Consider the following 53048-nt stretch of genomic DNA (forward strand, 5'->3'; position numbering starts at 1 on the left):
CTAGCCGAATCGTCTAAGGCACAGAGGTGAATAACTGTCGGTCCTCCCTCCCACGCCCGCTTCAAATAGTTTAAATGTTCTTGGGGAAGAAAGATGCAGCAGGAGTAAGAAAAGTGGCGGTGCCGGGAGCCAGTCAAGATTCGGGCAGGCGGCCTGGGCTTCGCTCCCGGTCTGGGCCTGGGCGCACCGGGCAGGTGACCGGGCCAGCCGCGCCACGGCGATATCCCCGCTGTCACTCAGGGTCACCGGCCCGGAACAGCAGGACGCGCGGCCACTCGTTCGCCAGCTCCTCGTCCAGGACCTTCGAAGTCGGAGCAACAAGCGGAGACAAGCGAGGCGAGGTGACCGAGTGGAGCCGAAGCCAGGTGTGACGTCCACCGGCCGTGTTTACGGGAACTAGTCTGCTTCCCGAAAGCTTCTCCCGCTCGTCGCGGAGACACACGACGGAATGGACTGCTGGGGTCACCAGGGGCGAGAAGGGCAAAGCCGGGGAGGACCCCGGGCCTCCTCAGGGCACAGTCCGGGTCCCCGTCCCGCGCTGCCGGTGGCGCTGCGGGGACCGGGCGGCGGCGCGGGGGTCATAGGGTCTTTTTCCAGGGGAGGCGGGTGGGGATGCTGAGTCACGGGTCTGTCACCGCTTGTCACCTCTCCAGCCCTCGGGGGCTAAAGCAAAAGCGAAAGCGAATGCGGCCGGTCTCGGAGCTGCGCCCGCCGCCTGCTCCCGGGCAGTGGGCATCTGAGGGCGCGAGCGGCGGGGCGTCACGGCCGGGGCGAGCCCGGGAGGAGGACGGCGGGGGCGCGGCCAAGGTCGGGCCATGTCGGGGAGGCTCCGGGGCTGCGGGGTCGGCGCTCTACCCGCGCTGCTGCTGCTGCTGCTCGGACCGCCGGCGACGCCGGGTAGGGAGCGCGCGGGGAGCGGGGAGCCGGGCTGGGGGCGGCCCCGAGCACAAGGGTGTGCGCCCGCGCGCCGGGGACACATGGAGGGACGCGGGGACCGTCGGCTCAGGGCCCCGCGCCCCGGATCGCCTGGCCTCTCAAGGCAGGGAGCGAGTGGCCGGGCTTTTCATTCTACGTTTTCCCCAATTTCCGAGGCAAAGGGAAGAAGCCGGGGTTTGCAATGCGGGCTCGGAGTTGGGAGTTTTACAGCGATTTCGAGAAACGCATCAGCCCCGTGAGGAAAGCTGTGCGCGCGTTCATCCGCCGGCAGTCCCCCCGGGGGGCGGGGCCGTCCGGGGAAAACGACTGGTCTCTACCCTCCGACCAAAGCAGGTTATATGCGGGGGTGGGGGTAGGACGGGGTACGGAATGCGTGCGTCCTGGAGGAGTGAAAACATGTCGGGCAGGTTGCACACCTGGGGGACCTAGCAACAGCTCCAAATTCTTCAGCATTAGGAAACCGAGAGAGTGCGCGGGGTGGGGGGCGCGCCCCGGAGTACGCGGTCCCAAGGAAACGGGGAAGAACGAAGTTGAGGATGGCTGGGTGTGTTCGGGAAGAACTTTAGGTCGCACAGATGTCATTTCCCGGTTAGACTCGAACGAGTGTCCTATAGATTGTAGATGTTCGTCCCGAGAGCTAGACAAGAGGGGGGAGAAAGGAGAGATGGATGGGTCTGGCTTTATCCACGTTGGTGCGCCTTAATCTTGTTACAGTCACGGAGCTCTTTGAGGGCCTGATGAAAGCTACGAACCCTCTCCTCTGAAAAATACATGAATGCATATAATTTTGGGGTTTGGGGCCCCAAAGACCAACCATGGACTCTCCAGGAGATAGTAATCCCATGATCTGTATGTGTGTGTATGTGTGTGTGTTTAAGGCAACACTCCTAATAACTTACCTCCAGTCGGGCCAGTCTACCCATTACTCCATCAGAGGCTTCCATCCACAGTTGTGGCTGGCTGGCCTGCTGTGAACCCATAGCTCTGAAGGCTTTCCTAAAGTTTAATTTTCCTGAGACTACGTCTGCATTTCCCCCAACTTCTGAGAATCTGAGTTATGCTGGTGACGGAGTCAGTTGGCTAGCCAGTGTCCCACATGACCCCTGGGGAGATGTGGGTGACAGCCAGAGCACTGGGGCAACTCTACTGGACAATGTGAAAGTGAAATTCAGCTTAAGTCAGAACCCAGCAAAGATGAGCCATCTGCTTACAAATGCAGAGGACACTGCAGGCAAGTTCTCTAAAGCTCATCAACCAGCATATCTCTTTGACCCCACAAAGGCATTGCTGCCATCTTTTAGCTCCTGGTGTTTCTTAGTTTTTCTTAAACAGTTCTCTTGGGGGTACAACTGACAGATAATAAACAGTATACATTTAAAGGCACAATTTGACAAGTTTAGAGGTAAATGTATAGTCACGAAACCATCACCACGGTCAAGAGAGTAAACATGACCATCACTATCAAAAGCTTCCTTACATCTTGCATTTATCCTGACCTCCCAGCCCTGTCCCCCAGGCAGCAAAGATCTGCTTTCTGTCACTGTTGATTTGTTGCATTTTCTAGAATTTTATATAAACGGAATCATGCAGTTTGTACTCTTTCTTGTTTGGCTCCTTTCACTCATAGTAATTATTCTGAGAATTCTCCAGCCTTGTAACTTGTATCAACAGCCCATTCTTTTTTATTACTAGCACTGTTCTACTTCATGGATATTGCAGGGTTTTTTTAATCCATTCACTTGTTAGTGGACATTTTGGGGGTTGTCTCCGGTTTTTGACTATTACATATCAAGCTGTTATGAACATTCACATATAAGTTTTTTTTTTTTTTTTTTTTTGCCGTATGTGGGCCTCTCACTGTTGTGGCCTCTCCCGTTGTGGAGCACAGGCTCCGGACGCCCAGGCTCAGCGGCCAGGGCTCACGGGCCCAGCCGCTCTGCGGCATGTGGGATCCTCCCAGACCAGGGCACGAACCCGTGTCCCCTGCAGCGGCAGGCGGACTCTCAACCACTGTGCCACCAGGGAAGCCCACATATAAGTTTTTATGTGGACAGAGGTTTTTGTTTCTCTTGGGTAGAGAAAACGGCTAGGAAGGGAATGGCTGGATCACGTGACATGTGTATGTTTAATTTTTAAAGAAACGGCCAAATTATTTTCCAAAGTAATTGTACTCATTTACACTCCCACCAGCGGTGGGTGAGAGTTCCACTTCCTCCACATCCTTGTCAGCACTTGGTATGGCCAGTCTTTTTTTGTTGTTTAACTTAGAATTTTTAATTTTTTTACAGCTTTATTGAGATATATGTAATTGGTATATAATATTGTGTAAGTTTAAGGTGTACGACATGATGATTTGATATATGTGCATATTGTGAAATGACCACTACAATAAAATTAGTTAACACATTCATCATCATCTCACAGTTACCAAAAAAACCCTCTGTGCGTGTGTGTGTGTGTGTGTGTGTGTGTGTATGGCCAGTCTGTCTTTTTTTTTTTTTGTGGTACACGGGCCTCTCACTGCTGTGGCCTCTCCCGTTGCGGAGCACAGGCTCTGGACGTGCAGGCCTAGCGGCCATGGCTCAAGGGCCTATCCGCTCCGCGGCATGTGGGATCTTCCCGGACCGGGGCACGAACCCGTGTCCCCTGCATCGGCAGGCGGACTCTCAACCACTGTGCCACCAGGGAAGCCCCAGTCTGTCTTTTTAATTGTTCCATTCTAATAGATGTGTAGTGGTCTCTTATAGTTTTAATTTGCATTTTCCAAATAATGAATGATGTTGAGTGTCTCCCGTCTCTTCTTGTGCTTATTTTCCATCAATATATCTTCTTTTGGTAAAGTGTCTAGTTAAATATTCTGCCCTTTAAAAAAAAATGAGTTATTGAATTGAGTTGTGAGAGTTCTTTCTATATTCTGGATACAAGTCTTTTATCAGATATATGATTTGCAAATATTTTTTCAGGGTGTGTGGCTTGTCTTTTCATTCTCATAAGCATCTAACAAAGAGCAGAAATTTTTTTATATAAATTTATTTATTTAATTTATTTATTTTTGGCTGTGTTGGGTCTTCATTGCTGTGCATGGGTTTTCTCTAGTTGTGGCTCACGGGCTTTACCCTTCCTTGCAGTGCTCAGGCTTCTCACTGCGGTGGCTTCTCGTTGCAGAGCACAGGCTCTAGGCACGTGGGCTTCAGTAGTTGTGGCATGTGGGCTCAGTAGCTGTGGCTCTTGGGCTCTAGAGCACAGACTCAGTAGTTGTGGTACACAGGCTTCATTGCTTCGTGGCACGTGGGATCTTCCCAGTCCAGGGATTGAACCCATGTCCCCTGCATTGGCAGGCGGATTCTTAACCACTGCACCATCAGGGAAGCCCAGAAATTTTTAATTTGGATGAAGTTCAGCTTATTAATTGTTTCTTTTATATACTGTGCTTTCAGTGTCATATTTAAGAAATCTTTGCTTAAGTCAAGGTTACAAAGGTTTTCTTCTATGTTTACTTCTAGAAGTTTTATAGCTTAGGTTTTACATTGATGTCTGTGATTCATTTTGAATTAATTTTTCATATAATGTGAAGTATGGCTTGCAGGTTTTGTAGTGGTTTGGTTTTGGGTTTTATTGCATGTGGATATCCAATCATTCTGGCACCATTTGTTGGAAAGATATCTCTGCTGAATTGCTCTTACACCTATTTTGAGCATCAGCTGTTTATATATGTGTTGGCTGCTGTCGACAAAACATCAGTACATGAAAATCAATTATATTGCTATACATTAGCACTGACCAATTGGAAACTGAAATTATCTTAAAAAGCAATATCACTGGCAATAGCTTCAAAAAGTATGAAATACTTAGGGATAAATCTGACAAAAATGAGAAAGACCTGTACACTGAAAACCACAAACCACTGCTGAGAGAAATTAAAGAAGATCTAAATAAATGGAGGTATATCATGTTCATGCATTGGACAGATCAATATTGTTAAGCTGTCAATTCTCCCCAAATCAAAATTCCAGCAGGCTTTCTTATAGAAATTGACAAACTGGTTCCAAAATCCACACGGAGATGCAAAAGACCTAGTATAGCCAAAACAACTTAGAAACACAACTGAGTTGGAGGATCAGCACTTCTGATACTGAGAGTTAGAAAGTTACAGTAATCAGGACAGTGTGGTATTGGTGTAAAGATGGACAAAAAGCTAACAGAACAGAGGGTGCCTGATGTTTTTAAGTGAGCTTAGAAGGGAAGTGGATACAGATGATTAGATTTGCTACTTGGCAGTATGATCCTGGTCAGGAATTATACAGGGCAGCTCATTCCTTACAACTAGCTGGGTAAATAATAGTCTCAGATCTGTTCCTGCTAGTTTTCAGCGCTAACAGACACAGCAAGTTGTTGTCATGTTCTTATTCAAAAGGCCTGATTTGGAGAGGAAACCCATCATCTCGGCTAGGAGGTCATTTGCTTCTTAAAGATCCTCGTAACCTGAAAGGCTGCAGATGATTTGCCCAAAGCAGCTGGAAATGACAATGATTTGTTTGAAGATGAATATCCCTGCTCATCAGTTTGGATTTTGTTGTGCAGGGTGCTAGTGTACTTGGGGGTGGTTGTAAAACTTATGTCTTTAAACATTTTTTAAACCGTTTTTCAGAATCTGGGAAGTTTTGCTAAAACCATTTTTTTTCCAAATCGTTTTTAATCTCATGATTGCTTTGTGCTGCTACTGACAGCAAAAAAAGTGATAAAAACTTAAATGTACAAAATATGGGATTTGTTGAAATCAACCTAAATGTCCAACAGTGGAGGATTGCATAAGTAAAATAGGGTTGCTTTCAAATAGTATGCATCATATGATTCAGTTTTTACTAGAAGATCTAGTAGTTGTCACGGAGTAGAAAAATTATAGGTTATGTCTGTGTGTATGTGTCTGTGTGTGTGTAGTTGTCCGTCTTTTCTTATTTTTCTGTCATAATTTGAATTGCTTTCGTAATGAAAGGAAATAAATAAAACTACAAAAGAAATAATGCAAAAAAGATCTAGAATTTTGGAATTTTTTTCTAATTCATCTTTAATTAATTATAGCCGATCTTGTTTGCCAATGTTTTTGTGGCTTTATAAATTTTGCAAATTGCTCAAAATCAGGTTCTATAAAGTCACTGCATATAACATTTGTGCATTATATACATACATTTATAATCCTTTACAACTTGTTTAAACAATTCCTTATTGTTAGAGCTATTTGTAGGCTTCTGTTACCTCCCAATGGTTGGATATTTAGGTTGTTTCAAAATGTCTGATATTCTAAAAAGCATAGAGTAGGAATAATTGGATGAAAATTAGCTATAAAGAACAAAAAAGGCAAGGGGAAAGCCCTCAAAGTCTTTTTTAAATGGCAGAAATGTTTGAGGATATTCTTTTTCAATCAAATCATCACTTCAACTAACTTGTATTGGGCTAAATCACTTTTGCCAAATTGATTTTACCGAATAGTATGTAACTAAGTAAATTCATGTATAAAATCCCCTAGTATATACTCTTGGAGTCATATCCATGTTACTCATTACACATGATTGATGTTGTTTGAATGTTTCCACTTGGAAAGACTTACTTTTCTTCTGTGCACAAGGGACCTAATTAAAGGCCCTGGTGGGGGGATATTATTGGAGCTGCATGGTGGAAGGGGTTACTCTTATCAAGAGTGTGAATAACAAACTGTAGTTAAGAAGGTCTGGAGGCAGGAAGCTAAGTTGGAGGCTTTTGCAATAGTTCCAGTAAGTGGTGATGAAACCCTGAAGCAAGGCAGTGTCAGTAAGGGAGAGGGGAGGGGGCAGATTTCCTTTCGAGTTCTACAAGTATAGAATGTATTTCCTTCTTTCCCTTTTTTGTTTGCCCTTCAACCTATAGCCACTCAAGTCTTCCAAGCCTTCAAAAGTCATAATTTAAGGACCTGAACTGTGATGAACCCACTTACTACACAAAAGGTAGATTAAGAAGCTCGGTGAATGAGCCTGAGAGAGAAGAGAATTGATGAGTTAAGGGCATGACCTGGCTGTGGTTGGTACTTACACTGAGTGCCAATAGGAAAAAAATGTGTTGGCTTGGCTGGCGTTTCAGCCAGAAAAATAATGAGGAAAAATGGATTACTGCAAACACAGAGAGGCTTTTATGCTTTTGAGACATTAGCGTCACAAAGAGCTTGAGAGCAGAAACCATATCCTATACGTCTTTGTATCCTACAGCAGTCAGCATTCTATAGGCATTTAAATGGTAGAATAAGAGAAAGAAAATACTGGAATGGATTCTGACTTTCCTTGAAGAATGGGAGGGGCCTGCTACCCCTGAACTCTGGATGCAAGACTAGGCCAGGGCTACTTACTCATACTAGACTGTGTAAACTGACTTGATAAAAAAGTCTGATTCACAGGTTCTGAGAAGTGAAAGAGGTATGGCCCTACACAACTATTTTGGTGACTTCATTTAAATGATTGTTAGGACATGTTATGTATATTTTTTGCTACTTAAGAGCTTTGAAAATGCCAGAATCTTACATTTTCTCCCATTTCCATTACTTCATCCATTCCACTCTATAGATTCATAAGCTAGTAACTAACTTGAGAAAACAGCCATCACATACTGGGCTTAGTTAGAGCTGTAAGAGTACCAGAGGAATATATTCCCCACCTTCAGGAGCTTACAATATTGTAAACAAGGTGAGACTTGCTTACACTGAATATCTAGGGAAAATGTTATGAGAGAATATATAGAGAAATTATAATTGAAGTATCAAAAGATGTGTTTAAGGCCTCTGAAATGAAAGGTTATTGATGCAATCAAATGTGTTATCTCCAATGCACTTGTGAAAGAGTCTAGCTTTGTAAAGTTAGTTACTGGCCAGTATGTGGCTGATTGGGTTGGCTGCAGTATACTAATACCCTTGTGGATTCATGTATCAATTATTCATGGATTTATCTATCTTTGAGGACTGTTCACAACAGAAAGTAGACTCCCTTTTTTAGCAAAATGACAGAGTAGGTATTCTGAAAAACTCTCCTGCTGAAAAAAACACCCAGAAATGATAAATAATACAGAGCAAACATCTATTAAAATCCATAGCCAATAAAATAGGTAATCAACTGTTTAAAGCAAAAATAATAATAATGTATTGTGGTGCTTATAAAATATGTAGAAGCAAAATGTATGACAAAATAGCACAAAGGCTGGGCAGAGAGAAATGAAAGTATATTGTTTAAGGTTCTTATACTATATATGTGAAGTAGTATAATTTCACCTGAGGGTAAGCTATGATGAGGTAAAGACACATACTATAAACCCGAAAGCAACCACTAAAATAATACAACCAAGAATCATGAAATTTCTATGGGACCATCTCCATAGAAAATCCTATGGAATCTACAAAAATGCTACTAGAATGTGTTTAGCAAAGTTGCAGAGTACACAATTAATTTACAAATATCAGTATACAAAATGCTAGCAACAAACAATTAAAAATTGAAATAAAAGTAATGCCATTTGTGTTGGAATAAAAATATGAAATACTTAGGAATACATCTGACAAAAGTTATACAAGATTAGTACACTGAAAACTAAAAATAATTTCTGATAAACTACTGAAGATGTAAATAAATCAAGAAAGATACTGTGTTTATGGATATTGAGAAGACTCAATATTACTAAGATGTCAGTTCTTCACCAGCTTGATCTATAAATTTAATGCAATTCCAATCAAACTTTCAGCAGGCTGTTTTTTTCCAGTTAGAAATTGATATACTGAGAAATTGTTATATTGACTCTATAACCCAGTAAAGAACGAAACTCACCTTTGAAAATAATTAACAAAGTTAGAGGATTTACACTACCTGACTTTAAGACTTATTATAAAGCTATAGTAATCAAGACAGCATGGTATTGGTGTCAAGATTAACAAATAGACAAATATATCAATGGAACAGAATATCAAGTCCATAAATAACCCCACATATACTTGGTCCTGTGTCAAGATCCTACAATAAATACCACTGGAGGTCCACTACTGCTGCTGCCAGATGAGAGGAAGGAAGTTTTTTAATGCACAAAACCTGTCAAAGATACAAGGGAGAGGTTGGCTGCCATGAAAGGAAAAAGCAATATAACTGAAAACTCCAACCCTGAGAGCCAAGCACACAGGGCCAGCCTAAGAGTGAGGGTGGACGAAGACCACAGAGAACTTCCCCTGATGCCATCACATCCAGACAAGCAAGCACCAAGTAAAAAACACAGCAGTCAACTGCTCAAGGTGGGGTGGGCAAGAATGTGGAGAGATAACCCCTGTGGTTTAGATAAATAGAAAAGGACAAAAGATGAGGGTGGAGCAGGAGCACTGAGAAAAATCTTCTGCCACTCTAGCCCCCACCCTAAGCACAAGATAAGACTAGAGGAGTTTGAAGCCAATGGTGTTCTGAAGGTAACCATAGCAACAGCAAAATCCAAATCCAATTCAACAGCTGACTAGATGGACTCAATCCTCCCCACATCATCAGTTTAGCAGAAGTGTTCACATTTTCAGGCATAAACACTATTTATCTCAGTTCTACACACATAGTTCAGCGTTCAATCAAAAATTATGAGACACACAAGAAAGCGACAATAGCACAGTCCCACTATGAAGAGACAGAGCAATAAACAAGACTCAGAGTTGACCGAGAACTTGCAACTATCAGCCTGGAAGTTAAACTAACTATCATTAATAGGGTAAAGGCTCAAGTGAAAAAGATGGACAGGATTCACGAGTAAATGGGGAATTTCAGCCGAGAGATGGAAATCATAAGAAAGTATCAAATGGAAATGTTAGAAAATTTTTAAAAAACAAAATGAAGCAAGGCTTGGACAGGCTTATCAGAACACTTCACACAGCCAAGAAAAGAATCAGTAAACTTGCAGATAGGTCAGTACAAATTACTCTAACAGAAACATAAAGAGAAAAAATGAAAGAAAAAAAAAAACCCATAGAAGAGTATCCAAGAGCTGTGGTACAATAGAAAGTAGTCTAATATATGTGTAATCAGAATTCCAGAAACAGAAGAGGATGGAGCAGAAGAAATATTTGAAGAGATAATAGTTGAGAATTTCCCCAAATTTATAAAAGATATTCAGTCACATATCCAGGAAACTCAGAGAACACCAAGAAGGATAAATGGCCCCCTGCCAAAAAAAAACCCCAAAAACCTCATGCTAGACACATCATATTCAAACTGCTGAAAAGTAAAGAGAAAATCATGATAAAAAGAATAAAGATACATTATACACAAGGAACAAAGATAAGAATTACAGTAGACCTCATCAGAAACTATGCAAGCCATAAGAAAATGGAGTGACATCTTTACAGTGCCAAAACAAAACAAAACTGTCAAGCCAGAATTCTAATAATCAGGAAAAGTATCTTTCAAAAATGAAACCAAGGGCTTCCCTGGTGGCACAGCGGTTGAGAGTCCGCCTGCCGATGCAAGGGACACGGGTTCGTGCCCCGATCCGGGAAGATCCCACGTGCCACAGAGCGGCTGGGCCCGTGAGCCGTGGCCGCTGAGCCTGTGCGTCCGGAGCCTGTGCTCCGCAATGGGAGAGGCCCGCATACCACAAAAAAAAAAAAAAAAAAGATAATGTGCTATGTCCCAGCAATGCCATTGTTAAGAAAATACCCTAAAGAAACTTTCCCATGTGCATCCCTTGTACCTACACAAGAATATTCATAGCATTATTATTTGTAATAGCAAAAAGACTAGAAACAATCCAAATGTCTAACAACAGTAAAATGGATAAATTGTGGCATAGCCATACAACAGAATAATTTAATACCAGAAGTGGATAAACTACAGCTACATGCATCAACATAAATAAAAAACATAACATTGTGTGATGGAAGCATATGTAGAAGAATATATGTAGTATGATTCAACTTATAAAAAATTAAAAAAATATAAGAACTATATATTATATGGAAATATTTATATGGTATAAAACCATAAATAAGAACAAGGGAATAATTATTACAAACATCACTACTGTATGGTGTTCATCTCTTCGAGAGATAAAGGGGGCTACAGCTAGGGAGGGTACTCAGTGGCCCCTAAGTTACTGAGAATATTCTACTTCTTAAGCTGATTGATATGTACATGAGTCTTCTTTTTGTTTTTATTGGAGTAAAATTGCTTTACAATGTTGTGTTAGTTTCTGCTGTACAATGAAATGAGTCAGCTATATGTATACTTATATCCCCTCTCTCTTGGACCTCTCTCCCATCCCCCCCCATCCCACCCATCTAGGTCATCACAGAGCACCGAGCTAAGCTCCCTGTGCTACACAGCAGGTTCCCACTATCTATTTTACACATGGTAGTGTATTTATGTCAAACCTAATCTCCCAATTCGTCCCACTCTCTGCTTCCCCCACTGTGTCCACATGTCTGTTCTCTACATCTTTGTCTCTATTTCTGCCCTACAAATAGGTTCATCTGTACCATTTTTCTAGATTCCACATATATGTTTTAATTTATGATATTTGTTTTTCTCTTTCTGGCTTACTTCACTGTGTATGACAGAATCTAGGTCCATCCACATCTCTACAAATGACCCAATTTTGTTCCTTTTTATGTCTGAGTAATATTCCATTGTATATATGTACCACATCTTCTTAATCCATTCATCTCCTGTTGGACATTTAGGTTGTTTCCATGTCTTAGCTATTGTAAATAGTGCTGCAGTGAACATTGGTGTACATGTGTCCCTTTTTTTTTTTTTTTTGCGGTACGCGGGCCTCTCACTGTCGTGGTCTCTCTCCGTTGCGGAGCACAGGCACCGGACGCGCAGGCTCAGCGGCCATGGCTCACGGGCCCAGCCGCTCCGTGGCATGTGGGATCTTCCCGGACCGGGGCACGAACCTGTGTCCCCTGCATCGGCAGGCGGACTCTCAACCACTGCGCCACCACGGAAGCCCCATGTGTCCTTTTGAATGATGGTTTTCTCAGGGTATATGCCCAGTAGTGGGATTGCTGGGTCATATGGTAATTCTATTTTTAGTTTTTTAAGGAACCTCCATACTGTTCTCCATGAGTCTTCTTTTCACGGTTATTCCTTAAATTGCACATAAACATTTTATATACTTTTATATATAAACACACAGTAAAAAGTGTTTTAGGAATGTACAGAAGAGGAAGAGGGTGCTGAGGAGGAGAGTACTATCCTGCCTCAAATACAACTTCTGGGACTAAATGATTATTGATCTACTCTAATCAATACTTGTCAACAATAAACTGATATAATCAACTGCAAAAAATCAACATTCAAATCCTTACTCAAAAAAAAATCAAAACAGAAATTAAACATCAAATTACAGCCAGCTAAAGAGAAATCAGTGAACTAGAAGACAGATCTGAAGAAGTTACTCAGATGGTGAATAGGAGAGTTTAAAAGATATGAAGGCTAGAGCTAAGGACTGAGTGTTTGTGTCCCCCAAGATTCATGTGCTGAAAGTCTAATCCCAGATGTGATGATATTTGGAGGTGGGGCCTTTGGGAGGTAATTTGGTTTAGATGAGGTCATGAGGGTGGAACCCTGATGGAATTAGTGCCCTGATAATAGGAAAGAGACCAGAGCGTGCCCACTCTCGTGCTCTCTCTTGCTCTCTCTCTCTCTCTCTCTCTCTCTCCCCCCACCATGTGAGGACACAGCAAGAAGACAGCAGTCTGTAAGCCAGGAAGAGGGCTCTCACCAGAACCTGACCATGCTGGCACCCCATTCTTGGACTTCCAGTTTACAGAACTGTGAGAAATAAACATGTGTTGTCTCCCAGTCTATGGTACTTTGTTATAGCAGCCTTAACTAAGACAGACAGAATGAGAATCACATGATCAGAGTTCCAGAAGAAGAAAATATGAACAAAGTAGAAGAAATGACATTAAAGAAGATAACAGCTGAGTATTTTCCAGAACTGATCAAAGCCACCAAAGACACGAAAGATCAAATTTGGGAAACACAACCAAACAAGATAAACAAAAAAGAAACCCATACCAAGAACCATTGCAATGAATCTGCAGCACACCAAAGACAAAGAGAAGATCTTAAGTATCCAGAAAGAAAGGACAATTACTGTTAAAGAAACAATAAATAGGCACACAGGTGGGCTTTTCAGCAGCAACAGCAACAATAAAAGCCAGAAAGCTTCAAGTGCTGGGAAGAAAAGCCATCTGCCTAGAATTGTATATCCAGGGTAACATTCAAAACAACAGGGTAAAATGGAGAGGATTCTGGGAAGATGGCAGAGTAGGGAGTATCTGGAATCTATTTCCCCACTTAGACAATAATTGCCCTGGCAGAATTTGTCTGATATAACTATTTGGAACTCTGGAGTCTACTGAAGGCTTGCAAGGTTCAGAGGAAGAACTGGATGGTAAATTGCACTCACCTGTGGTCAACTTCAGCTCTTAGCACAGTAGCAGCTACCCACCCCCAACCATGTGGCAGGAAGCTGTGCAGGTGTTCCTAGAGCAGCTTGCATACAGCTTGCTGGAGCCAGGATGGGCAACAAGGACCCTGTCCTAAAAATATCAGGGATCTGTGCTGTGATTGATGATTGCTGCTTCTGATCACAGAGGTGCCACCAAAGGGCTGGGCAACCATTGCTATAGTACCTCCCCCCATTGTTGCAGCCCCTCCCAGACCAGCTGAAGTGACTCCCAGGGGTTTTAAAGGGGTAGCACTCTTCTTTATCCACCCCCACTCCATTTTTCTTTGTTTTCCCTTTTGTGGCCCAGACATGAAAGACTAGGACATTCAAAAACAACTGTATATACAGGGAAAATTAGAAAGTGACTGTGTAATCCAGGGAGAAGTTCAGAAAACACCCAAGAAGACCTTAGGTTTACACCTCAGGCTGACCCTTGGCACAAAGACAGCCCACAATTTTTTTTTAATTACGAAAAAAGTAAACCCTGGAGTAGGAGGGACCACATTATTAGATTCAAATGTCCAGTTTCAACCAAAGGTCGCAAGTCATAGAAAGAAACAGGAAAGTAAAACCCATTCAAAAGAAAAAATAAATAACAGAAATTGTCCCTGAAAAAGACCTGATAGGAGATATACTAGACAAACACCTTAAAACAACTGTCTTAAAGATGCTCAAAAAACTAAAGGAAAGGGGCTTCCCTGGTGGCGCAGTGGTTGAGAATCTGCCTGCCAATGACACGGGTTCAATCCCATGCCTAGAGCCCATGCTCCACAACAAGAGAAGCCACCACAATGAGAAGCCTGCGCACTGCAATGAAGAGTAGCTCCCGTTCACTGCAACTAGAGAAAGCCCGTGATCAGCAACAAAGACCCAATGCAGCCAAAAGTAAATAAAATAAATAAATTTATATAAATAAATAAATTAATAACTTTTAAAACTTAAAAAAAACTAAAGGAAGAAGTGGAGAAAGTCAAAGAAAATGATGTATGAACAAAATGGAAATATCAATATACAGAAAATCTAAAAAAGAACCAAAAAGAAATTCTGAAGCTGAAAAATACAATAACTCAAATGAAAAATTCATTAGATTCAAAGGCAGAGTTGAACAGGCAGAAGAAAGAATTAGCAAACTTGAATACAGGACCACAGAAATTATCAAGTCTGAGAAACAGAAAGAAGAAAGATTGAAGAAAAGTGATCAGAGCCTAAAGGACCTGTGGAAACCATCAGCATATGCATTGTGGGAGTCTCAGAAGAGGAAGTAAGAAAGAAGCAGAGAGAAACACACCAAGACTTATGGGACACAGTGAAAGTGGTGCTATGGGGGAAATTTATAGCTATAAACACTTACATTAAAAAATAAGAAAAAAATAAGAAGGATCTCAACTCAACAACCTAACTTTATACCTCAAGGAGCTAGAAAAGAACAAAGTAATCCCAAAGCTGGCAGAAAGAAATAGTAAAGATCAGAGCAGAGATAAACAAAATAGAGAATAGAAAAATACAGAAAATCAATGAAATCAAAAGCTGGTTCCTTGAAAAGATCAACAAAATTGACTAACCTTTAGCTAGATGGGCTAAGAAAAAAACAGCAAAGACTCAAATTCTAAAATCAGAAATGAAAGTGGGGACATTACTACCAATTTTACAGAAATACAAAGGATTGTGAGAGTATAATGAACAATTATACACCAACAAATTAGATAACCTATATGAAACTGACAAATTCCTAGAAACACAAAACCTACCAAGACTAAATCATAAAGAAATAGAACATTTGAATAAATCTATAACTAGTAAGGATCAGTAATCAAAAATCTCCTGACAAAGAAAAACCCTGGACCCAATAGCTTCACTAGTGAATTCTATTAAACATTTTTAAAAGACCTAATATTAATCCTTCTTAAACTTTTCCAAAAAGTTAAAAAGGAAGGAACACTTCCTAACTCATTCTGTGAGTCCAGCATTTCCCTTATACCAAAGCCAGACAAAGACAGAATAAGAAAAGAAAACTACAGGGAATTCCCTGGCAGTCCAGTGGTTAGGACTCTGCAATTCCACTGCAGGGCGCCCGGGTTCAATTTCTGGTTGGGAAACGAGGATCCCACAAGTCACGTAGTGCAGCCAAAAAAAAGAGAAAACTACATACAAATATCCCTTATGAACACTGATGTGAAATCCTTAACAAAGTACTAGCAAACTGAATTCAGCAGCATGTTAAAAGGATTATAAACCATGACCAAGTGGGATTTATTCGTGGAATGCAAGGATGATTCAACATACGAAACTTGATAAATATAATATACCACACTAACAGAATGAAAGGAAAACACCACATAATCATCTCAATTAATGCAGAAAAAGCATTTGACAAAATTCAATACCCTTTCATAATAAAAACACTCAAAATACTAGGAATAGAAGAAAACTACTTCAATATAATAAAAGCCATATATGAAAACCCACAGTGAACATTGTACTCAATGGTGAAAGACTGAAAGCTTTTCCTCTAAGATCAGAAGCAAGGAAAGGATGCTTACTTTCACCACATCTATTCAACATAGTACTGGAAGTTCTAGCCAGAGCAATTAGGCGAGGAAAAGAAATAAAAGGCATCTACACTGTAAAGGAAGAAGTAAAATTATCTCAGTTTGCAAATGGTATGATCTTATATGTAGAAAACTCTAAAGATTACACACACACACACACACACACACAAATATTTGAATAGATCAATTCAGCAAAGGAGCAGAATACAAAGTAAACACACAAAAATCAGTTTCATTTCTATATATTAACAATTTGAAAAGGAAATTACAAAAACAATTCCATTTTCAATAGCATCAAAAAGAATAAAAATACTTAGGAATAAGCTTAGTCAAGGAAGTGAGAGAATTATACAATGAAAACTACAAAATATGCTGAAAGAAATTAAAGAAGACATAAACAGATGGATTGGAAGACTCATACTTCCTGACTTCAAAACTTACTACAAAGCTACAGTAATCAAAACAGTGTGGTATTGGCATAAAGACATACGGGCCAATGGAATAGAATAGACAGCCCAGAAATAAACTATTGCATTTATGGCCAAGTGATTTTTGACAAGGGTGCCAAGACCATTCAACTGGAAAAGGACAGTCTTTTCACCAAATAGTGCTGGGAAAACTGGCTATCTATATGCAAAAGAATGAAAGTAGGATCTTACCTAATATAACATACAAAAATTAACTCAAAATGGATCCGTAAGACCTAAAACAATTAAACTCTTAGAAGAAAACATAAGACAAAAGCTTCCTGATGTTAGATTTGGCAATGATTTCTTGCATGTGATACCAAAGGCAAAGGTAACCAAAGAAAAAATAGACAAATTGGACTTTATGAAAATATCAAAAATTTTTGCATTAAAGACCCTATCAAGAAAGTAAAAATCAACCCACAGAATGGGAGAAAATATTTGCAATTCATATATATGATAAGGGATTAATATCCAGAATATGTAGATTCCTAAAACTCAACAACAACAACAAAACAAATAACCTGATTCAAAAATGGGTAAAGGACTTGAATATACATTTCTCCAAAGAAGATATAAAAATGGCCAATGGGCACATGAAAAGATTCTCAACATCACTAATCTTTAGGGAAATGCAAACCAAAGCTTCAGTGAGATATACCTCATACCCATTAGGATGACTGTTAATAAAAAAAAAAAATGTGTTGACAAGGATTTAGAAAATTGGAACCCTTGTGCACTGTTGGTGGGAATGTAAATTAGTACAGTCACTGTTGGAAAATGGTATGGCAGCTCCTAAAAAAATTAAAAAATAGACTTACCATATGATCTAGCAATTCCACTTCTGGTGTATACCCAAATTAATTGAAAGTAGGGTCTTAAAGAGATATTTGTATACCCATGTTCATAGCAGCATTATTCACAATAAGTAAATTGTGGAGGCAACCCAAGTGTCCATCAACAGACGAATGGATAATCAAAATGTGGTATACACATACAGTGCAATATTATTTAGCCTTAAAAAGGAAGGAGATTTTGCAATATGCTACAATATGGATTATGCTAAGAACATTAGGCTAACTGAGATAAGCCAATCACAAAAAGACAAACACAGCTTTGAGCAAGTTGTCTTTGCAATCCCAAGGAAGTGGCCTGGTCTTGTGAATCACTGTGTGTATGGTGTTTGGGGTGAGGTAGGGGTTCTCAGGCTCTCTCTCCCTTCCGAGGCTTCAGAATAACCCACGGCAGAGGTCATCAGTCCCCCAGAGGCCCAGCACTTGACTCTGTGATATCACAGGCTCTTCCAGGCCCAGTACAACAATGATGTCAGCTCCAAAGAGCAGAACTGGCATAAGGAAGGAAAGGGGCAGGTGAGGAAAAACCAGTTACATACACTCCTGCCGACTAAATCCAGTCTTTGCCTAGCCTCCTCCGCTGGGGACCTCACATCTCTTGTATTCTCTAGTTACTAGTCTGTGGCTGGATGGAGGCCATCCAGTCCCCAGTGATATAACCTGAGGCGTCCAAAGATCCAAGGTCGATTCGGGCTCCCTCAGAAGGAAGGAACATTTTATCATAGAGCGAAGTCTAGTATCTTTATGACACTATCCATTCTGGTCCATTGTCAAATGTTTTCAGAGTTGAGTTTTATGGTTATTCCTCTCCACTCACCCCACCCCTCCATCTCTAAGTATTTCCCCAGCTCTGTTAACATACGGCAAAGCCCCCCAGATGCAGATTTAAGATTTTGGTAGCAAAAATTAGAGATTTAATTTAAGATTTTATTTTTTTTTATTTTTTATTTTATTTTATTTTTTTTTCTTTTTGGCGGTATGCGGGCCTCTCACTGCTGTGGCCTCTCCCGTTGCGGAGCACAGGCTCCGGACGCGCAGGCCCAGCGGCCATGGCTCACGGGCCCAGCCGCCCCGCGGCATATGGGATCCTCCCAGACCAGGGCACGAACCCGTATCCCCTGCATCGGCAGGCGGACTCTCAACCACTGCGCCACCAGGGAGGCCCAATTTAAGATTTTATAGTGTGGTACTGCCAAGGTAAACACACACACACAATTTTTCTTTTTTTTTTTTTTTGCGGTACGCGGGCCTCTCACTGTTGTGGCCTCTCCCGTTGCGGAGCACAGGCTCGGGATGCGCAGGCTCAGTGGCCATGGCTCACGGGCCCAGCCGCTGCACGGCATGTGGGATCTTCCCGGACTGGGGCTCGAACCCGTGTCCCCGGCATCGGCAGGCAGACTCACAACCACTGCACCACCAGGGAAGCCCCACACAACATTTTTGAGATGGAGGTGGGGGAATTAGATCCAATTAAAAAGTATTAGAACACGGTCCAGAGGTTAAGACTCTGTGCTTCCAATGCAGGGGGTGTGGGTTCAATCCCTGCTTGGGGAACTAAGATCCCACGTGCCGTGTGGTGCCGTCAAAAAATTAAAATAAAAATTTTTTAATTAAAATAAAGTATTAGGGTTTCCCTGGTGGCGCAGTGGTTGAGAGTCCGCCTGCCGATGCAGGGGACATGGGTTCGTGTCCCGGTCTGCGAAGATCCCACATGCCGCGGAGCAGCTGGGCCCGTGAGCCATGGCTGCTGAGCCTGTGCGTCCAGAGCCTGTGTTCCACAACGGAAGAGGCCACAACAGTGAGAGGCCCACGTTCTGCAAAAAAAAAAAAAGAATAAAATAAAGTATTAGAACAGAAATTCAGAAAAGCACATCAGGAAGAACCTGTAAAAGAAATCCTCATTGATAGAATCAATACCATGACCTGGAAAAGTATGAACAAAAAGTGTTAATGTGTGTGCTGAAAAGTATTGTAACTTGCTGTGATGCCAAGAGACTCATGCACCTGTAAATACCAGAGAGCATGGTCCCTGGACCAGGAGCATCACCATCACCTGGAGCTTGTTAGAAAGTGAGATGCTCGGGGCTTCCCTGGTGGCACAGTGGTTGAGAATCCACCTGCCAATGCAGGGGACATGGGTTCGAGCCCTGGCCCAGGAAGATCCTACATGTCGCGGAGCAACTAAGCCCATGCGCCATGACTACTGAGGCTGCGCTCTAGAGCCCGTGAGCCACAACTACTGAGCCCACATGCCACAACTACTGAAGCCCGCACGCCTAGAGCCCATGCTCTGGAACAAGAGAAGCCACCGCAATGAGAAGCCTGTGCACCTCAACGAGGAGTAGCCCCCGCTCGCGGCAACTAGAGAAAAGCCCCCACACAGCCACGCAGACTCAATGCAGCCAAAAATAAATAAAATAAATTTAAAAACATACAAACAAAAAAAAAAAAAAGAAAGAAAGTCAGGTGCTTGGCCCCTGCCCTGGACCTACTGACTCAGGAGCTCCGGGAAGAGGGCCCAGCACCCTGTGTTTTAACAGGCCCTCCAGGGGGTTCTGGTGATGAAGGCAGTAAGGAAGATGAAGGCAGTAAGGAGCAGAGTTGATGTAGCAGAGCAAGGCCTCCAATGTGGCCATGATGGAGACTAACGCTACAATCATGACCAACGTAGAAAGAGCGGAAGCACCACTACTGGCCCCAGGAAATGAGGAAGAAACTCTAAAAGGTGTGGAGAGAGGACAGGAAAAGAGGGGAGGTCGGCACCATGAAAACCACAATTAGGGAAATAATTAAAATTTTCCTGACCAAAAGGTAATCTTGGTCTGAGTTGTCAAGGGCTCATAGAGTTTCCTTCAAGAGGAAATCTCAAAGAAAGGGCCCCAAGTGCCACTCATCAGGTGGTTTTTCTTTGGATACTTATTTTTTAACTTATTTATTCCGATACAACCTCAAACTTACCATGAAGTTGAAAAGATAGTACAAAGACCTTCGGAACATCCTTTACCCAGATTCGCCAGCTGTTTACATTTTTCCCCATTTGCTTTACCATTCCCCCTCTCTCTAAATAAATCTACATTTATTATACACGTGCACGTTCTTCTGAAGCATTTAAAATTAAGTTGGCGACACTATGCTTCTTTATGCTTATATGTATCAGTATGTTTCCTAAGAACACATTCTCTTACATACCTTCCTAAAAAACAGCACTCTCACATAATCATAGTACAACTATCAAAATTAGGAAATTTAATCTTGACATAATATTATTATCTAATGCTCCGTCCATCTTCAAATTTTGTCAATTGTCCCATTAATGTCCTTTTTAGCTGTTTCCTTCCTAATTCTGGATCTAATCCAGGACCATGTATCACATTTAGTTGTCACATTTTAGCCTCTTTCAGTCTGGAACATTCCCTCTGCCTTTCTCTTTTTTTTTTGGCTGCGTTGGGTCTTTGTTGCTGCATGCGGGCTTTCTCTAGTTCCTGCGAGCGGGGGCTACTCTTCATTGTGGTGCACAGGCTTCTCATTGCAGTGGATTCTCTTGTTGCAGAGCACGGGCTCTAGGCATGAGGGCCTCAGTAGTTGTGGCACTCGAGCTTAGTTGCTTTGCGGCATGTGGGATCTTCCCGTACCAGGGATCGAACCCATGTCCCCTGCATTGGCAGGAGGATTCTTAACCACCATGCCACCAGGGAAGTCCCTCTTGATCTTTCTTGATCGTGAATACAGGCCAACTACTTTTCAGAATGTCCCTCAGTTTAGGTTCATCTGGTGTTTCCTCGTGGTTAGATTCCAGTTATGGATTTGGGGGAGAGAGACCACAGATGTGATGCTTGTGTCCTTGTCAGTGAATCGGATCAGGAGGGATATGACAGCTATTTGTCCAAGTGTTGGTGATGTTACTTGTGATTACTTGGTTCAGGTGGTGTTTGTCAGCTTTCTCCAATATAGTTACCATTTTCCCCATTGTAACTAGTAACTAATTGTGGGAAGATTCTTTAGGACTCTATGTACCAGTCAGGATTGTGGTCCTAAGAATCTAAGAAGAGCAGAACCACCTTGTGCAGCTGTGGGAGCCGGTTACCATCTAGGTGAGCTGCTCCTTCTATGTCTGGAGCCAGAGCCTCCAGGCCACGGTCTGAGTGGGAAGATGGTCATAAAGTGGGGGAAGCAAGAGCCACCTGGGAGCCGTGAGGCCAAGCTGGATCCCATGTTGGTCTTTCACCTTCCCTCCGAGACTCCAGCTTCCACGAGGAGCGTGTCCAGCAGAAGCTGGTGCTCCTCATCATGGCAGTAGATACACACCTGGCCCAAAGGCAGGAGAAGCTGCAGCAAAGAGTCACGGGGCTGGAGGACCTGTTTGGTCACCCAAGGGAGCCTGCAGATAAGTGACAGTGCGTGAGCGGCAGCGGCCCCCGTCTCCCAAGTGCAAAGGAACATGGATGCTCCTGCCCTCCTTCCAGGTTGAACATAAAACCTTTGTTTTGTCACAGGCTAACTGGACACCGTGCAGGGAGGGGAATTTAGGGCGTGTGTGTCCAGCTCAGCTAAACTGACGCAGGGCAAATCTGCCACACTATGTAAATACTATGTCCCTCATTTTTGCATCCATTGTCCCTTTTTCTTATTCCATCATCCTGTCTATATTTATTAGTTAGCATTATACTGAAGGCTTTCTCTTCTCCCCTATTTAGTTCTTAGTCCTTTATTTATTTATATTAGCACAGACGAGTTTTGTTTTATTTTATTCCTTAATCTGTTAGTATATTTGTTTTGACACTCAGATGGTCCCAGATCGGCCAGCAATAGCCAGTTCAACCTGGCCACCAAATCCTTTTGACATGTTGCCATCATTCTCTAAGCCCTTCCCTACTTTCTGGTACCAGATATTCCACGCTCACCTTGTGCCTTCCCTCTCCCGGCCCCGGGTCAGCCTTTTCTCCAAGAAGCTGAGTTTCCTTTTAGCGGAGACCAAGATCTTGGTACTAAATATGTTTTCTGCTTATATGTCATTGCTTCCAGGCACTGTCAGAGGACACAGGTAGCGTGTGCGCACACACTCACGTGTACACACAGAATCACAAATACAAAGATGTGTACACACACACTATGATTACATCCTGACACCTCCAACCCCAATTCTATCCCAGCAACACAGGGTGCATTCCAGTCGTCCCCCCCCCATTTCCATAGTTGTAACTTCTTCCTCCAACAGTGAGGACCCTAGGTTGACTTTGTCTTACTCACTGATGACTGGTTCCAGTAGAGAATCAGGAAGAAAAGGAGGGATGACAGTGACTTCAGACCTTTGCCCTCAGGTTTAACAGCAGAGATGGGCTTGGGAGGAAAATCTACGGATGCTACAAGAAGTCACTACTCATTCACTCAGGATCTGGCCCAGCATGCTTTGCCTTGTAAAACAGAGGTCCTCAACTGTGTTCACAGCACATCTCCTGATCAGTGTGTAAAATTCACTGTTGCTCAAGTGAATATACCGGCAATGACAATGTTTGGCAGAAGGGGTGTTGAGCAGGGAGGGGTACTACCTGCTATGAATCTAAGGTGAAGCCAAACCACCACAGAGAAGACTGTATATTTACTGAAGGCTGTAAGAACTCTGAATTATTACATACGCCATAAACTTAGGTACTTTTATATGCAATAAACTATCCCACCCACATAGCAGCCAGCCCTAAAGGATGACCAAGTGAGTTACACATTAGCATGGATACCCTTATGCTGTGGCAGTGGCTCTTTATAACTTGCTAACACGGTTGCCATTGCCTCAATGTTTTAAATCCCCTTGAGTGGGAGGGCGCAAATGTTTTATTTCAGAGAGTGCCACAGACACTCAAAGTTGAAAGCTGCTGCCCTAAATGGAGGGGAGTATTTTAAGACTTAGAAGATGTAGAACAATTTGCTGGCAAAAATCCCAAATCTGAAAACAACACAGAAAACAGTGAAGACTGAAAAAAGGTGGCCGAGGAAAGATCAATAGATTCAGAACGTCGTTTGAGGGACTTCCCTGGTGGCGCAGTGGATAAGACTCCACGCTCCCAATGCAGGGGGCCTGGGTTCGATCCCTGGTCAGGGAACTAGATCCCATGTGTATGCTGCAACTAAGAGTTTGCATGCTGCAACTAAGGAGACCACGTGCTGCAACTAAGAAGCTGGTGAGCCACAACTAAAGGAGCCCTGGAGCTGCAACTAAGGAGCCCTCCTGACGCACCTAAGACCTGATGCAACCAAATAAATAAATAAATATTTTTTTAAAAAGAACATCATTTGAAATTAGAATCAGTGGATTAAGCTGAACTTGAGGACTACACAGCGAATAAAAACGTTTGGGAAGGGATTCAGGCGAAAGAGGTACAACTCAAAGACCAGATGGGAGAGAGAGGAAGATGAAGGAAGTAAACCTAAACAGCCAGATTTCTTCTCTTCACTATGAACTTTGTTCATACAAATTAGTAGGAAAAAATTTTTTTAGAAAACTGGTACATTGAAATAACGATTATCTTATGATCTCCTTTAAAAAAAATGAAAATGTTTGAGTCCACTATAGAAGCCCCGTAAGCGAAAAGAGAACGTTGTCACCATCAGGATGGAGTGATAAAGGATGGCAAGCTGTATGTTATAGTTTTAAAAATCTAGTATTAGACGTCAATGGGGCTTTAAAAGAAGAGTCAGGGGTTGGATTAAGAACAAAAAGCGAACAATCCATTTTCCCTCTTGAGACTAGGGAGACCAAAGTAAAGCCTGGAGTGACTGACCCACCGAGCTCAGGTGGGCTCCGGTATGAGGATGCTGACACCTCAGTGACAGAGCCTGAAGCAGGAGGGGAGGGTCTGACAGCTGCCCCAGCAGTGGGCTGGCCTGTCTGCAGGCTGCCGGGCACTTGACCGTGGATGGTTCCAACCACACTCTGAATCTGGAGATGGTTCCTTCTTTTTTTTGGTTTAAGATTTTTTTTTTTTTGATGTGGACCATTTTAAAAGTCTTTACTGAATTTGTTACAATATTGCTTCTGTTTTATGTTTTGGTTTTTTGGCTGCGGGGCACATGGGATCTTAGCTCCCCGACCAGGGATCGAACCCGCACCCCCTGCATTGGAAGGCGAAGTCTTAACCACTGGACCACCAGGGAAGTCCCTGGAGATGGCTCCTTGTGATTTTGATATCTAAAGAGGCCCACCTGGCCAGCAGGATGTGGCATAAGGGGTCCAGGTGGTGGTGACGCTGAGAGTCAGGTGAGTAAGTGTCCTGGTGATTCTGGCAGTCATTCTCTGACATCCAAACCTAGGCCAGCAGCTGGGGAGTGTGGAAATCCAGGGGATGCCCTCTGGAGGAGAAGATGGACAAGACCGGCAGAGGGGCAGTCCCTAGTCCAGAAAGCTAGGGTTCTGGACAGAGGCGGCCCAGTCCACAGGGAGGAGGTGAGAAAGATGGTGAAAGCTGCTATTTGGGGGGCCCGTGGCTAGTCAAAGCTGACCCCAGATCCTGTACGACCAGAGGAAGGTTCGGATTTCTAGGAAGCAGGCACAGGTTCTGTTGGGGTAAATCAAACAAGACTGGCTTGCTTATTCGAAGGCTGTAGAAGGAACTCAGCACCACCAGGACACACGGGTGAAGACAGAGACATTTTCCAAGGCAGATGAAGATTCATGTTCTGGAATCCAGCATCCTCAGCACGTCATGCAAAACTGTGGAAGATGGTCACATTTTCCAGACTCTGTCCCCCTCCGGGCGTAGCACAGGCTCTAATCTGGATAGGACACCATCTCATCCGGATAGGTGACTGAGCCCACCTCATCCATTTGGGAGCTGGGCTGTTCCCAGTACTCTCAGGTGGCTGAATCAGCAGACTTTCAGACTAGCACTGTCTGATCCTAGCCTGTTCCCAAACTCAGATATGAGAACAAAGGACTTCACTAGGTGTCATGCTAACAGCACTAGACCAGCTATGGAGCTGATTGCTGATCTATTCAGCATCTATCTACAGAGAGGTGCCTCGGAAATGAAATGAAGGTCCAGGATGGGGCAAACCCCAGGACACTGGTTTTAGCCATCAAGTTTCATACAAAGAAAATCTTAGGGTCTAAATCTTGCTCAAATCTTTCAACTTCCAACTAATTAGAAGGGGGCAATTATTAAGAAAACTTTAATTGTTCTAGTTCTTGCTCTTACCTTCTTTTGGTAACATTCTTCTGATAAAACGTATCTTATTTTTCACTCCACGTGCACTTTGTCACATCCACAGTCTGCTGGGAGTGACTTGTGTCTTGTCTCCCAAAAGCCTGTCCAGAATCCTCCCAAATGGCCTCACAAGTCTTCTCGGCTTCAATTTTACCCTAAGCTGCCCTAACTTGCCCAGAGAAAGGAGAAAATTCCTAGTTCTAGGATCTCCTACATTTTTCACATTCATTTAGCAGCCAAAGCACTGAATACCCACTACCCACCCTTGGCATGGTTTAGCCCTCTCTTGCCTTGTGGTCAGCCAAGGTTTCTGACTTCCTGTGGCAGGGTATTTTAAAATCCCCTCCCCCACTTTTTTATTATGAAGTATTTCACATATTTAAAACAGTATATAATATATACACGACTAATATTCTTCCAGTCCTCATCGGTGTAGCCTTTCATCTATGGCCAGTGGTTACCCTGCGGGGTCCTGGTTAATGCCAACAGCTATTCTGATTGTGGGGCTGAGGGAGGGCTTTCCTGAGGAAGCGATGTTGAACTAAGCTAAGAAGGGTGGCAGGAGATGGCCAGCCAGGAGTAGGCGGGGGAGGTGCATGGTGAGAGGCATGGGGGGACCAGAGGCCAGTGTGGCCAGAGGGAAGAGTAGCTGGAGAGGCAGACAGGGCCGGGTCCAGCAGAGCCTTGATTTTAGTTTTTATTCTAAGAGCAGTGGGCAACCGAGAAAGAGTGAAGTCATCAAACTTAAAGTCATCTGAAGATGATGCCGGCTGCCTTGTGGAAATGGATTAAAGGCTTGTAGGGATAGCAATCCAGAGGCTAAGAGATACTGAGGCTGGAGACTGATGGGAGTGGAGGGCAAGAGAGAGGGGTCTCTATTGATGACCCCTGGTATCTAGCTATGCTGAATGGCTGGTACTTGAGGCAAGATTCTGGACAGCTTCTAGACAGTGGGGGCCCTTCCTCAACATCTTCCACATGCTTGGAATCTGAGGTGTATCCCCAGGGGCCCCTACGATAATCCAGACCCCGACTATGAAGTTATTGACTACCACCCAAGTGTTCCCTCGGAGCAAGCTGAAATCTATTCACCTCTCCCCTCTCATCTGCACTTCTGCAGGCATCACGTGCCCAGCTCCCACATCTGTGAAACATGCAGACATCTGGGTCAAGAGTTACAACCTCAACTCCAGGGAGCGGTATGTTTGTAACTCTGGCTTCAAGCGTAAAGCCGGGACCTCCAGCCTGACCGAGTGCGTGTTTAACAAGACTCTGAACATCGCCCACTGGACCACTCCCAATCTCAAGTGCATCAGTAAGTGCACTGTCCCTCCGCCCCTTTTGCCAAGGCCACGCAGAGAGCAGACTGCAGTGTGGGCAGCAGAATGAGGTGGCCTTGACATCTGGGTTGAGGACTGAGACTAAATAAACCAATGGGCTTCTAAACACACCTCCGGGAGGTGGAAATACATGGGCTTTGGGGTCACACAGTTCTGGGTTCAAGTCCTGGCTCTGCCACTAAACCATCCGTGAGACCTGGGGTGAGGGCCTTAATGTCTTGGATCTCTTTGTTCCTAATCTAGAAAATGGAGCTGATGTCAACATTGTGGCTTGTAGGAGGATTAAGAGAAATCTGGTAAATATTAACTATTTTTACCTCAGTGCTTTAAGATCATAGAAGCAAGAATTTGGCTACAGACAAAGGTGTGTGCTCACAGCATGCTTGTTTCCCAGAGAGCATTTCCGATTCCTCCCTGGGAGACAGCCTGCAAGGAAATCACTCCCCGTTCTCCTCCCCAGAGAGCAGTGTGGAGACCCACAGAGCAGAGACCTCCTTAGCCCAGTTATCATGTCTGGGGTCCCGCCAGAGCTCAAGACTGAGTGTGAGGAAAGATCTCCAGAATCCCTTTTTTTTTAACCATCCACAGCTGGATAACCACACCAGAAGTCAAACAATCTTGGAGTGGAAGCCAATAGTGCTATTTTCAGGAATACTCAGCCCCGTACTCTAGAAAAGGAAAGGTTAATCTGTGGTCTTCCAAGAGAATGATGATTTAACAAACATTTATTGCACACGTGGTGCATGTCCAGCCGTGATACTTTCTCACGTAGTATTTGTGAAAATTCGCCACTCCTCTCTGGGGAAAGCAGACAAGCTGGGCTGTTCAACAGCAAACTCACAGCTGTGGGACTCCTTGAAAAGCCAGACTCCCTCTGGCTTTTTGAATGTGTACTGAATCTGTAGCGCTGAGATCGCCCTGTACCCCTTCCCCTCCCCCTGTGTGGCCACCATGCAGGCATCAGAGGCCGGGCAAGGAGGGAGCCTTCTGCTTGTTGCAGAGGAATAGCTGGGCTGGGAACATGGCGCCCACGGCATCCTGGGGCCATTGGAGGGATGAGCTGGGTGAGGACAGGTCTGAACAGTAACTTCAGGGAGAACACAGGTGTCTTCCTCGGTCTAGTCTGGGGACCCACTGGAACCATAGTCCAGGGGCAAAAATAAGGGCTTTCCACTGTAGGAAAAGTGACTGTTTCTTCAAAGTTCCAATTCCTCTAGGTGAATGAATCGAGGATGGCGAACTGAACAGGGCGGGGTGCAGGCGGAAGGGGAGAGGAAAGAAGGGGGTGAGACCTGGAATCGTAGACTTCTAGAACCCAAAGACTGGAGGAACCTTTAGGTCTCATCCCCAAAGCCCCCACCTTTTACCACTAACAGCTGCCTCCATTATTTTCCCCAACCTCTTGTGCCAAAAACAATCCCTTGAGTAATCATTTATTTTCCCACGCAAAAGCCAGCGTTATAAAGCTGAGCTGATATCGCTGCTATCATCCCAGCCAAAAATAAAACACGTGTGATACTTAACTTACGCAATCTTTTTGAAAGGCTAGAAAAAAATAGCGTGCAGTCTGTTTGCAACAGGAACTGCAGACTGATGCTTGTTTATCTCTTGTGCTTCTGGCCTAGCCTAGGGAGCCAGACGTGTCCACTTTAAATTTATATATTTATTTTTTATTTACATCCAGTTCTGAAGCCACACCAGGTTCCACCCTCAGGATCATAAACGCCATGTGGTTATCCTCTCTCTAGGAGACCCCTCCCTGACTCACCAAAGGCCACCCTCTACAGCAGCACCGACAGGGGTGACCCCAGAGCCAGACAGCCCCAACCCTTCTGGGAAAGGTAGGAATGTCACAGACTCTCTCCGGACTCTCATCCCCTGATGCCATCCGGTCCACAGAGAACCCTCAGATTCGTGGACCACTGCCAGGGTCCCACTACAAACACCTCTTATTCACGTCAAGAATGAGGATTGACATTAGTTTCATTTTCCCTTTTAAACCAAAGTAGCTTGATAGCCAGGCTTCACAGGTACATAATTAATAACGGTTTAAAATCCACTCTTTTTTTTTTATAAGAGAGATTCAGAGAGAAATAAAATAATTACCTTTCTTTATGATACTACTGACAAGGATATAAAGCTTTATATACTTATAAATAATTTGCCCAAAGCCCAAAACATAATAATTGCTAAAGTCACTTCAAGAAAAATAAGGAACTCTAAATCATTTAACTTTCAAAAAATATAGGTCATCTAAGTAAGCGTAAAAGACAGTGTGATGGAATAAAACAAATGTGAGAGAGTCGGGGGGGGTGGGGAGGTGTGTGAATTTCACACTGAAATTTGATTTTTAGAGTTTGATTTTTAGTTTCTCTACTTATTTATGTGGCACTAGGAAAAGTATTTACTTTCTTTGGGACACAGGTTTTTCCTCTCTAAAATAGTATTGAGAATACTACTTTGTAATATTGTTGTAGGCATTCATGTTAGATGTAAAGTCCCTTGCTCAGTGCTTTCTCACATAGAAAGACTTGATAAATGCTATCAATTATTTTGAACATAGAAAATTACTGGAAAAAAAACTAAACAGTAAACTTAGGAGATTTTCAATTCTTAAACACTCAATTATGTAATCATTTGCATTTAGGAAAATCTTGCTTATGATTGATTTATCTCCTCAATGACCAGGAAGATAATTTAGAAAGCCATAAATAATATTCTTTTGTCAAATATTTTCTGAATGTTTCATACCCATAGGAAATATAAATATTAAGGCAAGATAAAGTACAAGACGTGTCACATGGCAAAACTGCATATGGTTACTATCTACACTTAGGTACTCATAAGTTCCATAGTAATTTAGAATTTTTTTTCCGTAAATATTATTATTTTTTATTAGTTTCTGCTTTATAACAAAGTGAATCAGTCATACATATACATCTGTTCCCACATCCCTTCCCTCATGCATCGCCCTCCCTCCCACCCTCCCCATCCCACCCCTCCAGGCGGTCACAAAGCACCGAGCTGATCTCCCTGTGCTCTGCGGCTGCTTCCCACTATCTATCTACCTTACGTTTGGTAGTGTATATATGTCCATGCCTCTCTTTCGCTTTGTCACAGCTTACCCTTCCCCCTCCCCATATCCACAAGTCCATTCTCAAGTAGGTCTGTGTCTTTATTCCCGTTTTACCCCTAGGTTCTTCATGACATTTTTTTTTTTAATTCCGTATATATGTGTTAGCATACGGTATTTGTCTTTCTCTTTCTGACTTACTTCACTCTGTATGACAGACTCTAGGTCTATCCATCTCATTACAAATAGCTCAGTTTCGTTTCTTTTTATGGCTGAGTAATATTCCATTGTATATATGTGCCACATCTTCTTTATCCATTCATCCGATGATGGACACTTAGGTTGTTTCCAGCTCCGGGCTATTGTGAATAGAGCTGCAATGAACATTTTGGTACATGTCTCTTTTGGAATTATGGTTTTCTCAGGGTATATGCCCAGTAGTGGGATTGCTGGGTCATATGGTAGTTCTATTTTTAGTTTTTTAAGGAACCTCCATATTGTTCTCCATAGTGGCTGTACCAATTCACATTCCCACCAGCAGTGCAAGAGCATTCCCTTTTCTCCACACCCTCTCCAGCATTTATTGTTTCTAGATTTCTTGATGATGGCCATTCTGACTGGTGTGAGATGATATCTCATTGTAGTTTTGATTTGCATTTCTCTAATGATTAATGATGTTGAGCATCCTTTCATGTGTTTGTTGGCAGTCTGTATATCTTCTTTGGAGAAATGCCTATTTAAGTCTTCTGCCCATTTTTGGATAAAATCCACTCTTAATAGGCCAGATCACACTTTGTGATAGAAACGTAGCCTCAAGAACAGGGGAGGGTCTGAGGTTCTGAATGCCTTGCACGTCAGCCTTCCCAGGTCTCATGGGCGCTGGCAGAAAACCTGACCCTCCTGGGTCAGAGATGGAGGACTTTCCTACCCAGCACCACAGGCAGCAGGACCGGCAGCAGGTTTCATCAAGTCCCTCCTCCCCACATGCCTTAAGCAGGCCTAAAAAGATGCCCGTACGGGCAGCCTACGTCACTGGAGGGGAAACCTGAGCAGGTACCTGAGTGTTTCACTGCTGGCATGAACATGTCTGCCCTGTGTTCCAGGGGGAGGCACCGTCTCCACCTTCCAAGGCCATCTAAGCATCCTTGAAAAGATGGTGCCAAGAAAGGGCCGTCAGTGCCCTGCTGGCAAGATGTGCAGAACCGGGAGAGAGCCACGCAGAGCCCTCTCCCAATAACCTGTGATTGCTTTAGTCAGACGCTTGCACGAAGCTGCCAGGGTTCTGCATTTCCACCGAGTCTTAGGTAAACTCTACCCCAATTTCCTCAGCACTGTCCTGATGTTAAGAAAATCCGAGCTCTTGGAGGCTGAACATCCTGGGACAACGTGCGCTGTATCCTCTAATACCCTCTCTTGACTCCTGGTTTTCTGTGGCCCATTACCCACTGTGAGGCTTTTCCTGGTCCCCGTCTCCTCCTTTCCCTCCAGGCACAGCCATCCCACTGTGGTTGACGGTGCTGCTCGGGCCGCCTCCCTGGAAAGCCGGTTCTTAACCGTGGATGCTCGTTGAAATCTCCTTGGATCTCTGGGTGGTCTGGGGAGCATCTGGGAATTAGAGTTCTAGAAGCTCTCCTGGGGACCCTTACTTAGGTGCGCAAGGCTGAGAACCACTGCTGAAGGGAGGATGGAGAGGCGGGAGCAAGGTTTCCTCCCAGTTACTTAGCCGATCAGAAACGGAAGGAAGGGGCTGGAGTACCCAGAATCCCTTTGGTCCAAGTCACACCTGGTTCGGGTGGCCTCCCTCAGCCTTGCCTTCATGCCCCAAACACTTGGCAGACGCAGCTGCACAGTGAAACCTCAGACATGAGATTGATCTCCCAGGTGGGCGCCATGGCCACGGGTGCCCACCCATGCTCTGCCCAGGTGGCTGGGAGAGCATGGGAAGCGGCCCGACTCTATGGCCCAACAGCCCGGGATGTGGGGCTCACAGCCACCCTTGCGCACCCTCTGCTCCAGGGCTGGGCTCCTAAGCACCGTACTGTCACAGTGGAAGACCCATTTTTCACAGAAAGAGAACAGCAGAGTTGTGCCACCACACTTTACACTTTGGGGCAGCTGTTGGCCAGTGAGGGATGGGGAGGTAAAGGACCTAAACACAAGGCAGGTGGCCCACCCTCCCCGAGATGGGGGCCAAGCCAGGACACGTCCCTCAGGGCAAATCTCAGGTTTCCCTGATTTCAAATGTTTTGTGCAAACATGTAAAAAGTAAACTAAAATCAGCATCCCAATGTCTTTTGGCCCGTACAGTTCCACTGTTTATCTGAGCTGGGTCTCCTAGTAAACACTTCTCTAGTGCCTGGTTCTACTCAGATCTTTGGGATGGTTAGTTTATGTGCCCCATGATAAATAACCATAAATCCTCTAGCATCCTCAAAAGCCCCTTGGCCATTCCAGATGGATGAAGATGTTACCCACTCAAGGGGTTTTCCCCCAGAGCTGTGGAGGAGTTTGCTGGGGGCGGGCTGGCCGGGGCAGGCTCACGAGAGCCGGTGTTAGTACACTCTCTTCCAAAGCCGAGAAAAGACACCGTTCTCAATATTTTCATTGTCCATGTCTTGCACTTCCCTGCAGAGCCAGCTTTTACTTCCAAGTCAGACACCACAGTGGCCACAAGGCTGGCTACTGGACCAGGCTCCAGGCTGATGCCATCCAAAGCTCCTTCTGCAGGGACCACAGGGGTAGTCAATAATGAGCCCTCCCAAGTGCCAGCTCAGACAACAGCCAAGGCTCCAGAACACACCACCTCGGCCTCGCAGGACCCGCCCGGTTAGTGCTGGCTTTGCGTGCTGGAGGAGAGGGCAGCTCCCACAGGCTGCTTCTGGGTCGCAGATCCTGAGCAAGCCGATCGCATCACACCATGCAAACCAAAGTCAGGATGACTGAGCAACCCTCTGCCTCCTGCTCTCTGCCACAGCCTTGGTTCTCTGTGCTCCACCCTGGCTCAGCTCAGCAGGGAGAGAAAGACTGTCTTCTACATGTGACAAGCCTCCCCATATTAATTCCCATGGCAGAGCCTTTGCCAAGAATCAGAATAAGATCTTCCTCCTCCCGACATGGGAGGCCAGAGGAAGCTTTCCTTGATCTGGAATCACAATGTGTGGGATGGGGGAGCGCTCGGTAATCAGCATCTTCTCTAAGAGCATATCTGATTCTTAAGCATGGCCCAGCATCAATCAAATCAATGACCCTGGTTCTGTGCTAAAGTGAGGCTGGTTTTGCTAGCCGTGACTCTCTCAAGGCTTTAAGATGGGAGCCAAATTGTCCAGGATTTCTCTTGCTTAGTGAGAAATTAGTGCCTTTAGGACCATGGCAATAACTGAGCTGCAATCTCTTCTCTGCAGGTGCATATCAGTACAATCCCAGAGCTGTGACCGGTAAGTATTTTCCTTTGTCCTGGTGGTGTTTATGCTCAGGGGATCTCAGTGCCAGGGTGCTGGGTGGACCTGGCTTATGCCTGCTGTCCCAGCATGGTCACCAACAGCTGCCTCTTTCACTCTCAGAAGTGCCTCTGTTTAGGTAAGTTACATGATCCTCCTGTTTATGGAATTCTAGCTTGGCTATTTATCTTTTTTTTTTTTTTTTTTTTTTGCGGTACGCGGGCCTCTCACTGCTGTGGCCTTTCCCGTTGCGGAGCACAGGCTCCGGACACACAGGCCCAGCGCCCATGGCCCACGGGTCCAGCCACCCCACGGCATGTGGTCTCCTCCCGGACCGGGGCACGAACCCGTGTCCCCTGCATCGGCAGGCGGACTCTCAACCACTGCACCACCAGGGAAGCCCTTGACTATTTATCTTAATGTTGGTAGTTTCTCACTGTCAGGCTACTGGCGTAGGAGACAGAGTTGGTGCATCACATTACGCTGCCATATTCATTTAGTGCACCAGGAGTAAAGGGTTTATCTTTCAGACTGTATTATACCTCTCATCTTTCATAGCTGAAATACATTTGCTGCAGTTTATATGCTCAGCCTTTAACAGGAGCTACCCCTATATTATGTCATTCATCTATTCAAACAATATAAATTGAGTTCCTATCCTGTGCCAGATATGGTCCCAACGAAATGCAGATTTCTCATTAAAAAGCAAATGGCACTTTACATGTCCTTCAGCTTATGGAAGGTTAACGGTTTAATTTGATCAATTAAGTATTTATTGATTACCCACTCTGAACCCAGCAGAGTGCTCAGTACCGGAAGAAACAGAAAAGAAACCACTGCCCAGGAATAAGGAATTGACATTCTCACTTCAAAACTACCTTCAGCAGATGCAGGCACAAGGCACATCAAATACACTACCCCGCGGCTGAACTAGTTTGCAGGGACCGCCAAGAAATGACGATTCCCTGCATGTTCACAGAGGACACATTTAAAATTGAAGTAGTTGACTTACAACATCACATTAGCTTCAGGTGTACAGCATAGTGATTCAGTAATTTTGCAGATTATACTCTATTTACGTTATTATAAAATAATGGTTATAATTCCCTGTGCTGTGCAGTATATCCTTATTGTTTATCTATCTTACGTATAATGTTTTGTATCTGTTAATCCCTTACCCCTAATTTGCCCCTCCCTCTTCCCTCTCTCTTTTGGTAACCACAAGTTTGTTTTCTCTGTGAGGCTGTTCCTGTTTTACAAATACATTCATTTGTATTATTTTTTTAGATTCCACATATGTGATATCATACAGTATTTTCTCTTTCTCTGTCTGACTTATTTCACTAAGCATAATATTCTCTAGGCCCATCCACACTGCTGCAAATGGTAGAATTTCATTTTGTTTTTTTATGGCTGAGCAATATTCCATTGTATATATATGTACCACCTCTTTATCCATTCATTTGTGGATGGACACTTGGGTTGCTTCCATGTCTTGGCTTGGAAAATAGTGCTGCTATGAATTTTGGGCTGCACGTATATTTTCAAATTAGTATTTTCATTTTTTCCAGACATATAGGCAGGAATGGGATTGCTGGATCATATGGTAGTTCTGTTTTTAGTTTTTTGAGGAACCGCCAGACTGTTTTCCATAGTGGCTGCACCAATTTACGTTCCCACCAATAGTGTAGGAGGGTTCCCTTTTCCCTGCACCCGCTCCAGCACTTGCTATTTGTAGACTTGTTGATGACGGCGTGAGGTGATACCTCATTGTGGGTACAGAGGACCCTTTCATCACCCACACTGAACAGTGGCCACTGGCCACCTCGGCCGCCTTCCCCACTGTAGACCCAACATCACTGTAGGTTGAAGTCAAGGTGGGGGCTCCTGGCCCTTCTGGGCTCCTGTGCAATCATCCACCTTTTCTCCCCTCTTTCCTCTGTCTTGCCAAATCTCTTTTCCTTTTTCTCCAATCCATGCGCCCCCTAGGAAACACAAAAGGGTGGAGAACGTGGCAGTTGATATATTAATCCATTGTTTTGGTGATTCTGGTTTCTTTACTAAATTTGCCTGGAAATAACTGAGGAAGAGGCCAAAGGTCTGAGTTCAAATGGCTGAATTCAAATTGCTGTGTTATATCATTGGCTCAGGGGCGCTCTTCTCACTTGAGTTTGAGTCTGCAGTTTTTATTCTCAATAAGAAGAAACAGAAAGCAGCATTGTGAAAGTGGAACTATAGTTAACATCAGCTTGCCTTTTCCAATAAATCTCTCCATGAACAGTAAATGCATGCCAACCTGATTAGTCAACATGAAGGAATAGTTTAACAGAGTCACATAAAAAAAATTTGTCTTTTAGTCATAATGATGATTAATGTTAAGTCTAAAAACTCAAAACAACTTCCACTAATTTCCCATGTTTTCCATTACTTTTTTTGGAACAACTTTTCTATGCTTACTTTTATTTACTTAGGTGCAACTAGTTATGTTTCTGTAACTTTAGTGTCTCTTTTGATTACAATATCATTGCAAAAATATCAGAAAAAAACTTTTTAAAAAAGAAAATAAGGTTATCTACAATCCTAAAGTGTTACCTAATACTTTGGTATATAGTTTTCAAGACTTTTCTGTGCGTATGGATACACACATGGCTTACTGGAAATTTTTTTTTGTTTTTATGTCAACCAGCTTTTTTTTTCTTTTCTTTTTTTTTTTTTTTTTGCGGTATGCGGGCCTCTCACTGTTGTGGCCTCTCCCGTTGCGGAGCACAGGCTCCGGATGCGCAGGCTCAGCGGCCATGGCTCACGGGCCCAGCCGCTCCGCAGCATATGGGATCCTCCCGGACCGGGGCACGAACCCGTATCCCCTGCATCGGCAGGTGGACTCTCAACCACTGCACCACCAGGGAGGCCCCAACCAGCTTTTTTTACTTAAGACATTGTAGACATCTTTCCACATTAACAAATGTAGATTTCATAGTTTTAAAAAGCTGAATAATATTCCATTGTGTGGGTATGCCACATTTTATTTAACTAATTTTCTACTGATAAGAGATTTAGATTAACATTTTTAAAATTATTTTAAACAATACTTTAGTGAATACTGTATACGTAATTCCTATTTCCTTAGAATAAATTTCCAGTAGTGGACTTAGAGAGTCAAAGGAAACGGTCTTCTCCAAAGCTTCTGTTACACGTGCTAAGTGCCCTTGAGAAAAACTTCATCCATTTCCTCTTCTACCCTGCAGAGAATCTGGGTATTTCCCCTCATCCTTATATTTAGCTGTTTTTCAGGAAAGTTCTATTTTTAAGGCCATGTCATGGGTGATTCATCCTTGTACACACGGCTGTGTGCTGTCCGTATAGGTGCAGGTCTGAAAAGCTCAACAGTTCAGGAGATGAATGTGCCTCCTGGTCCACAGTGAGATTCCTGGGTCCCCAGACGTTCGGGGCTGTCATCTTACACACAGGGCAATAGGCGATTTTTTTGCAGGGAGATTTCACAATAGTAAGGCAAACTGGCCAAATCTGCTTGGCGCTTATGATTGATACAAATGTTTTAAAGATAGTTCTGTTCAGCTTGCCCTCAGGCTCAGTCCTCTCGCTTCCATGTGAAGATCCCACCCTCCCTAACAATCTCAAGCCATCGTGCCTGGGGCCTTCCACCCTCAAGTCCCCCTCCCAATGCTGGTCCTTTCACCCCCGACGAAACATGTGTTCCCCTTTTCCTAAGCTGTTACCTTATTCTCTTCTAATCTGTAACACCTGCCTCATGACACCCTTCTTAACACCACCGTAAATAGCTGCAAATAAAAAAACATAGTAAAGATGAAATTGGAAGAAAAATGGCACTGCCTGCTATTGTTTCTAAATCAGGATTCTGTGAAGGTGGAGAAAAGGGGGACGTTGTGGTGGGGACAACCGAGGAGGATCACTGCCCTATTTCCCCACCTTCGGGTTTAGCAGCAGCTTCCTCTCCTCCTGGGGTGCTGGTGCCCTCGCCCTGATGCTCACGCCCAGCTTCTGATCGTTGAGGCCCTTACTTTCTCCTCCGGCCTCACTCCCGTCCCTGCCCGGTCACCCATGCCACGTTGATCGGGAAGGACGAGGATGCAGATAATGCGAATGGGGACGGTTTGAACTGGCAGTGTTGGTGGGAAAGGAGTGTCCTTTGTGCCCAGACGTAGAATAGGCTGAACAGGTGGACCTCAGGGAACTGTTAGTAATGGTAAGCTGGCTAGGAAGGCATCTGGATCTCGCTGCAGGAATGTAAACTGTAAAGAATTTTCAGTCTCAGAAACAAATCTGCTGCCGGGCCTTCGAGCTCAATGCCAACTCAATTCTGCTCTCTTTCCAGCGGCCATCTCCACGTCAGTGGCCGTGCTCTGTGGAGTGTGCGTGGCATGTCTTCTGGTACTTTATGTACGTTACATACGGTCAAGGTGAGTAGACAGAAGACTCGCACCGCACAAGATGCTGCCTCCCCCCAAAAAAGGGCTGCATCTGGATGACCCCGGGCCTGCCCTGTCCAAGGAAGACCTCCTTTTCTGGCTGTAGACGCAGGCACTTCCATGCATCCTGTGTTCGCCAAAAGGAGTGTCGGGGCTGAGCGGTCACTGAGTCGGGTCTGTGCCCTTCACTTTCCAAAGCAGCCCGCAGGCCACTAGTCAGAACCGGGCAACCAGAAGCCAACAGATGACACGGGGCCAATTCACCAAAAGCCAATTCAGAAGGAAAGAAGGTTCCAAATAACCAATCTGACGGATCTGCAATTCTGATGATATAGTCACGAATGTATTCTTCTTGAATGTACTCGTTAAATACAGATATGCTTCCCCATAAATAGGCTCATTCATGTTGGCCTTGGAATTTCTAATACTTGAAATTCTATATTTTAGCAGTAGTGGCAAGACTGTTTCTGCCACTTGCTGAAATTTCAGTTTTTATTATTTTTCTAATCTTTACGCATTTTCACTATTCCTTCGTAAAAGCCTCAAGTGGCATATTAGCCTTGACTTTGTACTTCCATCAGTTAGTAGCCAGTATTTTAGAATTCCATAGTGATATGGCTGTTCCAGACACATCAGGTGTGTTGAAACTGAACTTTTAGTCACTAGTTAATAAAATATTTTTTTCTAAATATTATATCAATACAAAGATTATATCACCCTTCGAGCCTAACTTTGACAAAATGAACATTCCATGAAATGCTACTGTAAAGCCAAAATGAAAAACAGCCATCAAAAAATTCACACAAATCTTCAAAAGCTGTTAATACCATCCCAAGCAAAAGAAATGCCACAAACCTCATAGTTTAGAAATCAACAAAATAAGGTTGATATTTTACCTAAAAATTCATCAAAAAATCCCCCCAAATGCTAAAATATTAGCAAAATAGAAATGACTTTTAAAAGGATTTTAAGAATACCATTACAACTAAATAATTTCCACATAAAATGTTGTATTTGGAATTACATTCTTAGGAGATTATAATGAATATATATATTTTTAATTTCCTTCCATTACTTTATTTATTTTAGTCTTCGGGTGCACCCCACAGCATGTGGGATCTTAGCTCCCCGACCAGGGATCAAACCTATGCCTCCTGCATTGGAAGGCAGAGTCGTAACCTACTGGACCACTGGGGAAGTCCCAATAATGAATATATTCATTGACTATATTAGAAAAGAATATATACACAATCTTTTTAAAGAATACATTAAAATATATTTTTAAAAAGGATTTGTAAATTTGATATATATGGCCAATAAATATGCTCATAAAAGGAAAACATCAATATTCACTGATTATTTTATGGAAAATCATAAATGTATCTATAAGAAGAATTGGTAAACCTGGTAAGTGTGACTACTTGGGCATTTGGTGAGTCAATTCTTGCCATAAACTGATAATTTGCAAATAGGTTATTAGGTAGATTTGTCATTCAACAAGTTGGCTTTTAGAAAATTGTTTTTGGTAAATTGGCCTAGAGTCCTAATTTACAGTTTAGCCTTCACTCCAAGGAGCTCAAAGTGCTTACTCTAAAATGTCCTAAAAGTTGCTTATCCTCAGGAGGTAGACTGTATAATCCACAGACCCACATACTCAGGGCCTAAAACACATGTCCAACGAGACAGGGAACTGTGGAATTAAGATGCTCTGCATCCCCTACTCTTGGCTTCTTAAGGACTAATTAATATTTGTTTTTTTTCTTTGTTTTTTTTTTAATTAACTATTTCTTTATATTTGGCTGCATTGGGTCTTCATTACTGTGCGCGGGCTTTCTCTAGTTGAGGTGAGCAGGGGCTACTCTTTGTTGCAGTGCACGGGGTTCTCATTACGGTGGCTTCTCTTGTTGCGAAGCACTGGCTCTAGGCGTGCGGGTTTCAGTAGTTGCGGTGTGCGGGCTTCAGTAATTGTGACTCATGGGCTCTAGAGTGCAGGCTCAGTAGTGTGGTGCACAGGCCTAGTTGCTCCGTGGCATGTGGGAGCTTCCTGGACCAGTGCTCGAACCCGTGTCCCCTGCATTGGCAGGCAGATTCTTAACCACTGCGCCACCAGGGAAGTCCAATATTTGTTTATTTATTTAACACTTATTAAGCAAATGTCAGGAGCTGTTTTAAAAGCTTTGTAACCATTACACCATTTTTATTAAGATTGTCACACCTGGCTTAGCCGGGCTCCTGGTGACTCACTCCTTCCACGGTGCCTGGCATTTGAACCACCACCTTTAGCAGAGGGAGGATTGGCAAGGTGCAGGAGGCCACTCCAACAGCATTGGTAAACCTTGGTGGACAAAGGGCTTAAAATACCAAAATAAGATTTAAATACCACCTGTGAGTGGAGGCAATCTAGGTGTTCTCCATCAGAGTGCCCAAATGAACTACCTTTTGACCTAATCTCTCCTTTTTTCAAAACCTGTGAATTACCTGCTTTACAGGCAAGCTTACCAGATACCCAGTGTTGAAATGGAAAGCATGGAGGTCGTGCCAATGACTGGGGGAACCGATGCCAGAGGGGAGGGCACAGAAAATGAACCACACGACCTAGAAGGCTCCAGGGGACGCCGAGGACAGCGAAGGCCACAGTGAAGGCCCAGCTCTGCTCCAGCCAAAGAGGACCTAGAGAAGCCCTGGGGCGGTGGCCTCGGGGAAAAGCCCACCAGGATGAGAAAACATCCTGGTACCATTTTGCCGACTGTCCAGCTCAGGTACCGCCCGTATGAGTGGGTTCTCCGGATTCAGGATGGACACTCGCTCCCTGCCCTGGGGCACAAGGCCCAGTTCCCAAAGTCCCAGCGGTCGACACTTTCCCAGGGGAGAGTGAAGGCCTCAGGTCTTCCTATCAGAGCTTTTATTTCATCATGACATTTATTCAGGACAGCTTATCCACTCGGCTCTCTCTCCCATTCCTCACCTGGACCTGCAGTTTACAAAGAAAAGAAATACGCTCGAGGCTCCAGGTGAATTTCGAGGCTCCTCCTGGCTTGGGAGATGTTTACAAGGATGACACCGGCATTTCAGCTCCTAAAACCTCTCTCTCAGCTACGTGCTCTGTACACACTGAAAGGGAGCAGAGAGGTTGTGCCCAATGGATGCTCTTGATTTAAAGGTTCAGAAGGAAAACTGAACTTGGTGACATTTTCTATAGATGTGCATTTATATTTATATCCTTGTCTTTTATAGCTACATATTATAAGATGTGTATTTTGAAATTGTGTCTTGTATAAACAAAATAAAATGTCTATTTTCAATACAAAAAAAAAAAAAATGCACTGAAAGAATCACGAGAAATGTACCACAAATAACAAAAGGAGATCAGGAATGCAGAGTCCCAAATGGTTGAGTTCAGCTTTTCTTTCTCAAAGGAGAAAAAAAAGTCTTGTCTGAATCCGAGTCAGATCACAGTTTTGGAGAATTTTTAATAGCATTTCCATGTCAGAAGCAACGGGTGGCAGGTTGTGGCCCAGGCATGCCTGGTGCACACACTGTCTCTTTCCCTACAGGTTTCTTTTCTTTCATGCTTTGATGCTTATAATTTTTGTTTATAAAATCATGGGCCTGGTCCTACCTCCTCATTTTACAGATGGGAAAACTGAGGCCTAGAGAAGTGACATGCCCAAGGCCATGTGGCTCAATTAATGCCAGAGTCTGAACAGAGTCAGGATGGGGGCAGGTGCAGGGGTAGGGCTATAAACCAGGTGTCAGCTGCCCCATCACACAGCACAAGCATACGGGAGGTGGGGCATAGGCACAGCAACAAATTCACAAGCTGCCGCGGCTCTCAAAGTACCATTTCGTATAAACTTCTTCATGTCATGAATTTAGATGGCTTCATCAAAAGTAAAGGAAGGGGGACTTCCCTGGTAGCGCAGTGGTTTAGAATCTGCCTCCCAATGCAGGGGACACGGGTTCGAGCCCTGGTCCGGGAAGATCCCACACACCCCGGTGCAACTAAACCTGTGAGCCACAACTATTGAGCCTGCGCTCTAGAGCTCATGAGCCACAACTACTGAAGCCTGTGTGCCTAGAGCGGGTGCTCCGCAACGAGAAGCCACCTCAATGAGAAGCCTGTGCACCGCAACGAAGAGTAGCCCCCGCTCGCCACAACTAGAGAAAGCCCGCACACAGCAATGAAGACCCAACGCAGCCAAAAATAAATAAATAAATAAATAAATAAATAAATTTTTAAGTGAAGGAAGGAAGGGGAGGAATTTTAAATGGCTGCTTTGGGGATTTCAGAGCCACACCATTTTCACTATCTGCAAATATCTGTTTCAACAAGTAGGAAAACTCACTGCTAACACATAAGCTGGGCCATTCTATTCACTACTGGCCTTAAGTACTTGATTATCCAGAACCTGCCTGATTACCTAAACTTTCTGCTTCTCTCTTCAACTGCTTGCCCCTAAGTTTCTAGAGTTTACCATTAACTGGATCCAGTTAGTTCTTACAAGAATCTTTAAGTGTATGACCCTTGTTATTTTTAAAACTAATTTGACAGGAAGAAAAAAGGGCAGATGTTCAGTGGAGCCAGGAAACTGAAAGGTTTCTATGGGATGGAAGAGAGCTGAGTCACAGGGGTACTTCAAGGATTTATGGTTCAAAATCACCATCATCTTTGGAAGGATGACATGATGACCTCGGAGGGGCAGTGGGGTGCTGTTTTGAAGATGCAGAATCAGCTGGTTCAGGTCCAGCATGGAAGTCTGCGATCTACCAGGCACCAACCAAGTTCAAGCTGGGTAAACCATACGACAAAAATTAGATCTAGACATAGAAGCAGGGCTGGGTGGAGCTGAGGTCTAAAAGGACCAAGGCGGGTTGGGTGAGGACAGATCAATCAATCAATCAATCAATCGGGACCTTTTTTCCTTTCTTCCTTTTTTTTTTTTTAAGTCTAAAGGGGTAAAATGGATTCTCTTATCAGGTGGTATAGTCTTCTAGGGAAATGTTTAAGTAACCTCTACAATGCCAGAACATATCATGGCCTCAGAATTTATCCATCAAGCAGTGATGAACATCTTGAAAAGTAAGAACTGTGCTTTCATCTTTGAATTCTCAGAGACTGATGCAGTACCCTGAAGGTCATTAACAGATGCTAGATCAATACATTAAAAGATTCCTAATCACAGTAAGGCCAAATTTTCTGAGACAGGGTAGCAGTTTCTCAGGCAAAGCTACAAAGTGATCTGGGGGGCACTCAGCCACTTGTTTTTTTGCACCCATCTCCCTAGCCTTCTTTGACAGCTCCAAGCACTGCTTCAAGTTCTACATCTGGCCCCCATTTTTACACACAAATAGTGACTGATGCTCAGAGGGCTTGGCCTGGGAGGACACAAGGTGACTTGGAAGTGAGGAATAGACATGGAAACCATAACAACGTACGCTGGAAGGGCAGATAAACGGTATGCGGGGGTCTCGGGTGCACCTCTTATGTGGCATCAGGACCCCCTTCCTACTCCCTCCCACCTGCCCCCACCTGTAGGCTGCCTGCGAGAGTTCTCCAAAAAACTACCATTTCCCCTCTCCTACCCAGAAGCCCCAATCCAGCCAACCTGGGAGGGTCCTGCAGACAGACCTGGTGTGAGGCTACCTCCTCCAGTTACCTGTCACCGCATCACAGGCCACCCCAACAGCAGTTCCGCACCACCACTGTTACTGTCTCTGGGGGCTGACTGGGCTCAGCCAGGCAGTTCTGCTCTGTGTCATCAACTCGGCTGCATTCAGTTAGTGGCTGGGCTGAGCTGGAAGGTCTAAGAAGGCCTCACTCACTGCCTGGGTCCCCAGTGCTCCCCTGCGTAAACTCTCCACGTGGCTAGCCTGGGCTTCCTCACAGCATGGCAGCCTCGGGACGGCCAGACTGCTTACAGGTGGCTGAAAGAAGAAACCGCCAGGCCCCTCAAAGGTAGGAGCTGGCACATTTGATGGGCACATCTATTGCATTTGATTGGTCAAAGCAAGTCGCCAGGCCACCCAGCCCCAAGGGGAGGGGGGATGACAAAAAAGGAGGAAAGGAATCAAGGGAAACCATCTTTGGAGATTATACCAAGTACTTCCCAGGGGCACCAGAGAAGTGGCTTTTATCTTTCGATCCTTGGCACTCCATAAATCCAGGAAATGTTGGACAAATGAGTGAAGAGAATGATCGGGGGTCAGTATCTGCCGGGCACTGAGAAAAGTCGATCTTTTTATTTTTATTTTAGTGGACAAGGTACATAGGACCCAAAGGGATTTGCAAGTTCTACAGCTGTTAGGTCTTTAGCCCAGATGATGTCGCCAGCTGGCTACAAACCTACATAATTCACATTTTTCCCTCCTCTCTCATTTCCTGTGCTCCACCACATTTGTCATGAAGAAAACTGATTGCCTATCAACCTTTTTTATCTTAACTTAATTTTCCTTGATCAATAAATAAGACTTTGACTTTCATCTTTTTAAACCCTCCTCTAGACATTAGGAAGTAGGAGAACAGGGACCAAAAAGGCACATTTAAGGGTTTCTCCGTGTTTCTAATTGCCCAATCCACTTTCTTCAATTCTGGCCTCAGAATTTTGAGAACGTAGCTGAGAATCTTGAGTTTGCTTGTTTTCCCATAAGACTCTTGAGTGTGCTTGTTTTCCCATAAGACTGTGCTCCTTCAAGGCAAGAGCAGTGTGATTCAGATCAGAGCATCCCCAACACCTCACACTGTGGGAACCTATGAGGAATTCAACGTGTGACTATTTTCACAGAATTTATAAATATATGGCGCTACACTTATGAGGGAATTGTGTGTTCTCCCCTAAGGGCCTGTCTAAAAATCCACCCATTCTACTTTCGTGGTCTTGAGCTATCTGGGATGTAATACTCCCTCTTCTCCAATTTGGGGACCCACCACTGTGTGGGACACCCTCCCTCCCACAATGCAGAAAGGCCAATATCCCCTCCACCAACTCCCACCAGGTGTGGGCAGCAGAGCCACATGAGGCCCATCAGATGCCTTCACCTGGTGAGAAGCGTTGACTATGGGATGAAGGAACACAACAGAACTGATGGAGCAGCGCCCAGCAAGGCTTCAGGGGCATCCAACGTTGTCAGGCTGCCTGTTTCCTAGCTCTCCAGACTGCTGTGGTTCCTACCTGTTTCCCAAGCCTAATCCTCCAACTTCCTGTGATTCTACGAGCCCCCAACACTCTTCCAATACATCTTCTCTTTCCTTGTTACAGATTCAGTTTTCATTACTTGTCACTGAGAAGGTCCCACCAGTATGGAATTTGGTACTAGTAACAGGTATTGCAAATTACAGAGAAGTAGGGAAAGAAGGAATAGCTTCGAATGGTTATCTGCCTTAGAGAGGGCAGAAAACAGCGTAAGCTCGACTAGCAGCCTGAGATGGGACTCCAGCAGCCCAGGGCAGGCAGTGAACTAGTTCCCCAGGAGTGGCCTGGAACGGCAGGCCCGCTGAAGGCCCAGCTCCGGGAGGCTGCAACACAGCTGGCCTAAAATATTGTGGGTGAAAAAATCCAAGGCCATAGCCGGATGGCTACTATTCATGGCATTGAATAATTTAGATAAGAGAACACGAGTTCAAATCCCTAAAATCTCTATTCAAGTTTCAAGCCACAGTCTAAAACCTAGAGATTCTGTAACCACTGAATTGCATGCCTTCGAGATGCAAGGCCAAGAGGAAACCCAACTTAAGAGCTCAAGTCCTCACAGTGTTGAATCATGTTAGCTGAATTTACAGCCACGGCAGGTTTAAGAGACCTGAGGGCTGGAAGACAGAGCACTGATTGGATGAGGACGAGGCCCCAGGATTGGAATTAAGAAATGGGGTGGGGGGTGGAGGGGAGATAAGTTGGGAGATGGGGATTGACATATACACACTACTATATATAAAATAGATAACTAATAAGGACCTACTGAATAGCACAGGGAACTCTACTCAATACTCTGTAATGACCTATATGGGAAAAGAACCTAAAAATGAGTGGATATATGTATATGTATAAAGATTTACTACGCTGTACACCTGAAACTAACACAACATTGAAGATCAACTATACCCCAATTAAAAAAAAAGATATAGGGGAAATTTGGAGGCTCACAAGCCTCCCAACTCTACCCCCAGGGACCCTCCCTCATCCTCAGCAGCAGCCCGTTTTACCTGGTAACGCTGCTCCTCGCTTGCTTCAAGGCAGCATCGCTACTTCCTTGGTTGAGGAGCCACCTTGCAAGAGGAAGCCTGTGGCCCTGTTCTACCCCCGGTGGGCACAGGAAGAGAGCTTCACTGATTATGCCAGCCAGACCCTCAGGATCACATAGCAGCCTGTTCGACTAAATCACAGCCCTCACAAGGGCCATCCAGGGCCTTGCTCCAGGCTGCCTCCTCCACCTTTCCCCCCACCACTTCCCTGTGTCCCCACAGGCCAAGCACGACGTCCACGGGCAACCCATCTGCCAGTCCTTGGCCATCCTCTCTACATCCAATCTACTTTTCAAGAGCCAGCTCGATATCTACCTGCTCCAGGGAGCCTTCATTAGCTACTCAAATGTGTGAAATCGTCCGCCTCTGAGCCCCTGTAACCTTTATTACGTGTCCTATAAATGCGGAGTTTGCTGAATAGTACCTCAAACAGTAGCAGGAGCGCAGGACTCGGACCACCTGGGTGCCAAGCTCTCACTCTACCCTTCGCTGGCCCTGTCACCTTGGGAGAGTCACTTAAGCTATAAGGACCGACATTCCATCTTTAAAGTGGGGATAACAACACCTGCATTGTCCTTTTCACAAAGGTGAGGATCGATGCGGTGTTTGAAAGTGCTTTCTAAACTGCTTCTCTCTCTCTCTCTCTAGACACTAGAGATGCTAAGTGAAGACCAGGATCTTACAGCCTGATCAAAAAAAGGGGAGACATAGCAAAAGAAAGCGAAGCAAAAACTTCACAACAGGGCTTCCCTGGTGGCGTAGTGGTTGAGAGTCCGCCTGCCGATGCAGGGGACGCGGGTTCGTGCCCCGGTTCGGGAAGATCCCACATGCCGCGGAGCGGCTGAGCCCGTGAGCCATGGCCGCTGAGCCTGCGCGTCCGGAGCCTGTGCTCCGCAACGGGAGAGGCCGCAACAATGAGAGGCCCGCATACCGCCAAAAAAAAAAAAAAAAAAACTTCACAACACACATTAGCAGATATAAACGCCACATGGGGCGTGAACACAGTAACATTATCACGTTAAGCTCAGGAGGGGAAGAAATCACTAAAAGGCCTGGATACGTGAGGAGTATTTTAGATGTAATGGGACTTGAGTTGAAGTGTGGTTGTGATTTAAATAAATAGAAATAGGCAGGGAGGGTTCTAAATAGGGGGAATGATACAGGCAAAGACAGAGGGAAGCAAGTGACAAGTTCAGAAGAGAAGGAGGCAGTTGGAATGACAGACCACTTGTGGGGCTCACGTGACAGACGAGGCGGAAGGCAGACTGTGGAGCTCCGTGCTTTTCTTATAACCCCAGGGGTGGCCTGTGACATGAGCTCGTTCTGGGAGGACTGCTTGATGACTATTATAAACAAACAGAAATGAAAGCAGCCTTAAAGAGCGATGGTCTTGCAGGGACTGAGTGCAATCAGCAGAATCTTAGGGTCTTGCAGGTCCCAGCTGCTACCCAAGGGCCCCCTTCTGATGGATGCCATCACCATGAACTTGGATGGTTATCTGTCCAGGGCTGTTTCCTCACTTCTCTGGGCAGAGAGCCAAAAGACTAATTACAAAACAAGCGTGTAAACTTCAGAAACCCCTTTGAGATGAATGTGATCCAGAGGACGCCTGAGCTTCTCTAATTCCAAGTTGTCCAGGGCCACCTGGGCTGCATGTGGCTGCGGTGTCTCTGGTCTGTTCCCAGAAGCCTTACAGCCTTAGCCTGGGGGCTTCCCAGGGGGAGAGCTTAGAAAGAATTCTAGTTGCTACCCCAAGTCCTAATTACATCAGCTACACTTTAACTGGCAGTAAAATTTGGTTTGAAGAATGCCATGGCTGAGAACATCAGAAAGCCTTTGATGCTTTGTTTTTGACAAATGTGGGCTTTTTGAAGAGTTCTAGTTCCAACCGTTGACATGGTGGTGCTGGAAATACCAGGGGTTTGGAGATCACACTTGTTTTAACCCGAACGTTATTCTATGTGCTACTGATCAATCACTCTAAAGGCTGCTTCATCATCCGCTCCTCCAGGTTTGTTGGGAGAACTAAATAAAATAATGTGCAGTCCCGAGTATGTCTACCATGCTAATAAATCCTGCAGTCATTTCCTGGGCGAGATCGATGTGTACACTGGACAATCAGGCCCTGGCAGTTGCCTGCCCCTCTCCTCCCTTTTCAAACGAGTTCCCACTTTTGGGGTATTAATTCTCTTCCACACCATCATGTGTATCAAAGGAAGCAGACCTCATTCCAGACTATGGGAAAGCAAATCCTGATTATTTTAAGCTACCCTGCTGCTAGCGGCTGGGTTAGGAATGGGCAAGTGACCCGGTTCTGACCACTGAGACGTGAGGGGAAGCTCCTGGGGAAGGGTTCCTTGCTCCCAAGAGACACAGAGGACAGGCTTTCTTCTCACTGCTCATCTGGACACACTGCCCAACAAGATACAGGCAGCCTGCCGCGGGGAAGCCAGCCTGGCCGCAAAGCTGACACTAGAGATGGCAGGGAGGCCAGAAACGGCCCGCCCTCCTCTGCGAAACCGTCACATTTCCTGTTCAATGCCCTTTAGAGCTTCTGTCTGGGGAACTCACGGCCCCAAGTGTCCTGATATAGAATTTGGTAACACAAAGTGGGGACGGTGTAAGTCACCCTGAGATGTGAAACGGGCTGAGCCGAGGGGGAGGACAGGACAGTGAGGTCCCTCCACCTCAGGCCAGGAAGCCAGTGGCCCTTCCTCGTGCAGCTCCGAACCACTCATTAGAATGTTACCTTTTCTGCCATGGGCTCCAGATCAAGAAAACGTAATACTAGGAAAATGATTACATAAAAAAAATCCAGGACCATTGAGTTGGACATTTAAAAAAGGAAAAAAACAATCCAGGATGTTGAGTCCTGTCGGCTACTTCTTGAGGCCCTGGGTAGGTTCTTTAAAGGATGACCTTGGGTGAAGGCAGAGCAGATAATAGGCTTTGCAAAGAGGACCCATCTGTTTGCAGCCCCAGTTAGACTGATGGTCTGACTGCAGCGAGAAACCCCTGCAAGGTTTTAAGCAGGGCGGTGACATAATTTAGTCTTCACTTTAAGACTACGTGTCCTGGGACTTCCCTGGGGTCCAGTGGTTAGGACTCCACACTCACTGCCAAGGGGCCGGGTTCCATCCCTGGTCGGGGAACTAAGATCCCACAAGCCAGACAGCACAGCCAACAACACAACGACAAAAACAACATAAAGACATGTCCTTCCACGTAGAGAAGGGAAGGGAGGGGCCAGAGGAGACGTGCAGAGCAGCTGAGGATGCTGGCACAGGCCAGGTGGGACGAGACAGAGACCCGGTCCAAGGGTCAGAGGATGGAGAGAAACGGGTGGACTTGAGATAGTTCAGAGGAAATGTCAGAAGAACTTGCAGTGGTGCCATTTACTGAGGGGGGGAGGGCGACGGGGGGACCCGGTTGGGGTGGGGTCTACTCCACATTCCTAAAGGCCCAGAGGCTCAGGGTGACTAGGAAGGACTGATGGAAACGACGAGGCTTGAAGGAAAGCATTAACCACAGCAGTCTGACTGGAGAGGTGCCTGAGTCCTGTGTTAGCCCAGGTGGTCGGCGCAAGGGCAGGCCTGCCGCCACCGCAGGAGCAGGTTGGGCCTGCGACACACGACCATCTCCCACACGGGACCTTGTACTTCTGTCCACGTTAGTGTTTAGTAAACTGTTTTAGTAAATCTCACCCCTTGTCTTCTCCATCAACTGAAAGCTCGGTGCTGATCTCAGTGGGGTGGGTGCTTCCACGTGTCGACACCTGCTCCAGACATTCCACACTCCCTCTGCAAAACCTTACCTGTGACTTCACTAAAAATAAAATAACCGGCTGGGAGCCACCTGAACTTCCGCCTAATCACTTACCTGTGCACTGATCTGGTTTCCTTTATGTTTCAGGTCCCAACCCATCAACGACCTGTGTCTTCCCTAGCTCATCTTTGCTATTATTTTCCACTCCAGATTTCCTGGTCCCCTTCCTGACACCTCACCTCTTCCAGCCTCGCTTCCTGAGACTCGGCCATGTGGACGGTGTCTGTTTCGTTTCTCCACCTCCCACTCGTGTTCTCGAAGTTTATCACCCGGCACAGAGATGAAGTCAGGAGTTACATACGATCTCCTACCAGAAAGCACCTCACCTCCCTTCCCAAAAGGAAAGCATTTCAAAACCTTGTAGCTGATTGTTTGGGTGTGTATCTCTGGATCTGCAAGTAATAAGCTCCCAGTGACTTGTGTTTTTAGGTTTCAGGCATCGTAACCGACTTCCTACTGTGGAGGAGGAAGATGGAGCCTCCTCTTCTCACCACCATTACACACCTCCCTGCCGACGGGCACGTGTGGACACTATTAACACTATGAAGATTATGTGCAGCTGAGCTGGGTGGTAAACCATGGTCACTTTCTCTCCCCTGTACAACACATGCCCCCTTCAACTATTAAAGGCTTAATAATCGCCTTGTTTCCCCACCCCATTTGCTTGGTTTTCTATGTGTTCCTCACTAACTCCAGGGCACACAAGAGCCCTTTACTAAATATCCTGCCCAGGTGTCCCCACCCTCCTGGGTCGAGCTCCATGTTTCCTGGGGAAGGTCCTCCTCATTCTTGATTGGCCCTTGACTTTGCTGTAATTCAATCCTCCTGTAGCTTCCTGAGGAAGGCGGCATAGTGGATGACATTTTTACGTGTGAAAGTGCCTTTGTTCTATTTGTCCTTTGGCTGGGTTTGGGGTTCTAGGTTGGAAATCACTTCCCCTGGGTTTTGAAGGTGCAGCTCCACAGGGCAGGGATTGCATAATCTGAAGACTTTTTATTCCTGGACTTTTGTACGTAGATGAATGACATTCTTCTTTCTGGTAGCCTATAGGATCTTTGTCTCTACTATTCCTGAAACTCCACCACTATGGACTTGCCGGAGGTTCATCTTCATACATTTTACCAGTATTTCAACCTGGAAACTCATATTCAGTTCTGGGTAATTTTTCATGATTAAAAATAAATTTTTCCAGCCTGATTTCTCTTCCTGAAACTCCTTTGCTGTCCCGATGCTCAAGCTCTTAAAGTGGTTCTGACTACTGTTCTTTTTTTTTTAATTGGTACTTTTTTTTTTTTTTTTTTTTTTTTTTTGCGGTACGCAGGCCTCTCACTGTCGTGGCCTCTCCCGCTGCGGAGCACAGGCTCTGGACGCGCAGGCTTAGCGGCCATGGCTCACGGGCCTAGCCGCTCCACGGCATGTGGGATCTTCCCGGACCGGGGCTCGAACCAGTGTCCCCTGCATTGGCAGGCAGACTCTCAACCACTGTGCCACCAGGGAAGCCCCAATTCTTTTTTTTTTTAAATTAATTAATTAATTTTTGGCTGCATTGGGTCTTCATTGCTGCGCGCAGGGGCTCCTCTTCATTACGGTGTGCGGGCTTCAACAGTTCTGGCATGCGGGCTCAGTAGTTTTGGCTCGCGGGCTCTAGAGCACAGGCTCAGTCATTGTGGTGCACAGGCTTAGCTGCTCTGTGGCATGTGGGATCTTCCCGGAGCAGGGCTCAAACCAGTGTCCCCTGCATTGGCAGGTGGATTCTTAACCACTGCGCCACCAGGGAAATCCCTCCTTTTCTCAGTCTTTGTTTTTGCTCAACTTCCTCGGTATTTTTTCAACTTAATTCTTTCAACAACTCTACTGGTTTTTTATTTTATACTTCCAATTTTGTCTCCAAATACACACACACACACACACACACACTTGGTCCTGCTGCTTCATGGATGCACTATCTTCTCTTATTCTCTGAATATATTTAAGAAATTTAGATGTTTTCTTTTCCCTGCACAGACCATTTCTTTCAAGTTGATTCTTTTCTGTTTGTTTTGATATCCAACCTTCATCTTGGAAGCTCTTTTCAAATAGCTGGCGATCCACATCTGGTTGGTTTGCTGCTCCTATTTAATAAGAGTTGAGCACTAAAATCCTGTTTGAAACTCTGAGCACTTAGGTGGGGTCTGAAGATGGTGGGTGCTCTGGTTGGCCAGTCACCTAAGGAAACTCTACGTCACTGTCGGTGTTTCTGCTGAAGCTGGTTATACTCCCTAGAGAAGGAGCTGTCCACTTCCCACGTAAAGCGTGTGCACATGTGTGCATGTGTGCATATGTGTATCAAACTAGAATGTTGACTCCTAACCCCCCAAAGTGATGGTCTTAGGAGGTGGGAATTTTGTGAGGTCATAAGGGTCGAGCCCCCATGATGGGATTAGTGTCCTTATAAAAGGGACCCCAGAGAGCTCCCTCACCCCTTCCTCCACATGAGGACACAGTGAGAAGACCACGTCTATGAACCAGGAAGCAGGTCCTCAGCAGACAAAACACACACCAGCGCCTTGATCTCACAGTCCCGGCCTCCAGACCTGTGAGGAGTCAGTGTCTGTGGTTTACAAGTCTTCCACTGCAGCAGCACGAGCTCACTAAGGCCAACGGCCTTGCATTCACTATGGCCCCTGCCTTCAGCTGTGCCTGGTCTCTTACATGAAATGCTCCTTGATTTCATCCTCCCCAGAGATTAAACCTCTGGATTCTGCCAGGGCTGAGGATGAGACGCTGCCCAGTTATACAGAACAGGAAGAACGTGAGGATTTAACTGGCTTTTAAACAAACTCTCTGCCACTGTTCCCAGCTCCACCTTTACCCCTACTTCCACTGGTTCCCGGCGCCATCGAGTCCCACCTCTTTTCAGAGTTCTTGGGCTCGGGGTTCAGTTTTCTCGGGTGAGCTGTCAGTTATCACTCACTTATCTGCCTTCCAACTTCCAGAATCTTGTGGTTGTCACCTCCTCCATGTTGTCTCTGTCCTAACAGGTTTGTGCCTTAAAAAAAGAATCCTATTTGTCATCACTGGAGTATGGTTTCAGGAAGCCACCGAAGTACATACGTATGTTGGGTCCATCCAGTTACCCGAAGGACCCCACCCACATTTTAGCCCCCCGAGTCTGGCTCGTGGCCTCACTGAAACTGACCACACTACCACCGTCACC

At 44.9% G+C, this 53048-nt stretch overlaps 1 protein-coding gene across 3 annotated transcripts; it reads left to right on the forward strand.

Annotated features, from left to right (window-relative positions):
• Window positions 1–674: 674 nt before the first annotated feature.
• IL15RA (interleukin 15 receptor subunit alpha) lies at window positions 675–50221 on the forward strand. 3 transcript variants are annotated; one of them, XM_081227917.1, is made up of 7 exons: window positions 675–897; window positions 26614–26808; window positions 28582–28674; window positions 32538–32732; window positions 33308–33340; window positions 37698–37782; window positions 50003–50221. In XM_081227917.1, exons 1-7 carry the CDS (start codon window positions 816–818, stop codon window positions 50214–50216), a joined length of 897 nt encoding a protein of 298 aa, XP_081084043.1. In that variant the 5' UTR covers window positions 675–815; the 3' UTR covers window positions 50217–50221. The 3 variants fall into 3 exon arrangements, with proteins under 3 accessions (XP_081084043.1, XP_081084044.1, XP_081084045.1); XM_081227918.1 differs by lacking the exon at window positions 50003–50221 and adding an exon at window positions 40281–41264; XM_081227919.1 differs by lacking the exon at window positions 28582–28674.
• Window positions 50222–53048: the final 2827 nt, after the last annotated feature.

The sequence above is a fragment of the Mesoplodon bidens genome (assembly GCF_964165515.1).
Source record: "Mesoplodon bidens genome assembly, chromosome: 3".
NCBI classification, from domain to species: domain Eukaryota; kingdom Metazoa; phylum Chordata; class Mammalia; order Artiodactyla; family Ziphiidae; genus Mesoplodon; species Mesoplodon bidens.

Bases quoted from the DNA above. Each gene is read 5' to 3' on its own strand.
- IL15RA (XM_081227917.1), top strand. From the start codon at position 816: ATGTCGGGGAGGCTCCGGGGCTGCGGGGTCGGCGCTCTACCCGCGCTG. The intron at 898-26,613 runs GTAGGGAGCGCG...GCACTTCTGCAG, and splicing joins CGGACCGCCGGCGACGCCGG to GCATCACGTGCCCAGCTCCC. The intron at 28,675-32,537 runs GTAGGAATGTCA...ACTTCCCTGCAG, and splicing joins CCCCAACCCTTCTGGGAAAG to AGCCAGCTTTTACTTCCAAG.